The sequence below is a fragment of the Leucopleurus acutus genome, assembly GCF_964270905.1.
Source record: "Leucopleurus acutus genome assembly, chromosome: 2".
NCBI lineage: Eukaryota > Metazoa > Chordata > Mammalia > Artiodactyla > Delphinidae > Leucopleurus > Leucopleurus acutus.
The window spans coordinates 178,382,865-178,454,953 of NC_139143.1; the positions used below are offsets into that span (position 1 = coordinate 178,382,865).

Here is a 72,089-nt window from a genome sequence, read left to right on the forward strand (position 1 = left end):
GGGACACTTACATCGGGACAGCACTCTGGTCCTAGCGGATCTTTCAGAAAGATTCCCAGTTGGGTTAACAGAGTCCAGAGTCTGGGCCTCGTGGGCTCAGGAACTGGATAGCATTTGTGGACCCAGAAGTCTCTTGGACACGGAATGAGGCAAAAATCACACAGGGAGGACAGTGCCCAAGGGGGGTCGGCCTTGCCAGTAGCTGGAGAATTCTTCCACCCAGGGTGGTACCGGACACTGTTCAGTGCCAAGACCCTGCAGAAACAATTCAAAGGCTGCTTGATGAGCACAAACATAGACCAAGAGCGAGCAGGAGCCTCGAGGCCAAAATCATGAGGCCGCGGCGAGGCTGGTGAGATGGCAGCAATCTTGACCTGTGACTGGCCCTGGAGCCCTGGAGCCCCGTGCGAGCAGCGCCCTGCTGCACGGGCCAAAGGGTCCCCTCCCTCTGGTTTTCTGTGGCCGCCCTTCCCCCTCCCGAGGACCTCTTCCAGGTGAGTCCGTGCAGTCACCGCTGCCCACGTGCGCCTGGGGGAAGATGCTCCCTCCTGGAATGGGATCAAACCAAGTCCCCGAGTTCTAGAGAAACCCCAAGGTGGAAGCCAAAAGACAGCTGCTCTGTATTTAGACAACTACGAACTATCAGAGACGTTCTTAGATACCAGGCAGAAATCTGAGGGATGGCCCTGCCAGTGTGTGCGGCGGCCATACTCCCCTGGACGGAAGCTACAATCAGCTGCTTAAGCTCAGTGAGACCCCAGACGAGCATACACTGGAAGAACGGGCACATCTTCCGTGCCAAGGTCTCTAAGGAGGACATTTCCCAGCATGCTCTCTGTCTCATGCAAACGGCGGCCAGACAGTGACAAAAACAACTTGAAACTTTGTCTTTAAACTAGAATTTATTGGTATACAAAACTCCATTTCATAGATAAAGTGGCACATCTTTGCAGCTTCTATTGCACCAAGTATTGAAGATTAAAAACACAAAAAAAGAAACATTTGGTTTTGAAAACACTGCAAATAGCCAAGTACAGTACTTTGGTAAATAAAAAATAAAATGGTTCAGAGTAACACAATCTGAGGAAAGAAACATCCTGGAGGAAATGAACTATGGACATCAGACAATGGTCACATTCCCCCCGTCCAGCTCCACAGATAAGGCAAGACTTGCTAAGTCTATGGATCATGACCCCACAGAGGTCTTAAATATCTTCGGACTGCAGTGAGGACAAGTATAGTGCAATTAGAAAAAAAGAGAAGGTGGCTGAGCCTGTGAAGGCCCCTGTGTTCTCCACAGACCCACCTGCCCTCCTTCATAAAGGGGATTAACACCCACCAGCGCTTCTACATCAGCGAGAGGAACACGGAGGTTTGATGTCCGACCCCTGGCTCTTTTCTTCTTCTCACGGAGCTCGGTGCTGGTGGCGGACGCTGGAAGGGTAGCCAGGGAGGCTGAGGGCCCTTCTCCCCAAGGAAGATGAACCATGAGAGGAGCCCACACCCGCATTCCTCAAGTTCTGGTTGAGGGACCTGCCAGGGGATCAAACCACAGGCTGAGGTCTGTGACTGTGCTCAAACAACTACCACAGATGGCTGGCAACAGCGAGCTGCTGGATGTCGAGATGCAGAGGATGAGGGGCAGACCACCGAGGTCTCGCCCAGCGGCCATGACCTTCCAGGGCTACAGCACAGCGAGCAGGGGTAGTTCCGGGACCAGGGGCATGCCCTGCTTAAACCACAGTCACCACGCAGAAGGCTGCGCTCTTACAGATTGTTCTCTACCGGTACCAGCCCCTTCTCAAGTAACTTTGCGAGAATGCTAAACGTTTTAATCAAGCTACAAAGTAGTCTGAACTAGGAGAGCGAGGCTCTAGAAGGTAATTCCTCAGAGGAGATGGTTAAGAGCCTGAGGTTTTTACAGGGAACGTTACCTTGGACAGACGCAGCCAAGCGGTCAACGAGGCCCAGCTCCTCCCCGGAGCCGGGCCCCGTGCGCACCTTCTGAGTTCCGTACTGTGCAATGCACTTCGCGCCGGGTGCTCAATGTCTCCACTTCAATCCAATTACCCACTCCCCCTCTCGCATGTGACAGCAGAAGATCTGCTATCATTTACATATACTGTCGAGATCTTCAACTTAACAACATCAATGGAAAAATACAATTTGCTTTAGAGTCAGGAAAACACACCTTGTAGAAAGCGCCCTTATTAAATCACCTCAGAACAACCGTCGGAAGGCCCCAGAGTTCGAGCAGCGCCTGTTCTGAAGGCTGAGATGAACAAAACAGTGAATACTGAAAATGTCAAAACACAAAAACTGCATCAGACTCTGAGTCTAAAGGTTTGCTATAGATAGAGCCTTGAGGTAAAAAAAGGTGAAGAGCTACGCATCTACCCAAAATGGGAGTCAGGGAGGGCCACAGATGTGACATTGAAACTACAAAGCTCCACTGTCACCCCATCCACACAGACCCTTCTGGTCAGGGTGAGAGTTAGTCAGCTCTGACTAGGAACCCAAGTTTCCTTCAACTGACTGCACATTCGAGTTGAACATCTCACAGAGGTAAAACTGACAGCATTCTATGTGGACACAATAAAACCCAGGCAGTCCAGTTTCTCAGAATGAGAGAAACTGCACACTGATGACAGGGACTCACTACGAGCACAGTTCAATGCCAAGTCCATCTGATATCTACCTATTGAACATGGGAGCAGCTCTCCCCCCTCAGCATGGCCCCCCCCCCACCCCAGGACAGTATCATTTCGAACCGTCAAAGCTCCCCAGGGAAGCAGGCAGCACCATGAGAAATGACCTACACAAAGGCCCCCTCTAGCTGCCCCGCAATGGAGCTCCCACTTCACAAGCCCTCAGAATCACGATAGGTAGGGAAGTGTTTTCAGAGCTTACAAAAGAAACTACAGACAAGCTCAACTAACACTTAAGATTCTTCTTTCTGCCACAATTCTTCAACCAGACTTCACGCCTGAAAGCATATTTCCTATTATTGAAAAATTAAATATACATATACATTCTTTCTCTAATATCTCCTGGTGGCAACTATATTAATTCAGAAGTTGTGATTCTATGTTGTTTCAATACATCTACCTCTCTAGTACAAAGCTGATGCTACTAAAATTTTATTTTGTATTTTGACCTTTAAAAAAATCTTTTTTTAAAATCCATAAAACCTTTATATACAGTTTATAAGACTAGTAAGCAGCTATGGACCACAGCCTCATCCCCCTTCTCCTGACCAAAGCTACCGAGACAATCGCACATAACAAACCTCTAACAGCCACAGAGGTTAAGAAAGAGTCGCCTCCTCCTATGCAGTTCACCTGAGTAACTATACCCGGTAACCGTCACTGACCAGTCATCCCAGGACTAAACATGCTGGGCCTCCATTTTGGCTGCCAATAAAGTAGTTCTCAAGTGCCTACCAAGGCAACCAAGTACTACATGGATTCCATCTACCTCATGCTTTGGTGGGACTGAGGCAGTGAAGGCTAAATTTAAACCCTTAGCTAGAAGTTATCACTAAAGTTGGATACATGTTCCCCATTCCTAATAATTAACATACTAAACACAGACCAATTATAACTGGAAAACTATGACATGGTAATAAAAGAAAACTACTGAAGCCATTTGATTAGTTTTTAAAACCACTGTTATTTTACCCAAGAAATGCCGAAGCCTATGATCAGAATTAGGTAATTTATAAATAAATGTGCCCAGTATTCTTTAGCAACTTTTTAGCAACTTCTAAAACCCAACAGGAAAAAACAAAAACCCAATAGGGCCCAAGGCCACCTTCATTAACCAAGTAAATAAAGCGATCCTACTACTTCTGACAACGGGTCTCCCTCAAGCGATTTCTGACTCCTAATTCTGCTGAATTTCTGGTACACAGTCAGTCTTTCTGAGGGGATCTGGTCTCCTGTACTCTCACAGTACAAGACAGACGAGAAAGAGTGCTCGCTCAGAAACGCTCAGCCAGAGTCGGGAACGTGCCCAGAGTTAAAAGCCAAGAGAACAGATCCTGAAGCACTGGACCTCACTCCCTTGGAGACAGTGAGACAACGGAGACCCCTCACTTGTCTGGACTGAGTACTAGAGGCTCTAACTCAGGACTCCGCAATGTGCAAAGAAAAAATGCTGTGCAGTTTCTAAATCTGCTACATATTACGATGTACTGTACCAGGATGTTCTGGGAGCACTTCCAACAGACTACTGATGCTCCAACCACAAAAAGTCACCAAAGTCAAACAAACAAAAAATTAAAATACATCACCAAAACCACGGAAGGCAAATCACCTGCTGATAAAGGCAATCCAATGAACCCAAGGCCAGCCCACACGATGATATGTCTATACGTGTCAAAACCTTTTTATAGTTTTTCCCTTTGCCTCGGAACTCTGATAATTTTGAAAACTGAGATGGGGGAGGTAACTAATAATTTACCTTTTGATTCAGCATATATTATTTCTCCAAATATTAGGTCCCCAAAAGGCAAAGAGAGTCCAAGATTGGCCACTTCATACATTCGTTTTAAAGTTCACATTCACCTAATTCGGTTTGAGGAATGAAATCTCTCCACCGCCCAGATCTATTTCAGCACTGTGGAGTCATTTGAAGGCCTCAGCCAAAGTAAGTTCTCTGCCCTGCTAGTCTAACCTAAGTCACTGACAACTTCTGGAGGGTGCTGGAGAGTGTTTTGAACAGCAAAATCCCCAAACAGGGCTTAACTAAAAGTTAAGTGCAGCGTTTTATGGGATTTCATTTTCACAATACTAAGAAAATTCAGCGAAGGGTCAAGTTACCTTTTATCTCTCTGAAGGCATCTTTCTAAATCCAGAATAGTAAGGAAGAAAAGACAGTTACTTAATTAAAATGTGAACGTGAAAAGCCTTAGAAATCCTTCCAGACACCCCCAACCCCCCACCCCAAATCAATTACCTCTTCAGACTTCTTCCTGAGCAAAATCTCAGGACTCTCTTGACTTCTGCCTTTACAACTATGGCTTCTGCGCTCCACGCTATCAGGATCCCAGAACTGTATCATAAGCACTGATGATACACTGTCTTCTCGTTGTCAAGAAACAAGTACAAACTACTCAGCAACACTACAGATTTTCCAGCAAAGCCCAGGCCTAATTAACAGTCTGGCCTATTTATCGTATGGCTTGAGTGCAAATGAACCAACAGCACCTGCATCCCATCTGAGCATCAGAATCAGGAAGAAGAGAAACGCAGCTGTTTAATTTCCACCCTGACTACAGGCCACAACCTTCACATCCTATTACTTTGGGAAAACACTTCCTGAATTATTTTCTGATTAACTTGCATTAGAAGAAAGTTAATTCTAAACATGTACCTGAGTTGGACATCATTTATAAACTATCCTGCATATGAATGTCTGTTTGAAAATGAAAGAGAAACAAAGGAAACTTGTCATTCTGAATTTCTAGCAATTAATCTAAACTACTTCATGAACAATTACAGTGAAACCCCAAGTGTTAAGGAAAGATCCCGGGGTCACCGAACTCTGATTTTCAGGGCAAATAAAACCACACTTAAAAAGGGTTTTTTTGACCTAACTATCCACCCCTAAAAGTCGATATTTTAATTACGGAACATGAATGGCTTCACTGCACTTTCATTAAATAAGACACATCACTGACAAAACTGAACAAAAAAGGAGGCAGCTTGAAGGAAACTAACTCAGTGTGTGATTCTGTGGGTTGAGTTTCGTTTTGTAAAAGGATGGCCTCGCTGGAAAGCCTGGCACACGGCCCTCCGTTTTCCATTCCCTTCTCACAACTCCCAGGAGGCCAGAGTCAGATGTTGAGAGCCGCGAAAGTCTTCACCAAGGTGACCTGGGTGCTCGCGTCTGCTTCACTTCTGTTGTTGTCCCTGTGGCTACTCCTGCTCTCCAGGGCTTTGTGACGGTGCCTCTCCTCCTGTCGTTTCTTCTTCTCTAGTCGCTGCTGTTCTCGCCTCTGTTTGTTCGTGACCTGAAAGAGAAGACTGCCACCTGAGTCGCCTGCACGGGGACACAGGCTGCACCAGTGGATGGGAAATGCAGGGCTGACAGATGCAAAGGGTACAGACTGCCTTTCAATGAGAACAGAGAAAACCCACCTAACAGACCAAAAATGATTCATTTCCCATTACTGCTCAAATTTACATTTAAATTTATACCCTCTTGCTGAGCTAGCAAATGAAATCAATTCCATTCTCCTCATAAACCAATTCAAAATGACCTAAAGAAACATTAACCCTAGTCCAGCAGGAGGTAACACTCAAACATGCCATAGGATGCCTTCCTGTACATAATTTATTGCCCCAGGGCATCCTAACAAAATCCTCAGAAGCTTATCACATCTTAGCCTCTGCCTGTGACCTTTTACATTACGTTGCATTTTGAGCTCAGAATTTCCTGGTGGAAGTCTTTACGATAAGTTCCAAATTCAGTAAAATTAATGGTGTCATATACTACTCGTGGGAGTGGGGTTGGGAAGGGAGCAGTACAACCCTTCGGGGAAGCATTTGACAATTTACCAAAAGACCTTAAAAAGATTCAAATATCCATGCCCTTAACCTGTTAATTCCATTTCTGGGATTCTAGCCAAGCAAATAATGCAAAATACTAAGACTTATACACAAAGATGTTCACTGAAGGTGATGGTATTTACAAAAAAATGGGATTCAATCACATGGGTTAGCACGGAAAGCACCCACACACGCAGTAATGTTAGGCGGGAAATGGAGCCGATCCGCGTGTATGAGTATGAATTCACGGTATACTTCCTTCTAGCCATCACTGCAAAGCCCAGGCAGGACAAGTGAGGTCTTCCTTCCACTTCATGATATACCCTCATGCACTCCCTGTATTTCCTACAGTAACCACTTTCATAGATCAAGAGAAAATCACACACTAAATTGAGCTCCAAGTTCCCTCCAAGCCACCGAATTACAGCAGCCCACCATTTGCCCTTGCAGCCCCATCTTTCCTACCTTTGGGAGGTGATTTTTATTTGCTTTGTTTTCTTCACTAGGGCTGGCTCGAGACTTATCGTTTTCAGTTCTGCCTTCATTTAAGCCCTGATTTCCAAAGATTCTGGTGCCACTGCCACCCTCCTCCCATAAAGGGTCACACTGCTTCAGCACTCGGCCACTGGACTCAAGGTTCTCCTCTGCATCTTCCGAAGAAAGATATTTTGTTAAATTGAAAACCTAAGATAGTTACACAATGCGATTATTGTTAAATGACTCCAAAATTACCCGGGTCCCTAGATCACTGGCATTTGGAAAGCAAGTTTCCTTGAGGCAAAATTCTAATATCAAGTCAATACAGTGGGGAACATAAGGAAAAAATAATTGGTAAAAATTGGAAGATAAATTTTAAGATAACCTGTTGACCACCAGTCTTATCATCAGCTTCCTACCAGCTGAGTGCTTTGTTTTGTTAGATTAAACCACTTTTTAACATGAATTTTTAGGGGGAAATCTTTCATTTGTACTCCAAAACCAGAAAGGAAACAAGCTCTAAAGCTGTGCTCTCCAATACAGTAGCTACAAGCCACACGTAGCTATTTAAATTAAAATTAAATAAAGTTAAATAAAATTTTAAACTTAGTTCCTCAGTCAGTCTCGCTTAGCCACATGTCAAGTACATACCATACGGGATAGCACAGACACTGCATAGCGTTATTTTAAAATCACAAAGACCAAGTTACTTACAGCTTTCTAAGAAGGCATAGCAAATATGTAAGGAGGATAATAAAATACCCAATCAGAAAACTATAATGCCAGGAACAGTATGTGGCACATAATGTCTGGCAATAAATATTGAAATCATTTAAAATAAATAACTTGAGAAAACAGTTCATTGTTAACAACTTTTTTCCTTCCTCTGAATCACAGAATTAAACTCAGTTCAAGCAAAAAGAAATTCTGAATTATTACCAGTTGACAGGTGCCAGTAATTTAAATATTTCCATTAGAAAAATAATTTTTCTCTCCATTCCATTTCAATGATCATTTTGGTATTATAACGGGATCTTATTTCTAAAAGGCTAAAGTCTTCCCTGACATTTTCCATTCCTCCAAAACTGAGCTAGGTGGCCTTTTCATGCATTCCCCTAGCAGCCTGTACCCACACTTCATTATGTCTTATCATACCAATTTACTTATCTCTCTCCACCAAGCCCCTCCCCACCCCAGACTATACTCTCTCTGACACAGGGCTGGCACCTAGTAAAAAACACCTGCATATATAAAGCTGCTGAATGAATAAATAACAATATAATTATTACCTGTCACTTGATTAAAAATAAGTATTTGGAAAATCACCCACATAATCATTTTGAAACCTTATAAATATCAATCATGGACTTACTATTTCTTTTCCCCTGGTTCATCTGGAGCATGGCAATTATCGCAGATTCAATATTATAATTTTCAGCTTCCAGGTTCTGGACTATCAAATTAAAATCCTATGAAAGAAACAAAGGAACACATCAAGACTCTGGGTATACTTTTCTACCTATCTCTACATCACTAATCTGACAAACAATTTTATAAACTTTTGCATGTAAAAGTGTAAGTGGACTCAAGCAATGTGCAGTCTATTCCTTAGAATGTTAATAAAAAGCAACCTATTCTAAAAATAAACAAAAGGATGTCATTGAGGCAAGGTTTCAAGACCTTCCATTTAGAAAATGTCTTAATTTTCAGTAAGGTTAATCACCTGAAATAACCATTTAATAAAATGGATTCTTATAAAACCGCACTAGTCAGAAAATAATAAACCCACATACTTCCTTAGGATTTTGAACAGTATTGGATAAAGTCTAGCAAACGAGAGAGAAATGAATGAACATCTCTCATTAAACTGTATCACATAAGCTAATTAAACTACAAATATCATGGGCCTATTTTGGCCCATCAGGTGTCAGCATGCTAGAGTGATGCCACAAAACTAGCAGATAAACTAGGCACAGCAATGCCTGTCTATAAACCACTGTTACTGCATGACAAATACGAACTGAACATCCAGTTGCATTGCAAACTTTCTGGACAGCATCTTCTACTTCATCTCTCAGGTCATCTTCAAAGTCAACTCCCTTTGTTTTGATCTTCTCTCTTTTATTTGATTCATCTTGATGAAGCATCTGAAACTAAAGTACACAGAAAGAGTAATAATCATGAACTCTAGCAAACTATGTTCAGAATCTGCAATACAGGAAGACCCTCTAATCTCAAAAACATTTAAATATATGGGAAAAGACTCCAGTGACAATCTTAAAGGAATAGCAATCACTAGGCTAAATTTTATCCAGACACTGAGATTCCAGGCCACAACTGAAGTATTAAAAAGAAAGGCCCAAGATATGGGATAAACTGTTCAGTAAAAATGGCATTAGAGCGCCTACAGCTTCTAGAGACCAACATTTTGGCAATGACTGCTGACTCAGACAGCACATATCTGTCTCAGCCGGTTTCCAGAGCTGTGAGCTTAGTAACAGAATCGATCCTCTACACTAGCACCCAATGAGCTTTTTCAGCAGGACAACTCATCTTGAAGAAACACACATACAACTCTCATCTGGTTCCCTAGGCCCTATTTGATCATCAGCAAGCTGCAATGTGCTGGAGCTCCTGTCCCAACCAGATTATCACAGGTGAGCGTGACTCATTTAACCTCATGTGCTATCACCACACTCAAGGGTACCTGTCAAATTCTAAAAACTTGAAGAGCCGCTCACTCGGTATCCACAGGCCTTTACAACCTAAACCCAGTTCAGAAAAGCTAAAATCATCCCTCTGTGGCTCCCAATCACTTTCTCCCCCTGCTTGCTAGTAATGCAGGGAGACAGGAAATGAGCAAGGACATTTCCACTTTTGCATGTAAAAGTGTAAGTAGACTCTAGCAATGTCAGTCTATTCCTTAGAATGTTAATAAAAAGCAACCTATTCTAAAAATTTACCCTAACCATTTGGCTATGTGTAGCAAGTCTTTGAAATTCATCCAAAGGAAATCATGTCAAGTATAGAAAGGATTTTTGTTAAAGCGCTCCTCACAGCGCCACTAAGAGTGGTGAATAATTGGAAACACCTAAAGGTTTCATAGTGTGAGTATGGTGAAATAACCACGGTAAATCCACAGAATGATGCTTCATTCCCATTCAAGTAAGGTACACAACAAGGATTTTCACCACCACCATGATTATTTAACCATGTCTTGGAGGTAACAGCAATGCAATTAGCACCCCCCCCCAAAAAAAGAAAAATTAGAAGCATAGAACTGAAAAGGAAGAAGTTATCGCTATCTGCAGATAATATAATTCTATACCTTAAAAAAAAAAAGAGAGAGAGAGAATCAACAAAAAAACTACTCCAAACAAAAAGAATTCTGGAAAATCCTATGTTTATAAGGAATGTAAATTGATAAAGCCACTATGGTAAACAGTATGGAGGTTCCTTAAAAAACTAAAAATAGGACTACCATATGACCCAGCAATCCCACTCCTGGGCATGTACCCAGAGAAAACCATAATTCAAAAAGACACATGCACCCCAATGTGCACTGCAGCACTATTTACAATAGCCAGGTCATGGAAGCAACCTAAATGCCCACTGACAGATGAATGGATAAAGAAGATGTGACACATATATACAATGGAATATTACTCAGCCATAAAAAGGAACGAAATTGGGTCATTTGTAGAGACGTGGATGGACCTAAAGACTGTCATACAGAGTGAAGTAAGTAAGAAAAACAAATACCGTATATTAATGCATATATGTGGAGTCTAGAAAAATGGTACAGATGAACCAGTACGCAAGGCAGAAATAGACACAGATGTGTCTATAGACACAGAGAACAAACGTACGGACACCAAGGGGGGAAAGCAGTGGGGGGTGGGGGTGGGGGGTGGCATGAATTGGGAGATTGGGATTGACATGTATACACTAATCTTTTAAAGTACATGTATCTTTTAAAAAGAAATAAAAATAACAAGTGCTGGTAAGGATGTGGAGAAAGCAGACCCCTCAATACGCTGCTGGTGGGAATGTAAAATGGTGCAGCTACGCACTGTGGAAAACAGTGTGGCAGTTTCTCAAAGAGTTTAAGATAGAATTACCATATGATCCAGCAATTTCACTCCTAGATATACAGTTAGCGGGTTTGGGCTACACGGTCCACTTATACAGATTTTTTTCAGTAGTAAATACTACAGTACTACACAATTCACGATTGGTCAAATCCAAAGATGCAGAACTGCAGATACGGAAGCGCAGATACAGACAGTCAACTATAAGTTATACTTGGATTTTCAGCTGCACATAATCGGCACCCCTGACCCCTGTGTTGTTCACAGGTCAACTGTATATCCAAAAGGCTGAGAATAGGTACTCAAATATGATACACACATATTCATAGCAGCACTATTCACAACAGCCAAAGAGTATGAAACCACCCAAATGCCCGTCAACAGATGAAAGGATAAACAAAATGTGATATATCATACAATGGAATATTATTCAACCTTGAAAAGAGCGAAGTACTGATAAGTGCTATGACATGGATGAACCTTGAAAATATTATGCTAAGGAAAGCCAGACACAAAAAGCCACATAGTGTGTGATGCCATTTATAAGAAATGTCCAGGATAAGTAAGTCCACAGAGACAGAAAGTAGACTGGTGGTGGCTGGGATAGAAAAGCAATGGGGAATGACTGCTCAGCGGGCACCAAGTTTTCTTCGCGGTGACGAAAATGTTTTGGAACTGGATGGAGGAAGTGGTTACACAGCTTTATAGGTGTTTTCAGTGCCACTGAATCATATACTTTAAAATGGTGAATTTTCTGTTGCGTGAATTTTACCTCAATTAAAAAGTAAGAAAATTCTCTAGCATAGCTGGGTATGTACATAATTAACATTTTGTTAACAAATCTCATATATACAAATATAAAGGGGAAAAAGGTCCTCTCCTAACAACAGGAACAGAAAACATAAAACATCTAAGAATAACTCAGTAAAAAATGGGAAAGAGGGCTTCCCTGGTGGCGCAGTGGTTGAGAGTCCGCCTGCCGATGCAGGGGACACGGGATCGTGCCCGGGTCTGGGAGGATCCCACATGCCACGGAGCAGCTGGGCCCGTGAGCCATGGCTGCTGAGCCTGCGCGTCCGGAGCCTGTGCTCCACAACGGGAGAGGCCACAACAGTGAGAGGCCCACGTAACGCAAAAAAAAAAAAAAAAGGGAAAGAGCTATATGAAAAAAGTGCTCCCGCAGATCGCCAAAAAGTCAACGAAACAAATAAAAAGCTTATCAGGTTCCCGGCTAGGAAGATTCAACATCATAAAGATGAAAATTTTTGCTTGTTAATCTATTAACTTAATGAGATCCAATAAAAGCAAATTATCAACAGGACTTCTTTTTAACTAGACAAACATATTCTAACACTCATATATAAAACAGAAAAAGCAAGAATATACAGGAAATCAAAAAAAAAGAAAGTAACAATGAGTGAAGAGTTCTACTAGATTTTAAAATACACTGTTTCTTAACTAAAACAATGAACACATTAACACATGAAGAGTAAAACCAGTGGAATAGAACCAATGTCTAGAAATAGACCCAACTACACGTGGGAATTTATTATATGAAAAAAGCAGCATTTTAAATCAGTGGACAAAAGACATGTAATTAATAAACGGTTTGGGTTCAACTAGGTAACCACAAGGAAAAATATACAGTTGGATCCATACCTCACACCTGTATATCAGTATAAATCCCAAATAGAGACAAGATCTAATTTCTTTTAAAAAATGAAAGTACAGAAGGACTAAAATAAACTGTGGGAGAATTCTTTTTAACCTCAGAGTGGGAAGAGCTTCCTAATCATGACCCAAAACCCAGAAGACATTTATATGTTGTCTTGAAAACTTGATAAATTTAGCCACATAAAAATTTAAAATTCCTTCAGAGCAAAGACAATATGGGAAAGAATAAAAAGACAAATGACAGACTGTGAAAAATCTGCAACTCATACCACAAATAGAGGCTAATTTCCCTAATACATAACGATTTCCTAAAAATCATTAAGAAAATTGAACAGGAAAAAAATGGACAAAAACATGAATACAGTTCACACAAAAAAGGACAAAAGTAGGTTTTAAACACAAGAAAAGATGCATAAGCTCACTAATAAGAAAAATACAAATTAAAACTATGTTAAGAAAACTATTTTTTCCCTAACAGTGACACAGATTTAAAAACTTGATAATACACTGTGCTGGCAAAGGTGCAGAAGAGACACATATTGCAAGTGGGAGTGTAAACTGACTAAGACTTCTACAGAGAGCAACTTGGCAATATCTACCAAAATTATAAATGCTCACATCCTCTGATGTAGTAAGAACCTTCTAGGAATTTATTCCACAAATCCACTCGCACATGTGTGAAAAGATACACATATAAGGCACTGCATGTTGTTTGTAAAAGCAAAGTTTGAAAGCCATCTAGAAGTCCATCCAAGGGACTATTCAAGCACATTATAATGCATCCATACACTAGAACACTATGGAGCCATTTAAAAAGATTTAGGAAGTTCCTTATGTACTGCTATGAATTAACCTCCGACATATGTTCCATTCGAAAAGCATGGTGCAGAACAGTATACAGAGGATGCTACAATTGTGGATAGGAAGAATGTACTCCAGCAAAAGGGAAATACATGCACATACTCACATATTTGCTTGATATGTAAAATATCTCTAGGTAATTTTATGATATACTAATAACATTGGTTGCATCCAGGGAGGAAAACAAGGGTGAGAGAGTGACATTTACTTTATTTTTTTAATTACAAAGAAAGTGTCTAATAATGTGAGGAAAGGCTTGTGAAATAATGTTAATGGCAAAAAAGCAGGAAACAAAGCTATACAAATACGAAAACAATAACAAAAATTTTTGATTCTGTGCATTTTAAATTTTCTTCTCTACTTTTTCTATAGTTTCTGAATTTTAGATACAAAGCATGGATTAATTTTAAAACATAAAAGTTATTTTAAATGTTTATATAAATTATATTCATGCAATCATAGCCATCAGCTGTTAGGGAAAGCAAAAGAACAATAATTTTATCTGCTGCTCTCACCTGAACTAACAAAATTTTTAAAAAAATCAAGCCCAGAGATTCTTAAAGGCAACTTTCTATTAAAACATCACTGGTTTTTAGCTCCAGGGCACACAGCTCTCGACCTGGTTCCTGCAGGGCTGAGAATAGAGAAGAAAACGGAGGCTTCACTCACATCAGTCTGGAGGTGTGCAGGCGCTTCTGAGTTGTCGTTGACCCTCCGAACGCTGTCATAGTGCTCTCCGTACCGGTACGCGATGTGTAACTCCTGCACGTTGCTCTTATCCGTACCACGAATCTGCAGGCAAAGGAAGGGGAGATGCCAGCGCGGATCTGCACAGTGTCCACTTCAGTAGAGAAACGCCACCTGATTGCCCAGGAAGCCCAGTCAACAGGCTCTATATAGAAGGAATTGGGAATATGACTGCGATACGTCCTAAGCAATTTCTGAGTTATCTTTCTTCCACTCATGTATATATGATTCATTGTGCTTTAATGTGCAACTATATGGATATAAATCCATACAAAAATGCATATTCAAAAACCAGGGGCAGATTTACCATGAAGTTAAATAAGCTCAAGTTTCAGGAGTGTTAGTACCTCTCAGCCCCTCAAATGCACAGGTCCCTTCCAAGAGGGAAGGCCCAGGGGCAGATGCAGATTTGTTGGGCTTGAAACTCAAACAATTTGGGACCCTCTTCGAGAAAAAGAATATAAAATTACATATATAAAATTGCTAGAACTCCTCCCAAGACCTTGAACGGGGCCCCATAAAAATGAAGGACCTGACACTTATGCTTCACTAGCTTCACAGTAAATCCACACTGTTTTTTTTCAACAAAAATAGCATTTTTCATCAAACACATACTGAGAAACATTAACAACTCAAAACATCCCACTTATATCAATTTCAAAATAAAATTATATACAGTCAGGCAGTACTACTGCGCTGCACAACCTGGAAGCACTACTCACAAGGTGTTCTGTGTGAATGGTGCCCCTGCAGCACAACCCAACCAGAATGGTGCTCCCTGGAGTCATGCAATACAGACGGCCTGAAGTGGAGCCTGGGCATCCCCCCCAAACCACCAACTCTGCAGAAACTCTACAGTAATTCTGAATCTGTCCTTTAGAGAGCCCAGTAACTGTCTATTTGTTAAAACCCCAAAATATCAGCACCTCCTTCTTGTTTCTGCTGAAAGTCACAGGCAGTAAGATACTATTATTAATTTAAACAATATCTGTGGTCTAAAACCACAGCAAAACCATGGAACAAACAGGAACTGCACAGGTCTAGAAGTCAGAACCACGCAAGTTTTCTCCAGGTAGAATATCTAGGTCTCAAAGGGCAGAGGGTCTGGTTTTGACACATGCAAAATAGAGAGAGCACCATTCATCTCCCAGGAAGACTACTGGAAAGGAAATTAGTTGATCAGAATCTCTGAATGACACAATCCCTAAAGCACTTATATATTTAAATAATAATAACACTACATATGCATTATGAATAAGAAAAAATAACTTGACAGTCACCAAATTGTGATGCTCATGGAGAGGGAGACCACAGAGGACTTTCATTTTCTAAATCACATGTGTCTATATTGTTTACAGAAGCATATATTCCATTTGTAGCCAGAAAAAAAAAATGTACGTTGTGAGTATAAACCTCCTCATTATTAATGTAAGAGCTCTTACCCATGATAGTAGCAACCAATTCAGTTTCAATTCTCAAATTTTATAAGGTGCTTCACTGGGGTGGGGAGAGATGGGGAAAACCTAGTAGACAATTCCAGTATACAGGAAATGTATTTATTTTAAAAACATATACTCTGAATGTTTAGCAAGAGGACATTACAGAAATAAATGTATTTGAAAAAAAAATCTAGTTATGCAGAATTATCTTCCACAACTACCTAGGTAATTAAGAAACTTTAAAAACGGTTATCAAAGGAGGAAAAGGCAACCTACAGTTACTGAGTTGGCCCTGAGTATATTCCTTCAAGAAGAGGATCATTATGCTGTATATTCAAATGATTTTGATGACTTCTGCTAAGCAGTAAAGATTTCAAGGCAAAAAATTGGGACAACGAAAGAGGTAACCAGTCTTCTTGGCTCAAAGACATCCTTAGAAAGAGAGAGCCTCACTAAAAATATGATAGCTCTCCCCGGTGTCAGTACATGTGACAACGCTACCCCAAAGAACAGCACATACAGATATTGTTTCCCATCCTGCTCACTGTATCCCTGCAACGTAAAGTCCTTACCAACCCATGGAGTATCTAATTTATTTTGCTGTAGTGTAATTTTTGTTAAAAGGACATTATGCCAGACACAAAAAGCTATATACTTCCATTTATATGACATTCTGCAAAGGCAAAAACTGTAAGAGACAAATCAGATTAGTGGTTACAAGAATCGGGGAGTGGGGGGAGGGGACTAGTGACTGCAAAGGGGCATGAGGTAACTTTTTGGGGTGGTGGAAATACACTGTATATTGATCGTGGTGGTAGTTACATGACTATGTTTGTCAAAACACATAGAACTATACACCAGAGAATGGTGAATTTTGCTACGTGTAAATCATATCTCTATAAATGACTTTATTTTTAATGAGCAAAGGCTAAGCAAAGGAATAAGCGATTTACAAAGAAATATATATGCAGGTGGTATAGGAAACCAATGAGGAAAAAAGGCCATTGGTGCCTTGATAATAATATAATATATAGGGATACACAGTGGGTGTATATATGCACGTATGGATGTGTCTGTGTGTGTGTAGACTTGCTTAAAACGTGTGACATTGTGATAGTCTCTTCCCAGTCATACATGAATGATTTTATAGTTAAGAGTGTGTGTGAATAACAGGGATACACACTAAAATGTTAATAGTAATTATCTCTGGGGAGTATGATGACTCTGAGTGATTTTTATTTGCCTTTTTTTATTTGCCTTTAATGGGCTTTTCTGAATTTTGAAATTGTTCTATAACCATTATGTTTTACTTTCTAATTAAAAAAAACAAAGTTAGAAATGGGGGAGTAGTGGAGCAGGGGAGAGAGGAAGACTGACAGGAATCACCTGACCAGTCTCCAGGAGCGGAGCCACAAAGTGAAAAGCTCTCTGAGTGCCAGGAGGACGAGTAAGGGGTGGCAGTCTGTGTGCAGTTTCACCCCGACCTCTGACCTTCCGTACTCCAGAATGTTCGGTTTGATGGACTGTTTGGGAGACTAGGGTACTTTAGAATAGAATACCAAAGGTAAAGGAGGGTAAGGAAGGCCTAAGCGACTCAGCAGCAGCGTGCTCTGCCATCCCACAGCACAAACGCAACATTTGTTGTAAAATCTTACTTGCTGTAGAAAAACCATTGGAACCGCTATGTATAGCCGGGCAGGGCACAGAAAGAGAGCTTGACACCCTAGGCCATGAAATAAATTTTGTTGTTCAGAAATTCTTTTTAGCAACAGCTATTATAGTGAATTTGGTCTTTGTTTTCCTCCATCTAAAAAACAAAAACATATACATGGAACAGATATATTTCAAACTAGAATATTGTACGCAAATCCTTTAAATTCTCACTGAGGTATTTTTACAAAATTATCTAAGTTATTTCCACAGGAGGCTCTCCACCCCAAACTACCCAGTTAACTGACTGCTGAGTGACATTTCTGGCATTTTAAAGGTTTTTGAATTATACTTCAGACTCCATTTGTAATGCAGGGTTTAATTCCAAGCCACCACAAGCTTCCCATCTTGGGTTAAAGTTACCCTGCATAGTTCAATATCATAAGTCAAGCCCCATCATCTAAGGACATCCCCAAAGCTAATTTATAAACAAGAGCTTCACATAAATTCCTGAATAGGTGACCTACCTGCCACAAAGGGGCATTAAGTTGATGAATCACCACATTCAACTGATGATTTCTTGCGAAGGCGACAATTGCATCATTGCCAGCAAATGTTCCAGGCTTTGCCAAACTGGCCACTGCATGGAAAGAGAGAAAGAAAAATGAAGTCTTTATCACAGAAAACTCCAAATGCAAACATGCTTTGGTATAATTTAGTTCTAAATAATGAGAAACAGTGAACATACCTGAAAAAGTCCATTAGCTTTGTCAGTCTATGAATTGAAGCTGCTTAAGCAGTACATAGACTCCTACTCAGAAGGGCACCACTCACTCATAAAGAAAGGATTCATTTATTCATTCCTTCAATAGACATTTTCTAAAGGCTTCCTAAATGCCTAACTCTATGAGAGACATTGGAAATGTGACAATAACCGTAACAGTTTGCATTAATGACGCTTATTATGTGGCAAGCACCGCTCTACTCACTCCTCATATTCTTTCAGATTTTATTAATTTCTTCTCACAAATCACTTTTTTTAACGTTTTTATTGGAGTATAATTGCTTTACAATGGTGTGTTAGTTTCTGCTACATATACATACACATATATCCCCACATCTCTTCCCTCCTGCATCTCCCTCCCTCCCACCCTCCCTCCCACCCCTCTAGGTGGTCACAGAGCACCGAGCTGTTCTCCCTGTGCTATGCGGCTGCTTCCCACTAGCTATCTATTTTACATTTGGTAGTGTATATATGTCCATTTATACACTACAACTCTCTCACTTTGCCCCAGCTTACCCTTCCCACTCCCCGTGTCCTCAAGTCCATTCTCTAGTAGGTCTGTGTCTTTATTCCTGTCTTGGCCCTAGGCTCTTCATGACCTCTTTTTTTTAGATTCCATACATGGGTTAGCATACGGCATTTGTTTTTCTCTTTCCGACTTACTTCACTCTGTATGACAGACTCTAGGTCCATCCACCTCACTACAAGTAACTCAATTTCGTTCCTTTTTACGGCTGAGTAATATTCCATTGTATACATGTGCCACATCTTCTTTATCCATTCATCTGTCGATGGATACTTAGGTTGCTTCCATGTCCTGGCTATTGTAAATAGAGCTGCAATGAACATTGTGGTACATGACTCTTTTTGAATTATGGTTTTCTCAGGGTATATGCCCAGTAGTGGGATTGCTGGGTCGTATGGTAGTTCTATTTTAAGTTTTTTAAGGAAACTCCATACTGTTCTCCACAGTGGCTGTATCAATTTACATTCCCACCAACTCACAAATCACTTTTAATCCTCAAAACAATCCCCTGAAAAAAGGTATTATCATGTACACCATCTTATAGATGAGGAAACCAAGGCACACAGTAGTTTGCAACTGTGTCCAAGGTCACGAGCCGGTAGAGAGCAGCGCTGAGTTTCACCCCAGGCATCCTGAATCCAAGACCTTGGCTCCTGGCCACTCCATTATACAGCCTGTCACAGTTTGCCCTGAAGGAGTTTATAACCAGTGGGGAACAAACAACAAGAAAATGGACACTGCTGATGTGTAGGTGCTTTAGGAAAGAAACATGTAGTAAAGAACGTGGCCTTACCCAAAGAGAGGTCTGGCCTTTACCCCCCCGCCCCCGCCCCCGGGAGAGAACCTCTAAACCCTTGGGATTTCCCAAGTGACAGGGGTGTCTTTGTTGTCCACGGTAGGCCCCTCAGCCTCAGCCTCAGCTGATGCTAAGTTCATGCACGAGGCGACTCATGGTGGACCTCTCTGGCCGTGTGATATTAGAAAGACCTGGGGGACTGGGGAGCTGGAGACTGAGTTGAACCACTTAGGCAATCAATCAATAACATCTACATAATGGAAGCCCTAATAAAAATTCTGGACACTGAAGTTTGGGTGAGGGTCCCTGGTTGCCAATACTCTTTGTATAGTGTGTAACCTTCCCAGATTCTACCATTTGGCTAACTTTGATCTGTATTCTTTCCTTGTAACACACTACAACTGTGAGTATAACAGCCTTCAGTGAGCTCTCAGAGTCTTTCTAGCAAATTATCAAACCTGAGAGTGGTTCTGGGAAACCACAAACTTGCAGCTGGTGTCAGAAGTCAGAGAAGTCTTGTGTAAGACCGTATCCTTAAACCTTGCAGCTTGGCTAACTCCAGGTGGGGAACATAAGCCAGTCTGACCAGTGGGGAGGGGAGGCAAGGTGTACCAGATAAGCTTCTCAGCTGAGACAACTACGCTGCTTCCCAAAGGGCAGGTAAAAGACAGAAGAGGAACGGATGATGTTCCAAGCAGAAATGAGAAAGAGAGTATGATGAGCTTGTGGACTACACAGTATTGGCAGGGACTCAGAATGCTGAGATGGCAGGGTGCGGAAGCAAGAAAATATATTGGGAAATGACAAGAGAAGAGGGCAGGGAAAGAAGAAAATCACAGATCAGAAAGGGCTAAAGAGTTGGTACTTTCCTGGGGTCAACGGGGAGCTGCCAACAGGCGTTAGACAGGGGAAGACCTATTCGATGTCCATTTAGATCACCGCTCTGGCGGCAATGTGGAAAACAAACTGAAGGGGTCAGGAGGCAAAGAGTATTGAAGAAATCTAGGCAAATGGCCAAAGAGGCCTGATTCTATGAGACAGTAGAATGAGAAAAAAAACATTGAGGTAGAAGTGACAAGACTTAATGAATGACTGGGTATGAGGAGGGAGGGAGAGAAGGCATTAAGAACATTCAGGTTTCTGATCTGGGTATCTGTTTAGTTAGGGAAAAGATGATGCCGATTCTCCAAAGCCACAGTCTAAAGGAAAGAAAGAATCCTAAAGACACAGCCAGATGCAAGGGTAACCAGGTCCTGAAGAGTTAAGTGAGCCATTCAATGATTCAGTCAACAAATATGAGTGCCTACCATGTGCCAGCCATTGCCACAGTGGGGAAAAGACACAGTCCCTGCCCTCAAGAATATCATAGTATAACAAGGTAGGTAGACATTAAAAACATAACTTGGGGCTTCCCTGGTGGCGCAGTGGTTGAGAATCTGCCTGCTAATGCAGGGGACACGGGTTCGAGCCCTGGTCTGGGAGGATCCCACATGCCGTGGAGCAACTAGGCCTGTGCGCCACAACTACTGAGCCTGCGCGTCTGGAGCCTGTGCTCCACAACAGGAGAGGCGGCGACAGTGAGACACCCGCGCACCGCGATGAAGAGTGGCCCCTGCTTGCCACAACTAGAGAAAGCCCTCGCACAGAAACGAAGACCCAACACAGCAAAATAAATAAATTAATAAACTCCTACCCCCAACATCAAAAAAAAAAACATAACTATAAGAGTAATAAATGTAACAAGTCTAGTCTTCAACTGACACACAAGTAGAATGTGCAGACTTCTAGGTTTCTTTTCCCTTCTGCTATGGCAGTCAGTCACTTCCCACTTCTATGATACTCAAACTCTTATAAAGCACCAACCAACCAGCAGGCACGCACAGCGACATTTCTTGAAAACACCTTCCCACCGTACACCTAGGGTCCTGCCATACCCCCAAATCTACCACGTGAACATCACTGAAGATGTTCAAAGTGGAATTTCAAGTCACAAACTAAAAACTCTCTTCACCTAAAACATTTTAATTGGATCAATGACACAACTCATTTTATATGGCATTAAACTCCCAAACTTGCTCCATACACCCACACTTAATTTGTAAACTGGTGACCATCTGATTAACTGGTGTCTGCTAGACAAAAAGTGACCCAGGAAGAGACCATCAGAACTCCGTGACTATGACTTGAATAAACTAATCGCTAGGAGTTTCGCTACCGTTTCTCTTTTGCTGCTTGTGCCTAATGAATGAGTTCTTCCCCAGCGAGGAAAGAGAAAGGCTTTGGGATCACAGATAGCTTCCCTCCCAAATGTCTTCCTCCTGCTGCCCTCTAGTTTATTAACAGTACAGCAACTTGGTCTTTCCCCAGGCAGAAACTTCAGAATCGCCTTTGTCTCCCGCACCCCTCCCCTCCCCCCCCACCTCCCAAGTCCTGTCAATTATATTGCCAGACTGTGTCTTGGTCTGGACGCCACTCATCATCCCCAGTAGCTGCCTTGTGAGACACGCTTATGCTTTCATCTGGCCAATGTGCAGAGCTCTCTAACTCATCTCCCTTCTCAGTCTCTCTCCCCATCCTCTCCTGACATGGTTCCCAGAGTTAGCGCTCTAAAACGCAGAATGATTCTCTTGCCTGATAAGAGACAGACAAGACTGTGAGACCTGTAATGAAAATGTTATTTGTAAAACATAAATATATCAGCACCCAGCACAGTAGATTCTCAGTAAACATCTGTCAAAATCAAAGCTTAAAAGCTAGTATTTTCTTACTAGCTTTGAGCCTATTAAGGAACTAATTTAAGTCACTAACTGACATGTCTCAAAGAAACCAGGTTAGGTTTGGGTTTGGGGGGAAAAATTTAAATGACTTCATTGATTCTTCTGATTATAAAAGTAACGCATGGTCATTTAAAAATCAGAAAAATCTACAGAAGATAATTTGAATACTCACAGTCCCATCATCCCCAGATGGCTGACACTTATTAAGAACTTATTTTAATTGTATTAACTAATTTAATCTTTACCAAAAAGCCCTATAAATTAGGCCCTATTATTATCTCCCCTTAATAAAAGTTGTTGAAAGAGTGAGTGGTTTCTGAAAAATAAATGGAGCCAGGAATTAACCATAAAATGTTAGCATCTTTCCAGACTTCCTAATTCGGTTCTGTGTGCACACACCTCTTAAAAACAGGATCAATCTATACACACTATTTTATAACCTGCTTCCCCCCTCCCTCCCCACCACTAAATAAGAAGTCACGAATAGCTTTTCAGGTTAATTAACATCAACAATTTTTTTTCCAGATTTTACTTATTTATTTATTTATTATTGGGGCCACACCACACAGCTTGGGGGATCTTAGTTCCCCAACCAGGGATCGAACCTGCACGCTCGGCAGTGAAAGCATGGAGCCCTAACCTTTGGACCACCAGGGAATTCCCAACATCATCATTTTTATTAATGGCATCTACATCTAAACCTAATGATTCCCAACTGCCTAGCACGCTGCCTATTATGGAGCAGACAAATAAATACTTGTTGAATAAATGAATGCCATAATTTATGTAATCAAACCCCTAGCTGGAAGGGTAGGGGGTCCTGATGGATTTAATTACCCAATGCATTTACTCCTGGAGGATCCAGTGTCCCACGGTGAACCTACCATGTTTCTCAAAAGGAATGTCATCTTCTACAAAGGGTTCAAAATCTTCTCGCTGCTTTATCATGTAGTCCACTGTCTCTTGTCGGTGCTTGAGGTGATTTCGTGAGTGTCCCTCCAACTGATCACCAAGAGCTCTGAATAGGCAATTGCTATCAAAACAAAACGCTGGTCAAGACCTTTTAAAAATGAACTTAGTTCATCTAAAACAATGACGCTTCTTGCTAGGCCATCCATGGAAATCTTTCACACAGAAAAGAGATAAAGCCTCAACTCTGACTGTCCAGGTTCCTCCCAGATACCAGAGGGGAGAGCACTAGGGAAGATATTCAATCACATTACCTTTTTGAGAGGCATCAAATAAGAATCCTATTCCCCACTTACCAGCTGGCTGACTCAGGAGAGATACTGAACTTCTCTGTACCTTTGCTGCTTCAACAAGTGAAGTTTGGTGATGTACTAACCACCTGAAGACAGGGTCCAGACACTACAGGCCATTCCACACCTAAGGGCTATGACTCCCAGATCCCCTTCCAAAATAATAAACCATATCTACTGCCTCTTTTCTGAAACCCTTTTCACTATGGCTGCTCAGCTATTCACCTAACAAGTCCCAAAAAGATAGCAATTTGTCAAGCTCCCAATAGAAACAGCTGAGCTGAACATCCTCTTTGAGTCCTAAGGACACAGTGGGGAAAGCTGTGGGAAGAGCACCTGGACAACACACAGGCATAGTTCACAAGGACACTCTCCCTCCTCGGCTCATCGCCTCTCACCCAAGGGCCACAATGCTGTCCGTATTCCTGCCAAATGGAAACTCTCCAAGTTTTCTTTCTGTTTTGTTTCTAAAATTAAAACGCTGGTAATAAATTGTAAGAGTTATCTTTACTTTCAAACCCCTTAAAGGCTTCTAAAATTCCAAACTATACCACAAACACAGAGCCCAGATACACAGGGACTGAAACAAGACAAACACTGGTATCCTCAAAACTAAGGAAATAGCCATTCTGAAGCCAAACGTTTGTCCACTTTCACACCAAACTGTTTACTCTTCCAAATGAAAACCTATGATATTCTAATTCCAAAATATAAACTCATCACACTTCTGGAAGGACTTCAAACCTAAATGTATAGGTGACGGAGGTTTTCTGTTTTTCAACTCAGAAAAGTGAGTTTTCAACAGAAAGTTATAGAGAGGTAGGAATCTCTTCAAACATATAAAGAGATATATATATATATATATATATATATATTTTGTTTGTTTGTTTGTTTTCGTGGGGCGAAGGGGAGAATTTAGACAACAGATTCTACAAACTAGAATCCAAGAAACTCTACATCAATCTGGGGCAACATTCTAGAAGGGACTGGAACATAACAGTTCTATACACTGGAATGAGGGGTCTGTTGCTAAAATCTAACAATGGCAGTCTTTTTTCAACCACAGGACTAAAGTAAGCTAGTGGATAAGATGTTCTCAATTTTAAGCTTCTCTCTCAAACTTTTCTTAAAACTTTAACACCTGCCACCACTAGTTTATTCTTGAATCCAGTTTAAAAGAAGGCATGATTTGGTGCAAAATTACATATTTAGTTGCTTTACATTTGACATCTCAAAGTTCATGGTGTTCTGCAGAAAGTAACATGCTTTCCATGAACTTTCAGCAACAGAGGCAAATGTTCTCCACATAAGCCAAAAAAGTAGGCATCACACTGTATATACCGCATGAGCGCAAGCATGTTCGTCTGTATACTATATACACAGATGTAGAAACACATACAAATGTATGCAAAGAAAAAGCACTGAAACCATCACTTCAACAGCTCTTACAATGTGCCAGGGACTGTTCCAAACACTTTATATGTATTAAATGTGTCTAGTCCTTACAACTCTATGAGATGGGCAGTATTACTATCCCCCTAAGGTAACTTGCCCAAGGTCACAAAATCAGTAGGTGGTGGACCCAGGATTCAATCCCAGGCACCAAAATGTTAGTAACAGTTATCCCTGGGGAGTGGAATTAGGATCATTTGTTAAACTTAGTTTGATATACTTTTCTATATTTACCAAACTTTCCTTGAGCTCACTAAAAACAAGTAGTCAAAATGAAGAATCAAGATAGACAAATCACTTCCTTTTCTGACAGAGTTACAAGATAGTAGCACATGAAATGTGAACAAACTCTACAAACAACCTAGGTTCCCTTAGGGAGCCCAGCAAGCGCACTCACGATCCTCGTGAGAACAGTGCGGCCAGGGCCCAAAGGGCCTCTAGGAGATCCCAGCTGTTTCCTGAGTCCACACCCTCACCCAATACACTAGAGCAGGGCTTCTCACCCCCCCACACACACACTGTTGACATTCTGGAATAATCCTTTGTCCTGTGCACTGGAAGATGTTTAGGAGCATCCTTGGCCTCTACCCACTAGACGCCAGTAACACCACTACCACCATGTTCCCGCCAGTCGTAACAGCCAAAATTATCTCCAGCCATTGCCAAATGTTCCCTTGGGGGAAAAATCATGCCCACTTCAGAACCACTGCACTATAGGGATATATGTAGTCTTGCATTTGAGTTCACAAAACTAACCAATTACATTAATTAAGGGTTTTGGGTGCTCAGTAATTTAGCATGAGACAATACTGCAACGTTAGGTGTTAAAAAAATTAATGGGCTCTTAGGCTGCAGTAGTGGCAGTAAGTATGCAGAAGTGGGGGGAGAGGGGGTCAGATTTTGTTCTGTTCTTTGAGGTCAGACCCCAGCTAAAGTACTGTATATGATTCTAGTTACTACATTTTAAGATAGGTTCAGATGAGTTGATGTGGCTTTAAACTAAATAATATGAAGAACATAAACAACGAGTGACTTCTAGCCTAAAGAAAGCTCAGGGGGACATGAGAGCTGCCTCTAACTATTCGTCATGGTGAAAGGGGTGTTATCCTTGTACAATAAAACTAAACTAAAACAAGGAAGCTACAGGGACATAGATTCTGGCAAATAAAAGGTAATTTTATTTTAGGTCTAGAGAGACGGACGGCACAGACTAAGGATTTTGTACATGTCTACTGACAAGCCTCAGGAATTGCCTACATGTGTGTTATACAATGTGGTTGCCACTAATCACAGGTGATTACTAAGCACTTGAAATGTGGTTAATACAAATTGAGGTGTGTTGTAATTGTAAGAGACTTACACTTTTGGACATTATTTTAAAAACTTGTTTCATTTTACCTTTTTAATGTGGCTAACAGGAAAATTTTTAATTATTGTACATACCTAGTTCCCATTTTATTTCTATCAGACAGTGCTGGTCTCAATCACTGATTCTCAAAGTGTGACCCCTGACCAGCAACATCAGCATCACCTGAGAATTTGTTCAAAATGAAAATTCTGAGCCACCTAGCCCAGCCCCAGCCCTACTGAGTCAGACACTCTGGGGTTGGGAACCCAGCAATCTCTTCCCTCTGAGGGTTTAATTAGCCCTCCAGGTGATTCTGTTGTATGTTAAAGTTTGAGAAACACTAGTCTAGACTCTAGACTCTAAATCAGCAGTTCTCAATTATACTGCACATTAGAATCACATGTGGACATTTTTAAAAATTATCCCTAACCAGGCCCCACTGCCTGAGATTCTGGTGTGGCTGATCTAAGGGAGCGCCCAGGCGCTGTATTTTTTCCAAAGTTCCCCAAGTGATTCTATTGTGACACCAAGGTTGAAAACCACTGAGCCAGACACAAAAGATGAGGCTGCTGTACAGGTGATGCAGGTACTAACGGATAATCAGACAAGATGACAAAGTGTGAATGCCCGTCTAGCACTAAGATCCTACGATTATAAAAATAAGGTAAAACTTTCACAATAAAACAACCTGAGACAGAGACAAATGGCTAAAATTAGTGATTCTTTAATGCTGTAACATTGGAACACTACTAATTAGCAATGTACTTTGAGGCTACATTTAGGAAGATACAACTGGATATAGTTCAGAGAGATGTTAATATTGTACTGCCTAATCCAATTAGCGATTCTTTTCACGCTACATCCAATCATGTTTTTAAGGACAGCATCAAGGTTAAAATATTTCTTGTTTTGAAACGGAATCCAATTTATGTCCACCCTCCTGATAACACAACAAATATGAAGGCGGGCCATGATGCATTACAAAAATCCATAAGTAGCTCCCTGATTAATCTATGCTACATTGATTTCACGTAAAGGCTACATTAGAGAACACCAGCTAATTTCTTCCCAAGTACCCGAAGGTTCCAGAATGCTACAAGTACCATACTGCCAACAATGAATACGCCTATATAGTGTGAGATGCTATCTCAGGCTACTCAATATTGTAATCAGACCAGAATGGAAAGACGGAAGACTGGAGATTGTCAACTATTTTTTTATTACTGTAACGTTATATTTCACCAAGAGTACTCAATAAATGTTAACAAATAAAAGAATCTGTTGATGCCCACTAACCTGTAACATACACAGGACGCACCATCCACTGCACAGTGATAAAGCCTGTCATCACCATATCCCAAAGCACCACAATACTAAAGAGGGCTGAACAGTCCATGGCACCCATGGGAAGAATTTGTGAACAGAAAGGGGTTAGCTTCATGGAGCCCCCAAAGGAGAAATTATCATTATCCTTTTATCCATCTAACATTGTCCAAAGAATAGGGACGTCAGAAGTGAGAGACATGAGCATTGCAGTCAAGCTGGCCTCTGCCTCTGCAGCCTCATTGCCGCTGACTTCCACCCTTGTACCCTATACTCCCGTCATCCTAAACAACTTGCAGATGTCTCAAAAATAATGTGCTCCTGTGCCTTTCCATGTATTACTCCTCAGCCTGGAATGTTCTCTTGGCATATTTTTATTGGATTTTTATTGGTCCTTCATGACCCAGTCTGAACATGACCTCCTCTGAAAGGCATCTAGCACACGGTAGGTTTCGATGAACGTTTGATGAATGAACAAGGTTTCCCTGACCACTTCTGGGAGTGTTGGCAACTTCCTTCTCAATAGTACCACTATAATCGGTCACTGTTAAGAATATATCAGCTTGCATTTTAATTATTTATATCATCCATTCTTAAAGTGTGGCCCAGTTTGGGAAGGGAGGGTATCTCTGAGAACCTTTCAGGGTATCCATGAGTCCAAAACTAAGATGTTATTTATCTTTTTCACTCTCATTCTCTCACAAGTGTCCCGTGGAGTTTTCCAGAGGCTACCTGATATATGATACTCGATGTTATCACTCTGAAAGTTAATATAATGGGTGTTTGTGTAATATGTTTTTAATTTTTATTTTACTTTCTAATATAGTAAATATTGATACCTATAACCCACATGAACAAAAGCTCTTTGGAGTTCTCAGTAATTTTTAAGAGTGTAAAGGGATCCTAAGACCAAAATGTTTGAGATCTGCTGTTATGTCTCTCTTACTAAGCTTGAACGTTAGTCATCAATGTGTTCCCAGCATCTCTGTGCTGCAATTCCTGCTCATAAGCAATCTTCTGTTGAGTACTTCAGTTTCCTGGATACCCTGCCAGTGGGAAGCCCATGCCCAGTACAGCAGACACAAGCAAACCAATCATTTGCAAGGAAGAAGCAGACCCCAGCCCAATCCCACCGGAAAGTACTCAACTGGTATTTCAGTTTATAGAGCAATGTCTGTGCTTGTGAGTTTGCTTAGGATAAATAAGGCCCTGAATATTTATTAACTATATTTGACAAAAATCAAGGTACTAGGCTAAAAGCAAGACCCAGCAAAGCAAGCTTTTAACTGTAGCGACTCCACTAAGAAAATGCCTCTTTGAGGGGCCCTGCTGAGGGTCTAGTTGGCCTCCCTCTATGATATTTTTATCATTCATTCATTCAACAAAAATGCCCAAATGAAGGGAGGAACAAAAACAACCAGGCTGTTACTAATACTACCTCTTCAAGAGTGCCACACTCTGGCCTCCAGACCCCCTTTTACCTACCCCTGCAATGGGGATGCTAGCTGATCTCCTGCCCTCTCCCCTACCCTTTTTCTTCTTCCCTCCACGCTCCTGGATCCTTATGCCCCTTCCCGAGGCCATTCTTCCTTCCCTTCGCCCAGTCCCTCCCTCCCATCCCGTTTATTTATCCCGTGTTCCCTAAAAAAGTTGGACACAGATTCCAGTCTAAACCCCAAGCAAACTTGGGTAAGCGCCATTGCTTACAGAGAAACTGAAGCCCATATAAGTAAGAATTAGAGAAGCTGCCTTCAGCTCAGTAAACAACAGGCCCTCACAGAGCTAATTTCCCAAGCGTAAAAGGAGGGCAATATCCAACAGTAAGGACTCAAAGGAGGCCAAGCGTTATACCAAGTGGGGCTTACGCCTTTCTATTGTCTGATGGTCATTATGACCGCTCTCCGCGCGGTCCTGCTCTTCGGCTGACTGGCTCCAGCTCATTCGTTCAGGTCTCAGCTTAAATGTCACCTTCCAGGGGGGCCTTCCTGAGCACCGATCTAAAGGAGACCTGCTCCAGTATTCTCTCTCAGGACCCCTTTACAGTTTGCCTGGAGCCTTTGCCACGATTAGGGTAACTGGGGATTACTCGAGCGTCTCGAGGGGAGGGGCCTGGCCGCCTCGCTCGCCGCCGGACCCCCTGCATTAGGAAACGGCTGGCTCGCAGCTGGCGCTCGGGGCCGCCCGATGAATGGATGGGCGAGAACCGGCGACGGTCGCCATGCCCGGCGGGTCCCCCGGCGCCGCCCCCCGCGCTCCCGGGCCCGCCTCACCCGTCCCCCGGCACCTCCCGCAGCTTCAGCCCCAGGGCCTGCAGCTGGTTGGCGAAGCTGACGAACTCCTCCTCGCAGCCGCCGCCGCCGCCGGGCTCCGGCCGGTTCCGCCGCTCCTTAGCCAGGGCCCGACGCGCCGCCCGCTCGTCCCGCTTGCGCTCGGCCTCGGCTTTCCGGCTGCCGCTGCCCGGCCGGCTCTTCGCCGCCTGCTTCCGGGACATGGCCTTGGCCCCGCGGCCCGCAGCGGCAGGAGCGAGAGCCGCAGGACCGCCGGGCGGCCGCCGCAGGTGCCGAGGAGGGGAAGCGGCGTAGGCTACGGAACCCGGCGACGGCGACACTGCCACCCGCCTGCGCCGGCGCCGGGGACCCAGGTCACGTGACGGAACCCCGCCCCTCCGCCCGGCTAGGCTGACAGGCGCCATAGAGAGCTCGCCTGGGAGGGCTAGAGGGGAGCCCATCTTTGTTTGTTTCGCTCCTCCCTCTATCGGTGGGTGGTACTCCAAGTGAGCCGCCGGTGGGACCGGAGAGAACAAAGCAGGAAAAGGTCAAGGAGAGCCGGGGGACTAAAGCGCATACACTTCATTTAATCCTGCCGTTCTCTGCTTCTCTACCTTCCCTCATAACTCAGGGGGAGGTAGCCCTCGTCCAAAACTGGCTCCTCTTGTAATCTTGATTCCACCGTAAGGTGACCAGCCCAGGTTTACCTGGACTAAGGGTTTTCCAAGGGTGCAGGACTTTCAGTTTTAAAACGGGGACAGCCCCAGGTAAACCAGGGTAGTTGGTAACCCTGATCCACATCCACGTACCCTGGAAGCTAACTCCAGCAGTAATCCCCTCTCTCCTCCTGTAATCCCCTCTTCTCCCTCATCCTGGACCCTCTTTCTTAACTCTCTCTTCCCACGGTGATGCCACTGTCTCCTCCACGTCTTGACCCTCTAACCAGTCTCTTCCACCATTTCTGGGAATGTTCCTAATGTTTCTGCCCTTAATGATGTTAGTTTCCCTACCTACAAGTTCCCCTTTGGGAATAGCCTCCATTTCCTCAGTTTCAACTAATGTCTGTACTTATCTTCGGTGTGTAAGTAACTCTCACTTCAGCCCTTGTGGTAGATACCAGATGTAACACTGAATCAAAGAGACATGGCGATTGCCCTCAGGGAGCCCAGATTCCGATGAGGCATATGGGCAAGGACACAGCAATTTCGATACTGCATGACAAATTCTATCAAGGGTGCAGTGGGGCAAAAAGTGGAGTGAAAAATGCAGAAAGGCTTCCCAGAAGAGCTGGGTTCTAGGCTGAAGCTTAAAGGATGAGTAGGACTTGGCCAGACTAAGACAGTTAAGAGAGAGGGGATTGTGTGTGCAATACCAGAGCTCCATTTTGAGGAACTGAAGAAAGTTCAATCTGACAGGAGCCCAGGACTTGACCTATGAGACAGGAAATGAAAGGAAGGCCCAGATCTGGACCAGTCTTGTGGGCCCTGTGAACAGGTTTAGTCCCAGTTCTCAGAGCCATGGGGAGCCATTGAAACACTTTAATCAGGAACTAACCTGAGCAGGCTTATGTTTTAAAAATGTCTTTGGCTCTAGTTAGGAGAATGGGTTGAAGGAGGGATGCCAGGTAGGAAGTTCCTGTAGCTATCCAAGGACAGGTGATGGTGATGGGTTTGGGGATGTGGATTGGGATGGGATGCTGAGTCTGGGATGCAAGGGAAGAGAAGTAGATCGGAAAGATAAATTCACATGCTAGTAAAAGTTCATGAAATGGAACTGGACTGAATTGTTGTAGAATGTTTCACATGCTTCTCTGAAGTTGCTGAAATTCCTCCTCTACAGATCCCTCTTTTAGTCTCAGAAAGAAAGAATGTGAGTTATGCCTGGCCTCGCCTTTTCTTACACAGACATCCCAAGGCCTGCAACAACCCCTCTGCTTGTATTTAGTTAAGTTGGGAGGCAGTGCTAGGAGTGGAAAAACCACTGCACAGGATGGCAGAGCCCCAGGTACCAGTTCAGGTCTATCGCTAACTCATTCCATGATCGTGGGTGAGTTGCTTAACATCCTTTTCCTCATTTGTAAAACAGGAATAACAGTGAAGACCACATACGATCATAATGATAATAATGACAAACTTTTATGGTATTGACCGTGTTCAAGGCACTATTCTAATTGCTTTACAAATACTACCTTATTCAATCATTACAACAACCCAGTGGAATATGTGGGTTTTTTTGAAAGTGGACTTTAAAAAAATTTTTTTATAATTTTTATTGGAGTATAGCTGATTTACAATGTTGTTTTAGTTTCAGGTGTACAGCAAAGTGAATCTGTTATACATATATCACATATCCACTCTTTTTTAGATTCTTTTCCTATGTAGGTCATTACAGAGTACTGAGTAGAGTTCCCTGTGCTATACAGTAGGTCCTTATTAGTTCTATTTTATATATAGTAGTGTGTATATGTCAATCCCAGTCTTCCAATTTATTCCCCCCCTTACCCTCTGGTAACCATATATTTTTTTTTACATCTGTAACTCTATTTCTGTTTTGTAGATAAGTTCATTTGTACCCTTTTTTTAGATTCCACATATAAGCAATACCATATTATATTTGTCATTCTCTGTCTGACTTACTGAAATCTGTGTTATTTTTAATTCCCACCATCTAGGTGAGAAAACTGAGGCACAGAGAGGTTAAGTAACTTGCCCAAAGTCACATAGCTAGTAAGTGGCAGAGCCAGGATTTGAAGCCAGGCCACCTGGCTCCAGAGTAACCACCGTGTTATAGGACACATAGAACTTTTTCATAAACTACTCTATGAAGAGTCCTCTACAAAATACCTGAATTTATTTCATTATTAACTCCCTTACACTGCCCGTAATTGTTGTCAATATAGTCTTTCTACTATATCTGTTGTCAGATATCACTATTGTCTGACTTTCTAGTTAACTTTCTCTGCATGAAAGCGGATCACAAAGATTTAGAGCCTGATAGGCCTGGGTTTCTATCCTGGTTTCATTTTAGATGAGTTATTTGACTTCTGAACATCATTTTTCTATTCTATACAATAACTAAGATAACATAAGAATGAGAGGGAGAGTTGTAAAGATTACATAAAAGTGTAAAGCTCTAGGCCAACAGTAAGTACCAGCTTAGTGAAGTTGTTTGAATCATTCTTCTGACTGTGGAAAACCCCTGGGCTCAGGGCAGAGTGACATTGCAAACTTCAGACACTAGGGAGGAAGGTTTTGTCACCACAAAACATGTGGAAAGGTGGGTGGAACATGTGAAAATATTGACAGAAATGCAAAGACTTGCCCTGTTACCGAACGCAAGTTCATGTGCCCGACGCACAGTGAGGCCAAACAAACCGAAATGTTGGAGTTCGGAGCAGAAATGTTTATTGCAGGGCCATGTGAGGAGACAGGTGACTCGTGCCCAGAAAACTGAACTCCCCAAGGTTTCAGCAAAGCATTTTTAAAGGCAAGCTGAGGGAGGGGCATGGTTGGTTTTGGCAAGCTTCTTGGTGTAGGAATCCTTTGTTCTTGCAGCTGTCCACGTAGGTCAGGTCATGATGTAAACCTCCAACAAGATAAATGTTTTTCTCTGTTCTACAATTTTTTATCACTGTATGAATGGAAAAGTGTTATACCCTTAAAAGTCAGAGCCTTGAGAATGGGCTATCCTGTATATTTCAGGCTATAGGCAACATTCTTAACTGGAAGCAAAAGCAATAGACCACAAAGGTTAAAGTAAAAGAAACAGATCTAATATGGAGTCAGGTTTGTTCTTCCCTATTACAGTCCTTCTTGTAAAATCTTTTCTTGCATAAGCCCTTGACCTGTCAGGCCATGCCTAGAATTTTGAATAAGCTCATTTCTCTTCTGTCATCAGAGGCCTGTCTTAAACAATGTCTCCCTTTGAGGGCAAATCAATACTGCTTATAAATTGTATCTAAAGGCCAAAGGGAGGGAGGACTTGTGAATTAAATGAATTAATTAAAAGAATCATCAAACCTCATTGAGTGGCATTTAGTTCAAATTTAGTTCAAATTAGTTTTTAAAAAAAAGTGTGACTAGTAGAATTTTAGGGAAGAAATGCAGCTTTAAGACTTACAAGAACATAGTATCAAGGATATGGGGAAATGAGAAATCTCACACACTGCTGTTGGGAGCTAAACTAGTCTGGCCACTGGGAAGGCTGTTTGGGCAGTCTCTGGTAACATTTTAAATGCCCAGTGACCCAGAAATATCACATCTCATTAACTGTCCTAAAACAAATCTTGCACACATGCATTAGGAAGTCTGTCCAAGGATATTTAAGGCGTAGTGGTGAGTAAAAGTAAATCATTATAAATAGTGTAAATATCCGTCAATAGGAAAATGGCTTCTTCAATTATGAAACAGCCATTTATGAAATACTCTGCAACCATTTTAAAAAATGGTGAAGGGGAAAAGAGGTAGGTCTAGATGAGTTCAAATGGATAGCTCTCCTGGATGTGTGTTGGAATGAAAGAGCACGTGGTAAAGTGATCCACTCCATGTAGCCTTTATGTAAGACAGAACAACAAAACAGAAGAACTATATGTTTTCTACAGGTACACGTGTGTACGGTCACCCCTCAGTATCTGTGGGAGATGGCTCCAGGACTCCTGCAGTACCAAATCCACGGGTGCTTAAGTCCCTATATAAAATGGCTGTAGTACAGTTGGTCCTCTGTAACCACGGGTTCCCCATCTGTGGTTCAACCAACCTTGGATCCACCATTAGTTGAATCCATGGGTGTGGAACCCCCATTTACAGAGGGCTGACTCTTCTAAATATGTAGAAAATGTCTAGAAAGGTAAATACCAAATTGATAAAAATGAGGAGGGAGGAAAGAGTGAAAGTGAACTTACATGTTTTTTTTTAAATGGGTGCAATATGATTGTGTATTACGTATATAACAAAATTAATAAAATTATTTTTACTAGACTAATAAAATCTATTCTTTCCTTCAAACTGAAGCCCAATAGACTTCTTTGGGGAACCTCTTTATCAGCTAAGGCAAATTTGTAATAAGCATATTGCTTTTCCCAAGAAGTGGGTATTTCTTAAGTCTTTAAGTGTTCTCAGGGGCTTCCCTGGTGGTGCAGTGGTTAAGAATCCGCCTGCCAATGCAGGGGACACAGGTTCGAGCCCCGGTCCGGGAAGATCCCACATGCTGTGGAGCAACAAAGCCCGTGCACCACAACTACTGAGCCTGTGCTCTAGAGCCCCAGAGCCACAACTACTGAAGCCCACGCACCTAGACCCCGTGCTCCGCAACAAGAGAAGCCACTGCAATGAGAAGCCCGTGCACCACAACGAAGAGTAGCCCCCACTAGCCACAACTAGAGAAACCCCACGCAACAACGAAGACCCAACACAGCCAAAAATAATAAATAAATAAAAATAAATAATAATAATAATAAAAGAGTTCTTGGCATCTTGCTTTCTTGCCTTTCTCACCATGTCACCTTTGGATCAATCTCGTTTTGCTGTTAATTTGCTTTTCCTGTAAGGACAGGGCTTCCTAAGCAAAATTAAATATCAACTCAGCCATGTCCAAACTTTCACAGACTGTGTAGTACTAAATTTGAGTTAATGATACATCGTTCTATTTGATGGACATAAAGCACATACGTATACATCAAATACTCAGGACAAGGATAATCCCCCCACCCCACCGCCCAGAACCCCCTCTGCATGTTCACTTGGGCATATGTGCACACATACACGTGAAGCTCTGTCACCCCTTCACCTCTTTTTCCATTTGTGGCTCCTGTTCTTGGTGGTGGTTGGTCTCAATGGGTGCCTCTGTCCCTCTTACTTCCCCACTTGTCCTCTTTCTCTGGATTTCCAGCGCCCCCTTTGTCTCACCCACTCAGCATATGGCGGACCGAAAAGAAAGGACTTTTGGAGTGCTCAGACTGAATTAAGTCGAAATCCCATTTCTGCGGCCTGTGTGACCAGCGCTATTTTCCATAATCTTTCCAAGCTGCAGTTTCCTCATCTGGGAAATGAGAGCAGTGGTGGTTCCTTCTGCGAGTTGTTCTGAGGTATTAATATCACGACCCTAACAAAGTACCTGATCCATTAAATATTAGTTTCCTTCCTCCTCTCTCCCTTACTTCTCTTTTTTTTCTACCTCAGCACTGCCCATTCTCTCCACTTTCCCTTAAGTGGCTATAAAACCAAAATACATTACATATACCAAATTATTTATATATGTAAAGTGAATAGTTTCATATCCTCCATTGCTAATTTTTCCGGCAACTAAATAGAATATTTTACCCTGCTCTTGAGGGGATTAAAAGACATCAGTTTCTGTTTTCATGTGATCCTCGCTTGATTTCTGTTTCATCAATGACCCTTGAAGAGAGAAGAAGGTGATCGGTGTGGGAAAGGGAGTTCCCGTCCCTGAACTAGATGCCCATACTCATTCAAAATGACTTTGCTAGTCCTTGAGCTGCAGGATTTATCTTTACGGCTCCATAATAATTGCTCTGTCTGGTATCTCTGTGCCAAAGATCCTAATTGCCCTCAGAGTCTGTTGTTATCATCATCCTGCTTAACCACCTGCAACTGTTCCATCAGCACACGTGCCAGGCCCCCACCCTGTGGTGCAGATTAACTAACCTGGCAGGTGAAAGGAAAGGGAGCCCTGTGCTATAGGGCACACAAGGGGGCAGCAGAAAGACAGCTTTCTCTCTTTCTTTTCAAACGATCCACATAGAAATTTTTCTGATATGGAAAATATAACCTGTTCATGGGAGAAAATCTGAAAAGACATTAAAGAATTTTTTAAAAAGTCATCCATAAATCTACTCTCAGAGATAGTGATTGTTGCCATTTCAGTGTATCAGCTTTACCCATATGAGATTGCTGATAACCATTTTTTAACCTACAAAAATGACAATTTCATGTGGTTTAACCTAATATTTCCTGCTATCTTTTCTCTATGAGAACATAAATGAACTTTTAAATATAAAATTGAGATGGGACTATATGTGTATATGTGTGTATATTTTTAAAACCTGCCTCTTTAAATGAAATATTAACAGCTACAAATATGGATAGGGAAGTCCCTGGCCATCCAGTGATTAGGACTCGGTGCTTTCACTGCTGTGGGCCTGGGTTCCATCCCTGGTCAGGGAACTAAGATCCTGCAAGCCACGCTGTTTGGGGGAAAAAATGGATAAAGAATAATGCAATTACACTAACACGCCTAACAAAATGTCACGTAAAACTGAAGCCCCACATACACCGCTCCCCAACAGCTGCCCCCTCCCTAGCTCCTTGGGGCAGCCATGCTCATACATCTGGTGTTTATCATACATAGGTTTGTATCATTACACAAAACACAGTATGGTTTAGCATTTTTAACTTTACGTAAATGATACCAAAGTGAATGTATCATTCTATGACTTGTTTACTGAACATTGTATTTTTAATGTATTATTTCTTATTGAAGTATAGTTGATTTATAACATTGTGTTCGTTTCTGGTGTACATCAGAGTGATTCAGTTATACATATATATTCATTTTCATATTCTTTTCCATTATGGTTTATTACAGTATATTGAATATAGTTCCCTGTGCTATACAAGTAGGACCTTGTTGTTTATCTATTTTATATATAGCAGTTTTTATTTGCTCATCCCAAACTCTCAATTTATCCATCCCCAGCCCCTTTCCCCTTTGGTAACCATAAATTTGTTTTCTATGTCTGTGAATCTGTTTCTCTTTCGTAAATAAGTTCACTTGTGTAATATTTTAGATTCCACATATAAGTGATATCATACGGTGTTTGTCTTTCTCTTTCTGACTTACTTCACTTAGTATGATCATCTCTAGGTCGATCCATGTTGCTGCAAATAGCATTATTTCATTCTTTTTATGGCTGAATGGTATTCCATTGTATATATGTACCACATCTTCTTTATATATTCATCTGTCGATGTACATTAGGTTGTTTCCATGTCTTGACTATTGTAAATAGTGCTGCTATGAACATTGGGGTGCATGTATCTTTTCAAACTATAGTTTTCTCCAGATCTATCCCCAAGAGTGGGATTGTTGGATCATATGGCAATTCTATTTTTAGTTTTTTAAGGAACCTCCATACTGTTCTCCATATTGGCTATACCAGTTTACATTCCCACCAACAGTGTAGGAGAGTTCCCTTTTCTCCATACTCTCTCCAGATTTGTAATTTGTAGACTTTTTAATGATGGCCATTCTGACCGGTGTGAGGTGGTACCTCATTGCAGTATTGATTTCTCTAATAATTAGTGATGTTGAGCATCTTTTCATGTGCCTATTGGCCATCTGTATGAACAGTAAATTTTTTAAAGTTATCCATGTTTATACATGGAGCTTTTGTTGTTTCATTCTCAAGTTTTTGCTATTAAATATTCAGTGTTGCTATCTGCCTCTCTCCACTAGACTAGGCTCCTCCATGCTAGAACTCTGTCTTAGTTATCTATGGCCTAGGAGGCTCCATTAATGGGAGTGGACTGGACAAATGCAGAAAGTGAAAGAGTGAGGACCACTGTGCTAGAAAATCAAGCCTAGACTCCTTTGTTGGGTACCCAAGGCAGAGAGCACTGGTGACAAGAAGGCTCTCACGTCTGGGAGAGGCAGACATCAAAGGTAAACATTTCATTGTGATGTCACCTCTCTAGTGCCAGGCTTAGTGTTCTAGGGCATCCCATCCAGACTGAAGGGGCAGAGCAAGAGCATCTGGGAAAGCTTCCAGAGAGGGTCCTGCGCCCATTCCTGAAAGATGGTGTGTCCCTTTCACCATGGCAACCAAAAGCCCACATTTTTAGGTAAAGGCATTGACATGTTCTCAGGATTCTCTGAGTATTTATCTCCAGTTTTTTTGGACAATTAAAATGTATGATTGGTAGAAAATGGCATGCTGGAGTCTTAAAACATAGACAACCAAAAAACACAATTCCTTTAGTAGCCAAAATCTTCCTAACCTTGATGAGTTTAAAGTTTACCTGTAAAACACAAGGATAACAATAAATCAGAGTAGAAATGAGGTGTAGCAGCAAGAATTTAGGGGCTCTGGAATCACTGAGAGTAGAGTTAGAATCCTGACTCTTTAGCTTCCTGAACATGTGATGCTGGGTGAGTTAGCTAACCATTCAATTCTTGTCTCTTCATCTGCAAAATAGAGATACTAATGCCCACCTTGCAAGTTGAGGATGTAAACTGCCTGGTCTATACCGAGCATCCCGTAAATGGGAGCAGCTTTTATTGGCAAGCTGAGTTGGCAGGGAACTGTCTTTGACACTCGAAGCTGGACCTGGTCACTGAGAGAGAAAGAAAACTCCTCACAGATACTAAACCCCAGAATCTCACGGTGACAGCTGCTGCCAGCTGCTGGTCCTGGAAGTCACTGTCCCCAACCCTCCTCAACAACACGTCTGTCCCTTGAAGAAGATACATCTCTGACATCCCAGGAAGCTGCCTTTGGTTCTGTGTCCACTTCTCTTCTTGGAGAAGATGGAGGGAATAAAAAGGTGTGTATCAGCAAATCTCAAAAAAAAAAAAAAAAAAGTGAATGTTCCCAAGCTCACCTAAGAATCCTCTGTGAAACCTCCAGGTGCAAAAGCACAAACTCAAAAACATTCGGGAAGTGAGATAGGCTGGGACCTGGAACCCTTTGCTGCAATGCTTGCACCTGGACAAACGTCTTTTCCTCGAATTCCAAAATACAAAGAAACTTAGGGGACAAATTCTGGACAACAAGATACAAAGAGACCAAAAAGTCCAACCGCCACTCCTGAAGAGCCAGGAGCAAAGCAGCGTCCTGCGCATGCCCCCTGCACACAACACCACCAAAGGGGTGGGCAAACCACTTAAGCTACCCCTCCGGCCCGACACCTGGGCACACCCCTACCTTCACCCCATATAAGGAGTCAGCTTGACCTCCCTCCGAGAGCAAGCCAGTAAGGGAACCTGTTACTCGTTCTTGCTGCCCCCTGCTGTAGCAGGGGTCCCAATAAAGCCTGGCCTGAATTTCTTGTCTGGTCTCTGATCAATTTCTATTGATTAAGGAGGCCAAGAACACTGGTTGGTAACAAAAGGAAGTAAAATCTGGTGGTTCCATAATACCTACTACTCCCCTGGCAAACATCTTTATTTATTTATTTATTTTTGGTTAGATGAAAAAGGAATTGGGGCCAAAATGACCCCGGTGGAGTAGATCTATTTAAGGAAATGAGCACTTAATTTTTGTATTTACAGTTAATCTCTCTCCCTCTGTCACACACACACCCACTTTATTTAAATTAGTCTTTATTTTTATTTGTTCAGCTAGAGCCGCTAGAACTTCTCTACTTTGCTGGTAAAGAGCTAGTCATGCTTTTAAAAGCATGACTTTTAAGGTTAGGCATCGAGTCACCATTTGACTCGATGCCTAACCTTAAAGATAATCATTACAGCATTTGTTATCATGGGAAAAAATGGTAAACAACCTAGATATCCAGCAAGAGTGGGTTTTTCAAATAAACTAGGATGTCACCGTACCATAGAATATCTCTCGCCATTCCAAATAGTCTCGTAGAAGATGATCGATCCAATGAAATGGAATGGAATAATGTATACAATGTGTTATTAGGTGAAAGAAAACAGTGTGCAAAGAGATAAGGATCTTATTTCTGTTAAAAAAAAAAGAAAAAAGAAAGACACACATACGCACAGAAAGAATGGAAGAGTAGATATCAAAATGCTACGCTGATGACCTCCGGGCTCTTGAAAATGGAGGTGATTTTTATTTTCTTTTGTTTGTTTGTATTTTTCTGGATTTCAGACATTGAAACCTTATTACAGTGGGAATAAGAAAAACATCCCCCAAAAGATGTGAATGGTCCTTGGAACACCTGGTTCTTTGCTCTTATCCTGTTCCCTAAAGCTTCCCACTGGCGTCAGAACTCACAATGCCAAGGCTGGAGCAGACTCTTACGGGGAAAGGTCGAATACTTCATTCTCCAGCAGCCGACCCTAACTTTGATCCGTGCCAGACATGTCACTTGTGACATTATCTAAGCATATTCATTGTATCAGGAATGGAGTAGCTGCCATACCCACCGACGTGACTTACCCGAAAAGAAAATAGGAGAGTAGGCACTCAGATTTCTAAGAAAAACATTGAGTACCTCTCCTTAGGGACACTGATGCCTACAGCTGTGACATTTGCATTGCTGTGACATCAGGACTTTGAGATGGGCGGACCATCATATGGATGGCTGGGTCATTTTTATTTATAGGCTAAAGAAAGGTGCCAGCCCTTTGCTATGAACCTAGCATCTGCCCTTGGCCCCCTCTAAGAAAGACAGAAAGAGCAAGCCCACCTTGTCCCATTGTGAGTCCATTCTCTACTCTTCATATTGTGTATAGTAGCGGTCCCCAACGTTTTTGGCACCAGGGACCAGTTTCATGAAAGACAATTTTTCCACAGACGGGGCTGGGGCGTGGGCAGAATTGTTCAGGTGGTAATGCGAGCGATGGGGAGCGATGGGTAGCAGCAGGTGGAGGCTTGCTTGCTTGCCAGCCGCTCACCTCCTGCAGTGCAGCCCCATTCCTAACAGGTACCGGTCCGCAGCCCGGGGCTTGGGGACCCATGGTGTACAGGGTTCAGGAGCTTTGCCATCATAAAGTGGTAGCCGGGCTGGTCTCCTTGCTGAACAATGATAGTTTACAAAGCCCAGGGAAGCAATGTATTTGGTTACAGACCAAATGAAGGTGTAAAAGCATCAAGAGAAGTAATATGACACCCCCTTCTCTGAGGCACAATTAAATACTCCCTCCAGCTCTCATATTACCACCTACAGGAAGCCTTCCAGGATTTCACAAGTTACCCTTAGACCAAGGACTATCATCTCTCTATCCTTAGATTAGGCCCTGGCATTTTAGAAAGAGTCTATGAATGAATGAAGGAAGGAAGGAATGACTAATACATGAGTGAATGAATAAATGAATGCATCTGCACTTTGTGGAGACGTCTACTCATTCTTTTCACAACAATTTATTGAGGATTTACTGTGTGCCAGACTCTGTGATGGTCACTGGGATACAAAGTGAGCAAGACAGACAAGCTCCTTGCTTCCAGGGAGCTTATATTATAGTCAAGGACACAGTCAATCCACAGGAAACAAATATGTGCCTGATTTCAGATAGACAGTGCTACAGAGAGAATACACAAGGTTACACGAAATAGCGTATCTGGAGAAGCAAGGTGCTTGGAAGAAAAGGGGAGCAGGGAAGGCCTCTCTGAGAAGGTGGCATCTGAGCTCTGAATGACTGTGAGAGCACTTGTTTTCAAGTGCTTATTTAGCTTATTTCAAGAGCTTTTTTTTTTTTTTGGCCACACCACACAGCATGTGGGATCTTAGTTCCCCAACCAGGGACCAAACCCGCACTCCCTGCAGTGGAAGTGCAGAGTCTTAACCACTGGACCGCCAGGGACGTCCCAAGAGCTTTAATCTTGAAAATAAAATTTCAAGGGTGTGTCTGACTTTGTCTTTTTCTTGACAGTGGAGACTACATCTTATTCATCACTGTGAACTAGCAGGTTACAATGGCAAGCACATGGGATTTGAAAATGGACTACCTGGGTTCAAATCCAGCCTCTACCACTTATCAGCTTTGGACCTTGGGGAAGTTATTTAAACAAGTCTCACTTTCCCCATCCCAAAATGGGGATGATGATGATGATACTTTTACAAAAGAGATAACTAGCTGTCTACCAAAAACCTATGCTTCCTCTTCCATAGTGTGAAGTTGAAATTGTTTTATCAACAACTTCAACTGCCCAACCATAGTTTCCATTTTCCAGCCCCTTTTGCACCCAGATGCAGCCAAAGACAAATTTTTGCCACTGAGATGTGAATACAAGTGATGTGTGTCATGTCCAGGCCTGGGTCCCTGAGTCACCATAAAGAGGAAAACCACCCATTGACCAGGAACACCCTCTCTGGACTGTTAAGTGAGGGGAAAAGCAAACTTTGATTGTGTTAAACCTCTGAAATTTTAGGTTATATTTATTAGAGCATCCAGTACTATAACGCTAACTAATACAACCTTAAAGCATTACGAATATTGAATGAGTATGTCATACAGTGCCTACTCAGAGTGCTTGCTGGGTGAACATAACTAAATACAGGGCTTTGAATCCTTTGAAACCAGCCTCATGAGAGTTTTGACCCCCTGCCCCCCTCACCTTTCCAGAAAGAGATGGTTTTTACTATAATATTTATTTCTGAAAAGGTTAGTGACTATAGGATGAGGAATATTGGGACCCTGGGACCTTGCTGACTTGTGCTGTCAAAAATTTTTTTAATTGCCTGGGGATACAGGAGGAGAGAATCTTGCTCAACAAAGTAATCTCTCTCTTCCTTGAGATCAGACTTTGCAGTGGAACTTGAAGATCAAGAGCTTCTTGGGACTTCCTGGCGGTCCAGTGGTTAAAACTCCCATGCTTCCAATGCAGGGGACTTGGGTTTGATTCCTGGTCAGGGAGCTAAGATCTCACATTGCTGCAAGGTACGGCCAAAAAATTTTTAATAAACAATTTTTTTAATGAAAAAAAAAGAGCTTCTCCCAAAATCTAAAACATCTTTTCTCTCTTCGTCTTCCTCCTCCTCCAGGACACTTCTGCAATGAGATCCCTGCAAGGTTTTTAGTTCTCAGGCATCTAAGAGAGAAGAAGAGAACTATATGTCTCATGTTTTCATCCGCCGTAAAATAAGATAATGGATATAATGCTCCTAGCACAGCAAATGGCACATGGTAGGAATTCAACAAATGGGCCTGGCCTCCCTTTAGCTCATTTAACTCCCATTAGCTCACTGTCAACTGTGACATGATGGATAGCCTGTCTCAGCCTATACTAAAAACAACCCAACTGGAATTATTTTCCTCACTAGACAAATATGAAAACAGAGTCTTAAGGTGTTCAAATATATAGCATTATTGTATCAATAGAGGTCTGGTACACATTTTATCTAAACTTAATTCTTACAACCATATACAGAATGCATGATATTGGTATTACTGTACCCATTTTCCAGATAAGAAAACCGAGGCTCAAAGAGTTTAGTTGACTATCATTCTTGGACACACATTTTTTTAGTGCTTTTCTGTGTACCAGGCTCTGTGCTGGGGTGCGGGGGTCAACAATGAGTACTACACACATATTCTCGTTCTCATAGACCTCACAATCTGGTGTAAGAGGCAGCCGGATAAAGAGGCAATTTCAGGTATGATAAGTAAAAAAGTCTGAGTAAGCCCAGGATGCTGTGGGAGCAAAGAAGATGGACCACCTAACAAGAAGTGGAGCGAGAAGGAGGGACATGAAGTATTTTAATTTATATTAGAGTAAAATGAGATGTGACTTGTGGTTAGGATTTAGCTAGAATGGGCATTGTGGAAGAATGTTCCAGAAATAGGGAATCACTGGGGCAGTTTTACCATTAGGTGTTTCCATGTGAATTTCTTTCTGATTACCTTGCTTGGGAATGTTTGGGCTTCTTGTGTCTTTGGAAAGATGTGTCCTCATCTCTGGAAATTTTTCTGTCATTTTTTTCAAATATAACCTGTGCTCTGTTCTGTTTTTCCTTCTGGGAAAAATACTTTTCTGGAAAAGCCAAATTCAATTAATCCTAAATTAGACATTCTGCGTCACTTACTTCTCTTCTGTAGTTCATGCCTTTTTGACTCCCCATGCTTTTTTCTGGAGATACTCTTTTTACCTCTCTTACAGTTTCTGCTGTTAATTCTTTCTTTAGCTGTGTCTAATCTGATGTTAAAACCATCCATTGCATTCTTAGTTTTGGTTCTTATATTTTTCAGTTCTAGAATTTCTATTTGGTTCTTTTTCAAATCTGCTATGTCACTTTTTATCACTTCCTGTTTCCTGACGGAATTTTCCAGTTTTATGTGTATCTCTTTGAACATAGTGAGTGTAGTTGTTTTATTGTTGTTTTCTGATCATTCTAACAACACTAGTCCCTATCGATCTGTTTCATTGTCTCTTGTTTCTCTTAACTCTTGTTCATGGTGCCTTGTCTTTTAGTGTGCTTAGTTATCTTGAATTAACTGTAGAATACTGTAGTTTAAAACATCTTTGTAAAACAATTTGTGGCCAGGATGATGTTATATTCTCTCAAAAGAGGATTTTCTTTAGCTTCTATCAAACACCTGAGGGCACTAACCGCCTAAGATGATTTAACCAACCAAATTCAAAAGACTGATGTTTTTCTGGACCACCCTGATGACTCAAAGACTGGCTACAGTCTGAGATACAGCTTGTTTATTTCCATCTCACCCCTTCTCCTAGGGTATAGCCCTTTTGAGTCTCAGCTAAAAGTGGAAATGGTTTATCAGGATTCTTACCCTTGATGGGATTCAATATTTTACTTTAGTTCCACCGTGTCTGAGAGAGCTGCCTGCTTGATATCAGCAAATGTATGGAACAATACAAGTGGCCCTGAGTGTAATGCTCACCTCTCTGGGATCCTGTCTTTTCCCAGATCTCAAGCAGTACCCCTCACTGGCTTGTTAGCTATTTGATACTTTTAAGATGTTTTTGTATTTTATACAGCTCACTTAAGTATCCCCAGCTTCCAGCCATTACTGAATACAAAAACTTAAGAACAGTTGTATCCAGAGATCACAGAACTTTTGAGTAGTACAGGCAGGATTGGAATAAAAGGTATATATGCTTCAAATCCTAGATTCTTTCCTCTACATTGCACTGTTCAGTCCAGATGATAATGATATTGATAAACAGATGATAGATAGATAGATAGATAGAAACTAACACTTATCAAACCCCCTACTCTGTCAGGAGCTCTGTTCTAAAAGCTTTAATTTTTTTAACTCATTCAATTTTGACAACAATCCTATGAGTTAGGTACCATCATTATTCTTGTTTTACAGATGAAGAAACTGAGGCATGGAGAGATTAAGTAAATCAGCCCAAAGCCACACAGCTAGAAAGAGTTGAGCTGTAATTCAAACCTGAGAGTCCAACTCCAGAGTCTGTGCTCCTAACCACGAAGTTTTAAACAAAACTTTCCTGTTGCCAAGGGTCTGAGAATCACTTATCCTACCACATGGATTCAGACACAAACATCAATTCTAAGACTATTGATTCTTCAAGATTGAGCTGCATGCTACTTCCACCTACACCTGCCTGAGTCTGTAATAGAACAAAGTCTTCAGTTCCAGGTATCAGGAAGTGTTGCTCTGAAAACAAATCTTCATTTCTGTAAACTGCAACCATCCTCATCGCTTCTTTTTTTTTTTTTAACATCTTTATTGGAGTATAATTGCTTTAAAATGGTGTGTTATTTTCTGCTTGATAACAAAGTGAATCAGTTATACATATAGATATGTTCCCATATCTCTTCCCTCTTGCGTCTCCCTCCCTCCCACCCTCCCTATCCCACCCCTCTAGGTGGTCACAAACCACTGAGCTGATCTCCCTGTGCACATCGCTTCTGTTAGATATTTTTCTCCAAGGGAAACCACAGCAGTTTACAGGCTAATCAGTGCTCCCGCCAGCCTCATAAATTGGGAGAGAGGGTGGGGCAGTGAAGGGGAAAATGTTTTATTGTCCCCATTTTGCAAAGGCAGCTTTCAAGCAAAAGCAGGTGAGTCATCCACAGAGATCAGATTCCAACGCCCACTCCATTCCACCCCCCTGAATTCCCTCCAGCAGTGGGGGACATTACCCTATAGAGAAAGCTACTTGTCTTCTTAAGAAATATGCAAAGTAGACTCTGGACCGCCAGGGAGAAGGTGATAGGAGACAGATGCATGCCGGGTCCATGAGTCTCCCTAAGGATTGGATGATTCCATATCTTGAATTTTCAGCACATTAATAACTATCCAAGTTACTATTTTTTATATATATAAATTTATTTATTTATTTTTGGCTGCATTGGGTCTTTGTTGCTGCATGTGGGCTTTCTCTAGTTGCGGCCAGAGGGGGCTACTCTTCGTTGCGGTGCGCGGGCTTCTCACTGCGGTAGCTTCTCTTGTTGCAGAGCACAGGCTCTAGGCACTTGGGCTTCAGTAGTTGTGGCACAAGAGCTCAGTAGTTGTGGCTCGCAAGCTCTAGAGTGCAGGCTCAGTAGTTGTGGCGCACAGGCTTAGTTGGCTCCGCAACATGTGGGATCTTCCCGGACCAGGGCTCAAACCCGTGTCCCCTGCATTGGTAGGCGGATTCTTAACCACTGCGCCACCAGGGAAGTCCCCAGGTTACTATTAACTGAGCATTCACCACTGTGTTAAAGCACCTTCGTGAATTACTTATTTAGTTCTCATATAACCCTGTAATGAAGATCCTATCATGATCCTCCCTTTCAGATTAGGAAACTGAGGCCTGGGGAGGTTAAGGCACTTGCGATAGCCATCTAGTTAGGAAGCAGCAGACCTTTGGTTCAACACTCCGGAGTCAGTGATCTTCCATTGCCTTTCCTTCCCCACCTACAGATGTGTTTCTAGATATTGAGAGACAGAGTAGGGACAGACGGCTTCCCTGAGGCCCAGGCTCACTCAGAAACATAGCTGAGGAAGCTAAAACCCAGAGCAAATGACACCAGGAAGAGGAGAGGGTTTCTCTGAAAACAGCAGGGTGGGTGCAAACTGACGTACTTGTCCACATGGCAACCTGGACACACCTGGAAACACCTGCTCCACCTCTCAGGTGGGGCCAGTGCCGCTCGGGTCATGCTCTTTCAGTTGTTATTCTCTTCTTATTTCTTCAGAGTTGTACAAAGGTCAAGTCCCACCAAGGGGGCTCCCAAGGACCCCTAGTCCCACCTTATCTTAGGAAGAACCGTGGAGAATGTTTTGGCACTGAGGCCCACGCATTGGAAAGGCCTCTCCAGGACAAGGTAGTGCCGCCTCAATTGCATGGCTTTGGAAGGGTATCCTCGCCTCCAAAGAGATCTCCTATCTTGAAATGTCACACGGCTTAAATTCCACAATTGGAGCTATCTTTGTTGGGTAAAAAGAAGTGAAACCTCTTTCAAAATGTGAACATTCCCAGAAAGGTTCTAAATTTTTGTCACTCTTAATTTTTTCTCACATAAAGATTTTTTTTCCCCCAGACTTTTGGAACTTACTACCATTTGTCTACTGGGAATCTGACCCATAAAAGGCCCCCAATAAGTATAGTATTTATATACTATCTGATGAATGCTCATAAATGACTAAACAAATAAATAACAGATTAAAGTTAGAGAGAAAGCTAAAGAAAGACATGTTTCAACCACTCTTTTTATTTTAGTGGAGTTGAGCATATAGCATAGTTGCATTAATTTGTTCTTTGGGGGCAGTATGTATAAAATTTTTATAATGTTCCACAAAGAGCACTGTGACTAAAGGTGCTTCAGTTGCTCCGCGGCATGTGGGATCTTCCCGGACCAGGGCTCGAACCCGTGTCCCCTGCATTGGTAGGCGGATTCTTAACCTCTGCGCCACCAGGGAAACCCCCTGAACAATTTTTAAAACAACTGGATTCAGGTGATTGGTCTGGCTAGCATTCACCCATCCATTCTTTCTTTTTCTTTTTTTTTTTTTTTTTTTGCGGTACGCAGGCCTCTCACTGTTGTGGCGTCTCTCGTTGCGGAGCACAGGCTCCGGACGCGCAGGCTCCAGACGCGCAGGCTCAGCGGCCATGGCTCACGGGCCCAGCCGCTCCGCGGCATGTGGGATTGTCCCGGACCGGGGCACGAACCCGTATCCCCTGCATCGGCAGGCGGACTCTCAACCACTGCGCCACCAGGGAAGCCCCATCCGGGAAGCCCCATCCGGGAAGCCCCATCCATTCTTCAGAATAAACTACTTTGTGAAGCTGTCTTTCTTCAAACACCTTTCTGGGTGTCTCAGCATCAACAAGAAAACGTATCAAAAGGGCTCAGTACAGAGCCCGGCAAGAGTAAGCACAGACAATATTGCAGCTGGTATTATTGGTATTTGGAGACTTGAACTTGGAGACTCTTAAAATTTGGTCTAGAGTATTTTAATGCCACCTCATTCTGCCTCTTAAAGAGCAAGAGCATTGATGGAGAGGTAGTAAACACCTCCACGCAAGATTCCCTGCAGCCTATGGGCACAAGCACACAGCAAGCCAGCAAGAGGAAAAGCACAACCAGAAACTTCTCTTGCCACCACAGACCCATCACGATTGTGTACAACGAGAAGAAAAGTAGAAGTGGAGTGTCAGGGGAAGAAAGGAAAAGAGAACAGAAGAAATGGAAAAGACGGTGGGAGAGGAGAGAAGCTGCAGTTTGATACTCCATCTGTAAAGTCGATAGGCAATGCTAGATGATTTTTAATGTCCCTTTCTAGTACTTTATGATGGGAAAGTAGTGAAAAAAGTTGGGGGGTGAGGGAAGCAGAAAGAGGGTTTGCGATAGTGAGGAGTCATCCAAAAGCCTAAAAGAAAATGCTGAGCCCACGAGGGCTCTGTTGCTTATCCCGGGCATTGTATCCAGTCTACACATAGTGCAACGCAAAGAGCAACAGCGAAGATACCATGCTGTCATCTCAGCCTGGATTTTCCACGAAGACCTCATCTGTTCTGAATTTATGCCAAGCCCCCAACACAGTGCCCAGGACCTGGTGGGTGCCCTGCAAATATTTGTTGTTTCAAACATTATTATGCCTTCACTTTAGAAAATATGAGAAAAAAGACCAAAGAGTATAAAGAAAAAATAACCATCATTCATGAGCTCATCACCAAGAAATAGTAATAGAGAATGCTAGTTAACATGTCTTTGAGTGACTATTACGTGATAAGCACTTTACAGGATCTGCCTCATTTAGTCGTTTACTTAACTACTGTGAATATTTCTGTTTGCTTTCCAAGTGTTTTTCTATACATGATACATAAATCTTTCCAACAGTTGTGCAAGCCTTTTACATGTTTTCTTATTATCATTCTTCCCACTATTATTGCTTATAATCCTCACAACAAACTTGTGAGATATCTGTTTTCTCTCCAGTTTTACAGATGGAATCACTGAGGCTCAGGAGTTAAGTTGCCTAAGATCACAAGGCTAATAAATGGCAAGGCTGGGATTTGAAACAAGTTTGGACTGTCAGTAATGCCTATATTTCATTTATTACTTGATTTGTTTCTCTCTCTCTCTCTCTCTCTCTCTCTCTCTCTCTCTCTCTCTCTTTCTTTCTCTCTCTCTCAGCTTCCCAGATTTTCTTCACCATAGGATGTGAGTGAAGAGTGATTGGCTGAATGTTCCCAAGGGGTCTTAAAGACACACCTTCAAAACAGTACAAGGGTTAAACACGTGTAAGGTGTGTTTATTGCTGTAAATGGCCAAAGAGACCCTTGATTCATACTGCCTTTCTGCCAAAGAGATAGTCTTGTGATATCCAGTGACCCAAGCAGAAAGGTGTGGGCAGTACCAGGGTCCATCCAGGGCTTCTGCTGTGGGAAGCAGAGACGAAGTTACCAAGATCTATAATCTGATCGACATACGTTTACAACTGCCTGGACAGTTCAACCAGGTAGAGGAGAGAACTCACCAATGTCCTGAGTCTAGAATTGCCAGATAAAATCCAGGATGTCCAGGTGAACTTGAATTTAGCCATTTATTTAACCACTGTCAACATGACAGATATACTCATAAGGCTAATAATGGAGATATGCTTACATTAAAATATTACCTGTTCTTTATCTGAAATTGAAGTTTAACTGGACATATTTGGAAAATACTTATACTAAAAAATTATTGTTTAACTGAAATTCAGATTAAACTGGATGTTCTGTTTTTTTGTTTGTGAAATATGGCAACCCTAGTGAAAGCTCCCCTTTTAAATTTTACTTTATTTTTTCCTTTCCCTTTCATCCTCTATTTCCTCTTCTGTTCTTCCTCATTGTAAGCACTCAAATTGATTTTATTTAAGTCCATCTAATTTACCTTCCATTTGTTTATTTTGATATATACATACATTTGAAACTATATCCTACTGATTTTTTTAATTCACACAAATGGAATTGCACTATAAATCTAATTCTGTTCCTTCTTGTTTCCTCAACACTTTCTTCTTGAGATCTCTCCATGTTACTACATATGCATCTGGATCATTAGTTCATTAGTTCTGCATTCTATGTAATATTTCATTGCATGCATAGACCAGGTTTTACCTAATAGTCCCCCTCTGGGGGACACCTAGGTAGCTTCCACCTCTTGGTTCCATAAACATTTCGGGGTCAAATTGTGTGCATATTTGTTGAGTGTCAAGTCAGTCATGTTGTATTTATTTGTATTTCTCTGGTTATCTTACAGATGTGCATGAGAGAGTTTCTCTGGGGAGCATTCTTAGAAGTGGAACAGCAGGTTCACAGGGTATACACGTATGGTATTCAAAATATTTAACAACCATCAAGATACAGACACTGATCACTCAACACACTCACTGCCCATGAGCCATCTTGGTGCCCACAAACTGAATCTCTGCCTTGAATATCCACAAACATAGTTTCACCAGGCAACTAGAGTTACTTGGGGACAGCTCTGCCAGTCTACACTCCCACCAGCAGTGCATGAAGATCCTCTTTTATTTATTTATTTATTCATTCATTCATTCATTTGGTTGTGCCAGGTCTTAGTTGTGGCAGGCAGGCTCCTTAGTTGCAGTTCACCAGCTCCTTAGTTGCAGCACGTGGGCTCCCCAGTTGCGGCAGGCAGGCTCCCTAGTTGTGGCATGCAAAATCCCAGTTGCGGCATGCACGAGGGACCTAGCTCCCTGACCAGGGATCAAACCCCAGCCCCCAGCATTGGGAGCACAGAGTCCTCTCCCCTGCGCCACCAGGGAAGTCCCGAAGATCCTCTTTTTTTTCACATTGTCCCCATTTGAAACTAACTTTTGACTTTTGCTGATTTGAAGGGCGTTGAGTTACTCTCATTGTTGTACTTTACTTGTATTTCTCTGATTATTAGTGAGGCTGAACATTTCTTCACACACTTTTTAGCCATTTTGGTTTCCTTTTGTAAATTGCGTGTTCATACCTTCTACCCATTTTTCTCTTGGGTTTCCACTCTTTTTTCCTCCAACTATATAGGAGTTTCTCATATAGTCTAGAACAGCCCTGTCCAATAGAAATATAATGTGAGCCACATATGTAATGAACATTTCTTTCTAATAGCCACATTTAAAAAGTAAAAAGAAGCAGATGAAATGAACTTTGGCAATATATTTATTACAACATATTTAAAATATTATCATTTCAACATGTAATCAATATAAAGATTATTGAGATGCATTACATTCCTTTGTGTATGCTAAGTCTTTGAAATTTGGTATGTGTTTTACATTTACAGCACATCTAATTTGTACTAGTCACATATAAAGTGCTTAATAACCACATATGGCTAGTGGTATATTGAACAGTGCAGATCTAGAACCTAGACTCCACATAATAGTTCCTGCTGGTATAAGACTGAAAATACCTTCTTCTGGTTCATCTATCTGTTAACTTTGTTTAAGGTATCCTTTGTTTAGAAAACATGTTAATTTATATGTAGCTAGGTCCATTTTTTCCCCTAAAATTTGTGTTTCATGTTCTTATTTTTGAAATCCATACCCATGCCAATGTGTCCAAAATATACAATGGCACTTTTCTTCTATTAGTTTTATAATTTTTCTTTCACTGGTAGGTAGTAAATCCATTGGAGGATTTTTTTTTCATATTGTAGGAAATAGAGATTCAACTTTTTTTTTAATAGAGTAGGCTGATTTCCCCAACACCATCTACTAAATAATCTGTTCTTTCTCCACTCATTTGTGAAGACACTTCTATCATATATCAATATCCCATATATACAATCTGTTTTATAGTTCTCTATTCTGATATTTAATTATCACCATAACCCTTGTTTTTTAAAATATGACAATAACTTGCAGATAATTTGGGTAAATGGCCCAAAGTTATCCAGATAGTGTTAGAGTTATGATTTGAACCCACCCAGGTATGTATGATGCTGTACTAGTTAGGATTGTATTTGGCCCCATGTAACAAAAGTCAGACTAAGTGGCTGGAACAAAGGGGTTTATTTTTCTCAGATACCAAGAATTCTAGAGATCATCCAGTACAAGTGTAGTGGCCCCATGATGCTGCAAAGGATCCAGGAGTCTTCTGTTTTTCCAATCAGCCATATTTATGTGTGGTTTTTTCCTCATGGTTGCAAGATGGCTGCTGCACCTCCTAGAATCTGTCCGCATTTCCAGAAGGTAGAAAGGGGAAAAGAAAGAGCAAAGGCAAAGAAGTGTGTCAGCTGAATCTATGCCTTTTAATCAGGAAAACAATTGTTTTTCTACAGGTTACACCTACTTGGCAAGAAGTAGGTCACACAGGCATGCCTTGCTGCAAGAGAATCTAGAAAATGGAAGCTGTTATCTTTTCAGCTGGGACCATGTCTACCTGTTCTAGTCTGTTTGGGCTGCTGTGACAAAAATACTATAGACTGATGACTTAAAAACAACAGAAATTTATTTCCCACAGTTCTGGAAGCTGGAAAGTCCAAGATCAAGGCATTGTCCTATCCAGTATTTGGTGAGAGCCTGTTTCTTCGTTCTTCGACAGCTGTCTTCTCACTATGTCTTCATAAGGCAGAAAGGACTAGGGAGCTCTCTGGGGCCTATAAGGGCACTAATCTCATTCAGGAGGACTCCACCCTCATAACCAAATCACCTCCCAAAGGCCCCATCTCCAAATACCATCACATGGGGAGTTAGGTTTCAACATATGAATTTTGAAGGGACATAAACATTTAGTCCATAGCACCACCCAAACAAAATTTGGGTTCTGTTAAAAATCAAGTGGAGAATGGATATGGGGTAGGCATCAGAATAGGTTACTGAAGAGCTAATGAAGCATAAGGTTCAGAGTATCTCATTCATCAGGCCCTTTCCAGTGCCCTATACCTAATTTTATATACTTAGTTTTATATTATTTTTCTTAACACCACACCCCCCAAATTGCATAAGCTTCAAGTTCCATACAACTTGCATCTACCCCTGGTGGGCACCTAGCAGTACCTGCCACACCTGTCAAAGCCAACATTCTGCTTTTTGCTTTGAATTTTTCTGGTTTTAGTGGGTGATAAGGTGAAATGTGTGCTTAGGTTGTCGAAGTGAAGTACACATTTCCAACTAATTCCCCCAGGATCTACCTTAATGCTTTTTTGGCCAAGACGAGACCTGAGAAAGAGCACTATTTTAAGCAAATGATGACAATAGTAATAACTGCCACTTCTGAGTGCCAAATACTTGCCAGACACCGTGTTAAGAACTTTCCCATATGTGTTTTCCAATTAATTCTTACTAAAAGTCTTTGCATTTCAGAGGGGTTAAGTAACTTGCCCCAGATGGCAGAGTCGGTAAGTGGCCAAATTAGTATGTGAACCTAATTTCAAAACCTTTCCATGTTTTCCACCGGATTATAGCTAAAATTTTCCTAAGGGCTTTGGACTCATGCAAGATTGTAAGAAGATTTAGTAAATAAAAATACAGTTACAAAATGAATAGTTTTTTAGTATAATTATTATCTGTTGTTTATCTGAAGTTCAAATTTAACTGGCTGTCATAATTTAATTAGGCAATCCCATGTTTTACAAACAGTTAATTGTGCCATGAAATGAAGAGTATATGAACTGATTCACTTTGTTATAAAGCAGAAACTAACACACCATTGTAAAGCAATTATACTCCAATAAAGACGTTAAAAAATAAAAAGAGTATATGAATTCTGTGCACATATCTTTCTTACAAGTGAAACAAGATGAAGCATGTGAAGTGTCTGGAACTCAACGCAGTTTAACCCCTTGGTATTGGACATCAGGATTTCAGGGATTGTGGTCTTGGCTGGGTGATCTAGGACAAGTTGGTTTCCCTTTCTGGGCTCAGTTTCCCCTTCTGTAAGATGAGAGGTTGCTCTGATCATCACTTAGGACCCCGAAGCTGCAGTGTCCAATGGTGACTGGTCATCGTCTTTGCCTATGAAATTCCACCATCTTTGCATGTGAAGAGAGAGGTTTGATGATCAAATAAGTTTGGGAAATAATATCATATATATCCACCCCATACATCCCTCAGCAATTCAAAAGCATGTGTTTGTATAAGAAGAAATGGAGAATCGAGTTCTATTCAACTTTACTTAACACCCGATTTCCCAAGATGTTTGACAGTAGAATTCCTTGTTTGCAAATCATCCTATGCAATAGTTGTTCCATGGGACTCACTTTGGGACACTGAGCTGCAAGAGCTAAACTTGCTATTACAATGATGCGTCTAAGATAATAGTCAAAACTGAGTTTCTACTCCTGGGTGACTTTAAATCAGGGCAGGTCCTAACACTTAAGTTGGGATTCAGAAGAATACAGCATCGATTTCCTTTTAACATTTGTCTTATTTTCTCTTTGGAAATGGATGGAGAGCCTGGCAACAATGTAAGGCAACCAAGTGGGGTTAGTAGGCTCAGACCCAGAAAAGGAAGGTGTGAATCCCTGTTCTACAACTTTCTAGCTGGGTGACCTTGGGCACAGTTCTTGACCTTTCTGGATCTTAGATTCCACATCTAAAAATCAGGCACAGGTATACTTCCCAAATGAAGTACCACAGGAGAATATCTCCCAGCATGCCTGACCCAGAGTACATGCTCATTATGTCTGTTAGATCTGAACCAATTGTTGAAGCAAAGAAACAGAAGTGTCCCCATGTTGAAAAGATTAGAATTGATGGGGATAGCAGCCAGGCATGGAGTACCAGTGGAGGACAGAAACAGAGCATGGGGTAGTCTCATACATATACGGCAAGCAGATCAAAGGAGTGAAAGTTAGAGAAGCAAAATGTTGGCAAAATTTAAGGCCAGTAGGAGCCCCGAAGCCAGAAGTGCTGGTAGCCAATCTCGAGGTTGAGTGACCCAGCATGGGGCCCAGCCCAGGCCTCCCTGGGCATAGAAAGAGCCACGAAAGACCCATCTACGCATCAGCTTGCTTTCTGGGCTTCAGCAAATGAAACAACACTTGCCTTATTCACCATCAAAGTGTAATGTGAGGTACAATGACATTTTGCATGTGACAGGGCTGTATTGGAATCTCATAAAGTACTCAATCAATAGAATACACCAAAATTTGAAAGTAAAGGAGATATAAAGATTGTTACATGGATCAAAGTCAGTATTTATGTAACTGAACTCCCTAACAATCTGGCATAAGAAAAATGCTCATTCTCTAATGAGCCCCACCTGCCTGGCTACCCAGAAATTCCATCTCGATCATGTTTTGGGAGTCCCTCTTCTCTCCAGGTTTGTGCAAATGTCCTTGGGAGCTTATGCAATCTAGAACATTTGGGGAGAGACACTCCGATGATCAGCTCACGCTGAACTCTTCTAGGTCCACCATCCCAGCCTACCTTGAAGGTAGCATTTATACTGCCTCGGAGCCAAGCTTGAGCACAGGAGGTCATTGCCCAGGTGGAGAGTCTCTGTGCCTGGAGTCAGAACTCTCTCTGCTCAGCCCATCAGAAGTCCTGCCAGTCCATTTTTCTGGAACCCATAAAATCTCTTTGTCCTGCCTTTCCTATTCTCTGAGGAAACTCTCCCAAATTCCTCCTCTTTCCTCTTTTCACTGAGGGCTACCTCTCCCAACCCTGGGAGACCTGTCCCAGACAATCCCACTCTGGTCACCCAGGGGAACTCAAGTCCTCTGTGGGGGGTGGCTCTGATTGAAGGGACCTGGAAACTTCTGCTCTGGCTACCTTCTTGGGATGAAGGAGGGGAAAGTCTTCACCATGATGAGAACAAAAACACAAATTAATATCTCAGTAAATGATCACAAATACACAAGTATTACATCCTTCACACTCTTAAATAAGGATTTAAGGTGAATTGTTTGGATTGAGTTTCATTTTATTTTTAGTAAGAGATCCATTTGTTTTGTAAGCAAACCACGCCACTGGCAGAAAACTTACACTGCCGACCACATGCTCTGACCTCGTTCCCATCACCAAATGCACGAAGGTCTCCCTAGCTGCTGACTCGGTTGTTTTAAGAGTCAGATAAATTCCTTGAAGATGAATAGGTGACAGTGACCCCATAGTGTGAAGACAGTCCCCAAAGAAGGTGAACAAAGAAAGGAAAATACTCCAAACCCCACCCTTTGCCCCCTCACACCTCACATTCTTTCTTACATTTGGAAAATATTCTGTCTCTCCTTCCTCCTCTTTTTGGGTTACAGCTGTTTATTTTAGAGCACAAGGTCACTGTCAAGGAACAGCTGAACAAGCCTGGTGATTTTTCCTGCGACATGGGGACAAGGCTGGGGCCAAGTCTACAAGCCAGGACTTTACCCTGAGATGGAAATAAATTTTCTTGAGGCCTCTGTACAGAGGAGGGTGGCTTCATTGCTGGGGAGATGACTGCATGCTTTTATATGAAAGAGAGGAGGAAAATCAAGGTCGACAGAAAGAAGAAACAGAGGAGGTGGGTGGAGCTCACTCCCAGGGAAAACACGAATGCGCCAGGATTGTCAGCTGGCCATGAACTTGCCACCCACTATGGTTCAGAGGGAAACACAAATACATTGAAATAGGTCTGGAGGAGGAGAACAAATTGATACGAGAGGCTACCCCTGTAGAGGGGATGCGATGGGGGCCATGGAGGGGGCTGTAAATGTGGTCCAGGAGAATTTAAGCTTACCTGTAGTGCATTAAATTTTAGGATGGATTTATAGTCATATGATACATGTGTAATCAAAATTACTGTTTAAAAGTTTAATTTAGCAGAAAAAAATATGTGAGATTTGGAGTTGTAAGTTTTGGATTTGAGACCTATCTTTTCTACTTGGAGATATTCTGTCATCATTTTTGATGCCATTTTTATATGCCAAGGAATATGCCGGGAACTGAGTGTACAAAGATGAAGAAAAAGAGTCATTGTCCTAAAGTCTAAGAACATGACTTATCTAGATCTCAATTCACTTGTCTCTATAATGGGTATGATAATTTCTACTTCACAGGATTGTCAAGAATATTCAATTAAAGTATAAAAATATACTTCTGTTAACTGTAAAACACTATACAAATGCTCTTTATATATTTATTGCAAGTCTTGTTCAAAGGAGGGCTTGAAAGAGTAACATTAAATCTTTTCTCTTTTTTTAGTTTAATATTTTTTTGAAACAATAAAAACTTTACAAAAAAGTTTGAAAGATGCTACAAAGAATGGCGTTACTGATACATGTTCAACAATCAGCTCTCCAGGGTAAAAAAAAAAGACCTGAGTTGTAACATTTACTAATTTCCATGGTGTAAATACTCCCACCACAGCCAATTTCAAGCTACCAACATGATGTCACTGAGTGCAGAGTTGGAAAGATATAAGCATAATGGACTCTAGCATACCACGGACAAAAAAAAATAAACTTTTTTTCCTGAACCATTTGAGAATAAATAGCCAATCTGATGCATCACCCTCAAATACTATAGTATGTATTTCCCACAAACACAGACATATCTTTATACAACCACATTAAAACTCTAAAAATCAGGAAATGAACACCATCTAATTCAGAGACCCCATGCAAATTTCACCAATGTCCCAACAACGCCCTTTATACCAAAAAAGATCCAATTCAGAATCACATGTTGCATTTAGATATCAAGTCTCTTTAGACTCCTTAAATCTGGAAGTTTCTCAGTTTTTCCTTGACTTTAATTACCTTGACATTTTTAAAGATTACAGGCCATTTAATTTATAGAATGTCCCTCGATATGGATTTGAACTTTATTTCCTCATGATTCTACCTAGGTTTTGCATCATTGGCAGGAATACTAAGGAAGCAGTGCTGAGCTCTCATTGCATCCTATCAGGTGGAGCATCATTTAGTTCTATCCCTTTATTGATGATGTTCACTTTAATCTCTTGATTATGGTGGTATTTGCTAGGCTTTTCCACCATGAGATTATTCTTTTCAGTTTTGCCATTGGTAAGTATTGTGTGGAGAGGTACTTTGCAACTATGTCAATATCCTGTTTTCCATGACATCTTCAAGTTATTCCTTTATTGATTTAGATCTATATGGACTCATGGTTTCCTATTTTATTTCATGTGTTTGAATCCATTATTATCATTACTTATTTCTATACCAAACTGTCCCTGGCTTGGACAGTGCGACATTTTTCTTTGAGCACTTCCTTACTTCCTGGCATATGATGTTCCAGGCTCGCCTTGTACTGTTTCCACCCCAGCCTTGGATTCAGCCATTTCTCCAAGGTGTCCTGTTTCCTTGGACTCCTTAGCAGAGTCCTTAGTGGAAAACGGTATTTAGAAACCAAGATCTGAGTTGGCTAGCTGTGCTCATTGCTATGAGGATGTCACTGCTCCCAGGCCCTTTCAGCAGACAGAGGTAAGGAATGCACACACACACGCATGCACACACACACACACACACTTAAACCTATATTTATTTCTGTATCTAATCATCTATATATACTGAAAGCCATGAGTTCACATGTGACCTCAAATTCCAATTCAAAACCTCAGAGTTTATTCTAATTTTCTCCCTTTCCATACTTGTATCTCCTCCGACAGTGAGAAATTAGGTCCCTTTTTTTAAAAAAAAAATATATAACTCACATACTATAAAATTCACCAGTTTAAAGTTTACAATTCATTGGTTTTCAGGATATTCACAAGGTTGTGCAACCATCATCATAATCTATACCTAGAGGATTTTTTTGTTTTTGTTTTTTTTCGTTACGCGGGCCTCTCACTGTTGTGGCCTCTCCCGTTGCGGAGCACAGGCTCCAGATGCGCAGGCTCAGCGGCCATGGCTCACGGGCCCAGCCGCTCCGCGGCATGTGGGATCTTCCCGGACCGGGGCACGAACCCGCATCCCCTGCATCGGCAGGCGAACTCTCAACCACTGCGCCACCAGGGAAGCCCAATACCTAGAGTATTTTTATCACCCCAAAAGGAACTCCAAATCCATTAGCAGTCTCTCCCCAAAGCTCTCCTCTCTCTAACCTTTGTCAAACACTAATCTACTGTTATAAATGGGATCAAACAATATGTGACCTTTTCTGTCTGCCTTCTTTAGTTTAGCACAGGGTTTGCAAGGTTTATCCATGTTGCGGCACGTGTCATTACTTCATTTATTGTTATAGCCGAGTAATATGTCATTGTATGGATATTCCACATTTTGTCTATCTATTCATCAGTTAACGGACAATTGGGTTGTTTCCACTTTTTTGGCTATTATGAATAAAATGCCTCATTTACAAGTTTTTAGGTGAACATGTTTTTGTGCAGTTGCTGAGTCATGTGGCAATTCTATGTTTTCGTTTTTGAGGAACTGCCAAAATGTTTTCCAAAGTGTCTGCATAATTTTACTTTCTCACCAGCAATGTAGGAGGGTTCCAATTTCTCCACATCTTCCCCCAAACAGTTATTGTCTGCTTTTTTTTAAATTATAGTCATTCTAGTGGGTGTTAAGTAATAGCTCACTGTGGGTTTGGTTTGCATTTTGCTACTAACTAATGATATTGAACATCTTTTCATGTGCTCATGTATATGTCTTCTTTGGAGAAATATCTATTCAAATTCTTTGCCCATTTTTGACTGTGTTCTGTGTCTTTTTACTGTTGAATTATGAGTCTTATATGTTATATGTTCTAAATACTAGACCCTTATCAGATATAGAATTTGCAGATTATTTTCCCAATCTGTGGGTTGTTTTTTCACTTTTGTGATCATGTCTTTGATGCACAGAAGTTTTTCATTTTGACGATTTAGTCACCTGTAGATGATTTAATCTATTTTTTTTCTTTGTTGCTTGTGCTTTGTGTGTCACATCTAAGAAATTATTGTCCAATCCAAGGTCATGAAGATTTGCATCTATGTGTTCTTCTAAGAGTGTTATAATTTTAGCTTTTACATTTAGGTCTTTGATCCATTTTGAGTTAAGTTTTGTATATGATGTTCAACTTCATTTTTTGCATGTGAATATCCAGTTGCTCCAGCACCTTTTGTTGAAAAGACTATTCTTTCCCCACTTAACTGTTTAACATCCTAGTAGAAAATTAAATTATCATAAATGTATGACTCTCAATTCTATTCAGTAGATCTATATGTCTTTCCTCATGTTAGTACCACAGTGTCTTGCTTACTGTAGAATTGTATTTAGTTTTGAGATCAGGATGTGTGAGTCCTCCAACTTCACTCTTATTTTCTTAGTGGTTGCCCTGGGAATTACAATTAACATTTTAACTTATCATTATCTAGTTCAGGTAAATGCTAACTTAATTTAAATAGTATACAAAACCTTTGCTCTTGTATAGTTCCATTTCCTTCCCTTCCTTTTGTACTGTTGATGCCATACAAATTATGATTTTTTATGTCCAACATGTATTTATAATTATTTTCGTGTAGTTGTCTTTTAAATCAGATAAAAAATGAGTTACAAACAAATAATACACTTTATATTGTCTTTTATATTTCCCTATGTAATTACCTTTATTGGTGCTCTTTATTTCTTCATGTGGATTTCAGTTACCGTCTAGTAACCTATGTCACTAGACACTAGACAGTGTTTAGTGTACTTTCATTTCAGTCTGAAGTACTCTCTTTAGTGTTTCTTGTAGGTCTACCAGTGAGAGTTCTCAGGGTTTATTTTTTAATCTGAGAATGTCTTAATTTATCCTTCAGTTTTGAAGGATACTTTCGCTGAGTATAGAATTCTTGGTTGATAAATGTTTTTCTTCCATTACTTTGAATGAATATGCCATTCCATTGCCCTCTGGCCACTATGGTTTCTGATGAGAAATCAGCTGTTAATCTTATTGAGGATCCCTTGTATGTGATAAGTACCTTCTCTCTTGCTGCTTTCAAGATATTCTCTTTGTCTTTGGCTTGTGGCAGTTTGATTATAACGTGTATAGGTGTGGAACCCTTTGAGTTTCTCCTTCTTGGAGTTCATTGAGTTTCTTGGATGTGTAAAATATAGTTTTCATCAAATGTGAAAAGATTTCAGCCATTGTTTCTTCAAATACTCTTTCTCCCCCTTTCTCTCTCTCCTCTCCTTCTGGGACTCCCAGTATTCATGTATTGGTATATTTCATTGCGTTTCACAGCTCTCTGAGACTCTGTTCATTTCCCTTCCTTTTTTTTCTTTCTGTTCCTCCAACTGACAACCTCAATTGACCTATCATCAGGATCTCTGATTCTGTCTTCCACCTGCTCAAATCTTCCAGTCAGGCCCTCTAATGAATTTTTAATTGCAATTATACTTTTTGACTCCAGGATTTCCATTTGGTTCTTTTTTTATAATTTCTTTTAAAAAAATTTTATTAACATTCTCTATTTGGTGACACATTGTTCTCATGCTTTTCTCTATTTCTTTAGTCATGGTTTCCTTTAGTTCTCTGAATATATTTAAAATAGCTAACTCAAAGTCTTTGTCTAGTAAGTCCAATATGTGGGGTTTCCTCAGGGAAATACTCTATTATTGCTTTTTTCCTTGTGTATGTGCTATACTTTCTTGTTTTTGGTTTGTTTGTTTGCATGCCTCTTAATTTTTGGTTGAAAACTGGATGCTTTAAATAATATAATATGGCAATTCTATATATCAAATTCCTCTTCACTTCTCCAAGGTTTGTTGTTGTTGATATTTGTTATTTTTGCTATTGTTGTCTGTTTCATGACTTTTATTAACTAATTCTGTAAAATCTGTATTCTTTGCTGTGTGTGGCAACTGAAGACTTTGCATAGTAACCTTAATGGTCAGTCAACGATTAGACATAGATTTCCTTAAACACTAGGAACCTATAAGTCTCCCAGTCTTGGCCAATGGGCTCTGTGCATGTGCTGAGGCATGCCTTTAACATTCAGCCAGAGAGATAACAGCTCTGCCTTAGTCTTCACTTCCTGCTTGTGCAAAGCCTCAAGGACAGACAGAAGTAAGAGCTTAGGGTTTTCCCAGATTTTTCCTGAGCACATGCATAACCCTTCACATGCTCACAGCCCTCACATGCATGTGGTTTTCTAGATTCCCAGGAATATGCCAGAGCTTTTTATAGACCCTATGAATACCTCATTCCCTAATTTTTCCTTTCAAGCTTTTTGGTTAGCCTATTGTTTACCCCAACTCTTATTCACTACCTCAGGCAGTCACAATTCACCCTAAATGTTTCTGACAAATACCTTTGGAAAAAAGGCTTTTCAAACTGGGTGAGCTGCAAGTTAGGTCAAATAAAGACAGGCTTGCAAGTGGCGTCTTCCAGTTAACCACCAGACAAGTCAAATAATGACAAGTCTCTGAGAGTAATACTTGGAAGGCTCTCCAACCCTATTGTAACCTCTCCATTGGCTGCCTGGCTGCAGGTTTTCACTGAGATCGTAGGCTGTTAATTTTCATGGCTACCACAGAGCTAGAGAGACTAATGGGGATAGCATACATTAAAATACCATAGGGAATTCTCTGGTGGTCCAGAGGTTAGTATGTGGGCTTTCACTGCCATGGGCCTGGGTTCAATCCCTGGTCAGAGAACTAAGATCCCACAAGCCACGCAGCAAGGACAAAAAACTATATATATACCATAGAGCTTATTATTCTTACCAAGAGTTAGCCATTTTTCTTGAATAAATGCTCCCTGCCCTGCTGCAAGCCTTTGGTTAATTTCTAGAGTTCTGCAAAAATTATTTCTGACAATTGTTGCATATTTCCTTTTTTCCTTTATAAAGGAAAGAAATTTCAGAGGTCTTTACTCTGACATTTTCACTGACGTCACCTTGATCTCATAATTTTTAATATATTTACTTATTTGGGCAATCTTCATTTGTCACAAATCTTCCAAGCATACCAACACCTCAACCTGTGCAGATGTCTCCCTCACCCCACTAGGCTTTGATATCCTGTGCTAGAATATCCTACTCACCCTGCTTGGGCTCTGACAACACACACCAGGTCATACCTCACACAAATAGTCTCCTCTCCTTACTGACCTCTGACTCTTTGTACCAGGCTGCACCTGTGTGTGATCACCCTCCCTACCCTACTCCAGGTCATTGCAGCTTCCCATTTCACCTCCTACCAGGGCAGACACCTACCTTACTCTGCCCTACATAATGATTTTAGAACTAAATTGTTCAGGAAAAGAAGGTGAATGGGAAATTTTTCTTTCTAAGAAAAGAAAACAAGGAATTGGAGCAGCTGAGTGACTTGCTCAAGGACACAAAGCAAGTGAGGGCCAGGAACAGGCCCAGGTCAAATTACTCTTGGTGACTCAGTTCTTTTTCCATTATAATACCTAAAAACAATGGCTATTATATGACTGAACACTTTCAAGTTATTCAGATCTCAGCATAATTGTCACTTCCTGACCACCCAATCTAAATAGCCATCCAGTCCCTTATGACCATGTCACCCTGTTTTAATTCTCCTTATTTCCCTCACCACTAACATTTTTCTTTATTTGTTGGCTCCAAGAACAAGGACTGTGTTTTTCTTGTTCACCACTGTGTCCTTAATACCTAACCCGTTGGCTGTTTCATAGTTGGTGCTCAATATATATTTGCTGGACAAATGAATAAACCATGTGTCTGACACAGACTAGTCTCTCTTATAGTTGTCAGAAGAGAGGCTCAAAGAGGTTAAGTAATTTTCTTAAGGTTACGTGCAAGTAAAGGCCTTATTAGTTAAATTAGGTTTCTATAAGTGACCGTAGTAAAACTGAAATTTTAACTGGGCCCATGGCATCTTATACAAAGACACATTTTCCACCCTCTTTTATAGGTAGGTGTGGCCATGTGATTAAACTCTGGCCAATACAATGTAAGTGGCATTGGTCTGTGCAACTTCTGGGAAGTGTCCTTAGTGGTGGGACCAGTGGTCTCTGCCCTCCCTTTCCTCCTTTCTTCAGGCTGGAATGCAGACCTGAGCAGCCATCTTGGAGTACGAGGTGAACTTGGGGATGGGGGCCACTAAAGGTAGAGAAAGATGATAGACATCCTTGACACTGTGAAGCACCACACCAGTCCCAGATCACCAATCAAGACTTCATGGGATAGAAAAATAAATTTCTGTTATGAACTAAATTATGTCCCTCACCTCCAAATTCATATGTTGAAGCTGTAACCCCCAATATGAATGTATTTGGAGATAGGGCTTTTAAAGAGGTAATAAGGTTAAATGAGGTCAAAGTGGTGGGTCCCTAATCGAACATGATTGGTATCTTTATAAGAAAAAGAAGAGACACCTCATTCCTCTCTCCTTGCATATGCACAGAAGAAAAGCCATCTACAAGCCAGGAAGAGAGGCCTCACCAGAAACCAATTTTGAAGACACCTTGATCCTAGCCTTCTAGACTCCAGAATTCTGAGAAAATTAATTTCTGCTGTTTAAGCCACTCTGTCTGTGGTATTCTATACATTATGGCAGTCCTAGCAGATTAATCCAACTTCCATCTTGTTTAATCCCTTGAAATTTAGCATTTTGCCAGCAAGCAAAAAAGACAAGGAGGGTAATGGCTATTCAACAACCAAGAAAAACATGATCTGCCACAGAGACACACAGAGCTACAGCTACATGCTCATCAACAAATATTAAGTGCCTACTATGGGCCCAACTCTGTTCTAGGGATTTAGGATACTTGAGCGAACCAAAGAGACAAAGATACCTGCCCTCTGGGAAAGCTGCAGGTAGATTGGGTTCTGTGGCTGGAGTTGAGGAACAGGAGTTTAGTTTTGGACATACTGAGTCTGAGACATCAATCAGACATTCAAGTAGAATGGGGAATAGACAAACAATAAACATAAATTATATAGTATGTTTAAAAGCAATAACTATGAAACAGGGGTACCTAGAGCAGAATAAATGGAAAAAGGAGTCCGAGGTGGAGAAGACAGTTTGTTGTAATAAATAGGATAGTTAGGGTAGACTTCATTGAACAGATGACTTTTCAACAAAGACTTGAAAGGCAAGTCGATATCTGGGGGAAGAGAAGTCCAGGCAGAGGGAACAGGTAAAGCAAAGGGTCTCAGTTTGAATTGGGAGTCAGTGTGCAAAGTGTGGTGAGAAGGAAAAGAGTGGTAAGAGAAAGTCAGAGAGATAACAGGGCCACTCATGGGGAGCCTTGTGGGCTATTGTAAGGACTCTGGTTTTTTTCAGTGTGAGCTGGAAGTCCCTGCGAGGTTTAGAGTAGAGGAGGGACATGAGATTACAATCTTTTTTTTTTTTGGCTGGGTTCGGTCTTCATTGCTGCGGGCAGGCTTTCTCTAGTTGTGGAGAGCAGGGGCTACTCTTTGTTGCGGTGTGCGGGCTTCTCATTGCTGTGGCTCAAGCTGTGGCTTCTCAAGCTGTGGCTTCTCTTGTTGCAGAGCACAGGCCCTAGGCTCACGGGCTTCAGTAGTTGCAGCACGCAGGCTCAGTAGTTGTGGCTCACGGGCTCTAGAGCACAGGCTCAGTAGTTGTGGTGCATGGGATTAGTTGCTCCACAGCATGTGGGATCTTCCCGGACCAGGGCTCAAACCCAGGTCCCCTGCATTGGCAGGCAGATTCTCAACGACTGCGCCACCAGGGAAGCCCAACAATCATTTTTAAAGGATAACTGTGGAGACTTCCCTGGTGGTGCAGTGGTTAAGAATCCACCTGCCAATGCAGGGGATATGGGTGTGAGCCCTGGTCTGGGAAGATCCCAAATGCCGTGGAGCAACTAAGCCCACAAGCCACAACTACTGAGCCCACGAGTCACAACTACTGAGCCCAGAAGCCACAACTACTGAGCCCACGCACCTAGAGCCCATGCTCTGCAACAAGAGAAGCCACTGCAATGAGAAGCCTGAGCACCACAACGAAGAGTAGCCCTGCTCACTACAACTAGAGAAAGCCTGTGCACAGCAACGAAGACCTGATGCAGCTAAAAATAAAAGTAAATAAATAAATTTATATATAAAAAAAGATAACTGTGGCTGTTGTGTGAAGAATGTGCAAGGGAGATCAGTTCGGTGCTTTGTGACCACCTAGAGGGGTGGGAGAGGGAGGGTGGGAGGGAGGGAGAAGCAAGAGGGAAGAGATATGGGAACATATGTATATGTATAACTGATTCACTTTGTTATAAAGCAGAAAATAACACACCATTGTAAAGCAATTATACTCCAATAAAGATGTTAAAAAAAAAAAAAAAAGAATGTGCAGAACACGGGTGGGAACAGGAGGACCTATCGGGAAGCTATTGCCAGGAGTCCAGGCGAGAGAAGATGGTGGCTCAGACAAGGGGGCGGCAGTGGCAATGGTGAGAAGTGGTTGGGTTTGGGATATAGTTTGAAGATAGAGTAAATTAGATTTCTGACCAATTGGCTGTAAGTATGAAAGAAACAAGAACATCAAGGACAGCTCCAAGGTTGGGTTTTTTGTTTATTTGTTTGTTTGTTTGTTTTTGTCTGGGCCATGCAGCATGCGGGATCTTACTTCCCCACCAGGGATCGAACCAGTGGCCCCTGCAGTGGAAGCACGGCGTCTCAACCACTGGACCGCCAGGGAAGTCCCAACTCCAAGGTTTTTTTATCTGAGCATCTTGAATGGAGTTGCCATCTACTGGAAAAAAGGTTGAACTGGGGGAAGGTTGCAGGTAGATTGGGTATTTTGGGGGTAGAGGGAGAACAGGAGTTTAGTTTAGGACATGTTGAGTTTGAAACGTCAGCCATCCAAAGAGAGACGTAGGCAATTGGTTTTGCAAATTTAGAGTTCAAGAGTGAGCTTCAAGGCTGGAGACATAAATTTGGGGGTTGTCAGCATCTAGGTGATATATAAACCATGAAATGAATGAGATTCCCAAGTAAGTGAATGTAGGTGGAGAAGGGAAGAGAACCAAAGCCTCTTGATAAGGAAGATAACAGAGAAGGCTGAGAAGTGATTGGTGGTACTGAGAGCCAAGTAGAGACACGAGGGAGTAATCAACTTGTGTTAGGTAAGTAAATTAAGGACTAAGGATTGCCCATTGGATTTAGCAATATGGAGGTGATTGGTGGGATGGTGGAGAAGAAAGTCTGATTCAAGCAGCTTTAAAGGAGGATAGAGCTAAAATATGTGCATTTCATTATATGCAAATTATTTCACAAAAGAAAAAATCTGTAAACAAATATGTCTTAGGTAGTAATATGCATACTAAAGTATTTAGAGGGAAGTATACTTATATCTGCAATTTACTTTGAAGTGTATTAAAAAATCAAATGGATTGATGGATGGACAGAAGAATGGATGGATAGTTAGATATATAATAAAGTGAGTACAATAGAATATTGATGGTAGAATCTAGGTGGTGGATATATAAGTGTCCACTGTAAACTTCTTCAACTGTACAGTATTTTATTTTTCATAATAAAATGTTGGGGGAAAAGAACAAGGGACAGATACTACAGATGACTTTTTCAGGGAATTTTGTTCAAAGGAAAACAAAGAAATAAGATGGCAGCTGGCTGGGGAAGTGAAGTCAATATAAGTTTGATTCTTTTTTTAACATGAAAAAAAGAATAGATGTGATTCTGTCACTAGGAATGATCCAGAAAAGAGCAAAAGAAGTTGTAGAAAAGAGAGGAGTGAATTTCCTATGCAGTGTCCTTGACCAGACCCAAAGGGATGGGATCTCACAAGTGGCGGGGCCAGCTTTAGCCAGAGCACAGTAGTTCACGACAGGAGGGGAGGGAAAAATGTTGGCGGTGGGGGGGGGGGGTAGATCCTGGTGGGTGGGCAGAGCAGGAGAGGGAAACTAGGGAAGTTCTCTTCTGATTGCTTCAATATCTCAATAAATGGGCCACAAGGTCAACAGTTGAGAGTAAGGATGGGGGAGGAGGCGGGGGTTTCAGCAGAAGATGTGAACTAGCCATCCTGGAGAGGGAAGAATGAATGGACCAAGGGCATAGCAGGTCCTTGCCTGGAAGCATTAAAGCCCCATTGTAAGATCATGGTCAGCATGGCCGTGCATTTGTCTTCAGCCTTGTTTACCTTCACTGAGACAGGTGCAGAACAGGTGGAGAATTGGATTTTATCAAGGAGTCAAGTGATTATAATAACTGACCATGGCATTGGAGCTGGGGAAGGACATTAAGAGATGAGGGGCCATGAAATGCTGATAAGACCACTGGAGGGTCCAATGTCCAAGGATTGTCAGAGTTTGGATACTAAAGGGAGAGAGTTAGAAAGACAGGAAGTGGTAGGTAGAGAACTGGATGCCTGAAATTGAAATTGTGACTTATTGGTAAAAACTAAATATGATCAGGGGAGTGAGAGGCTGAGATTGCACGGAAGTCAAGATCACGGAAGGAGAAGTTGTTGAGGAACCAAGAGGCCTGGGGTTTGGAAGGATCATCTCCACGTACATTGCCACCATATGAATTCAGTCTGAGTCAGGGGAACAAGCAACAGTGAGCCAGGAGCCCAGATGGCTGGGAAATGAGGGGCCAGAAGTCAGTGGGAGACAGTGACAATGAGGGGCAGTAGAATGGAGAATCTGATGATGTGAGGTTCAAAGCCAAGGAGTTTTAGGATGAGGGGCGGGAGAAGGGTCTGTACGTGACAGTCAGGAGCAGGAGGACAGATGCCCACCTCCACACCCAGCGGCACAAGGGCAATGGGAGGGAAAACAGCCACAGCTCCAGAGACAGCAGGGTCCCGAGGGGGAGCCAGGGTCCTGTTAGAGCACATGGGTGATGGGAACTTCCAAGGAAGAAGTCAGGATACGGTGGCTTTTGCTTGTAACCAACCGTGAACTCCAGAGAGCACAGTGGGAGGTTCTGGGGAGTCGGGGAGGGGCAGAGAAGGGACAGAATAGGGCATGATAGAGCCTCTTGGAAATTAGCAAGCCCAAGATGGGGGGTGACCTGGGAGTCTGGAGTCCCAGTGGTTGTTGATAAACACCAAGATAAAGGGCCACATGAGACAAGTCCGGGGGCTCAAGGCAGATCTCGGAGGCCAGGTGAGAGTGTCAGAAGAGGGGAGGGCTGTGTGTTTGGGACTCACTCTCTACATGAGGGTGCAGATGTTCACTCTCATGCCCTACCAGCAAAAGAGGAATCTAACTCAGCATGGTGTAATGGGGTAGAGTCAGACTTCCCTGACTGCATTCTAGCTGCCACTTGCCAACCATGCAATGCCACTTCACCACTCTGTGACCTAGTTTCCCCACCCACAATGTAGAAATAATATTTCTGTCCTACGTGCGTTGTGAGGAATAAATAACTAATCCGTGCAAGCCTTCAGGAAATGGTAGCTCTTGTGAGAGCCACACGGTCTGACTCACCTAAAGCCAGACCACCTCTGGACTTCTCAGTCACACGAGCCAAGATATGCCCTTTCTTTGTGGACTATGCTAGCTTGAGTTGAGTTTTTTGACTCTTATGACCAAAAGATTTCTGGCGCAGACACTCTTTTTGTAACAGGGATGAACAAATCTGACTCCATATTGGATCTGTTTCTTTTACTTTACAAGTTAATCACTAAAGGCTTGTTGCCTATAAGCTTAAATTATGCATAATTGTCCATCTCTGGGAACCCTGCCTCCCATGTAATGAGTGTTAAGCTACAATACCTTTGTTTAGCTCACAGGAAACATCTTGACCACACCTACCTGTGAATGGCTGCAGGAAGGAAGAAATTAACATCCCCTCCAGAGTCTGACCAGAAACAGGAAATGTTTGACTTTACCCTCTTCCCTTTTAATATAAAAGAAGCCTGAATTCTAATTCAGGGAAGATGGTTCTTTGGGACACTAGTCCACCATCTTCTTGGTCTGCTGGCTTTCTGAATAAAGTCCTTGCCCCAACAACTCGTCTCTCAATTTATTGGCCTGTTGTGCTGTGAGCAGTACAAGCTTGGACTCGGTAACATTTGGATCTCCATTAGGCAGATGAGGAAACTGAGAATCAGAGAGGTTAAGTTGGTTGCTCAGAGACACACAGCTGAGATTTGAACACAGGTCCATCTGACCTGCCAGTCTGCTCAGAAACAGCCATACTACCACCAACTCAAAGTCCAAGTGCCCAGGATCCTTTATTATTTCTAGTCAAGTGTCTTCCTCCCAGGGGAACCCTGCAAAGGCCAGGACTCGACATTTTGAGAAAAAAGGGGAGCTGGTTTGACAGTTTCCCAACCTTGGGCAGATCACCCTGGAGAGTAGTTTAATGAGTCACAGGCCATGCTGGGGAGGATTAATTTTCACATAGTTCAGTGTTACAGATCGCAGGTCCACACTTTTGTGGCAAGCAGAGGACAAGTGGAGAGGTATTCTGATAGGCACACATCGTATCCAGGACAGCATGAGTCGAAGGAGGCAAGAGCCCAAGGGTTTAATCTCAAGAAAGGGATGCCAGGTTACACACCCACACTCTCCCTGCCACCTCCACCTCCCATCTTATACAGGCATACCTTATTTTATTGCACTTTATTGTACTTCACAGATAATTCATTTCTTACAAAATTGAAGGTTTGGGGGCTTCCCTGGTGGCACAGTGATTAAGAATCCCCCTGCCAATGCAGAGGACATGGGTTCAAGCCCTGGTCCAGGAAGATTCCACATGCTGCGGAGCAACTAAGCCCATGCACCACAACTACTGAGCCTGCACTCTAGAGCCGGTGAGCCACAACTACTGAAGCCCGCATGCCTAGAGCCCATGCTCCACAACAAGAGAAGCCACTGCAATGAGAAGCCCGTGCACCGCAACGAAGAGTAGCCCCCACTCGCTGCAACTAGAGAAAGCCCGTGCTCAGCAACGAAGACCCAACGCAGCCCAAAATAAATAAATAAATTAATTAATTATTTAAAAAATTGAAGGTTTGTGGCAACCCTGTGTCGAGCAAATCTATCAGCACCGTTTTTCCAACAGTATTATCTTTTAATTAAGATATGTACATCGTTTTCTTTACATGTATGCCATTGCACACTTAATAGACTACAGTATAGTGTAAATGTAACTTTCATATGCACGGGGAAACCAAAA

At 41.8% G+C, this 72,089-nt stretch overlaps 1 protein-coding gene across 2 annotated transcripts; it reads right to left on the reverse strand.

Moving 5' to 3' along the window:
* Positions 1 to 5,654: 5,654 nt before the first annotated feature.
* OTUD3 (OTU deubiquitinase 3) lies at positions 5,655 to 30,372 on the reverse strand. 2 transcript variants are annotated; one of them, XM_082832433.1, is made up of 8 exons: positions 30,029 to 30,372; positions 23,261 to 23,409; positions 18,021 to 18,133; positions 14,327 to 14,449; positions 9,053 to 9,184; positions 8,404 to 8,500; positions 7,020 to 7,204; positions 5,655 to 6,016 (listed from the first exon to the last, which is right to left on the reverse strand). In XM_082832433.1, exons 1-8 carry the CDS (start codon positions 30,247 to 30,249, stop codon positions 5,840 to 5,842), a joined length of 1,197 nt encoding a protein of 398 aa, XP_082688559.1. In that variant the 5' UTR covers positions 30,250 to 30,372; the 3' UTR covers positions 5,655 to 5,839. The 2 variants fall into 2 exon arrangements, with proteins under 2 accessions (XP_082688559.1, XP_082688558.1); XM_082832432.1 differs by lacking the exons at positions 18,021 to 18,133; positions 23,261 to 23,409; positions 30,029 to 30,372 and adding an exon at positions 17,499 to 17,624.
* Between the last annotated feature and the right edge of the window lie 41,717 nt (positions 30,373 to 72,089).

Coding starts and splice junctions, on each gene's coding strand:
- OTUD3 (XM_082832433.1), bottom strand. CDS start 30,249: ATGTCCCGGAAGCAGGCGGCGAAGAGCCGGCCGGGCAGCGGCAGCCGG. Junction 9,185..14,326: donor CTGCACACCTCCAGACTGAT/GTGAGTGAAGCC, acceptor TGTGTACTTTAG/TTTCAGATGCTTCATCAAGA. Junction 6,017..7,019: donor ATAAAAATCACCTCCCAAAG/GTAGGAAAGATG, acceptor CTTCTCTTTCAG/GTCACGAACAAACAGAGGCG.